Genomic DNA, 72089 nt, shown 5'->3' on the forward strand with positions numbered 1-72089 from the left:
GACTTCGTTCACCGGCGATCCACAATGTCTCTTGGACGCTCAGAACGCGACGCCTAACCGGCTGGAGGATTCACAGTCCTCAAGTGTAATAAGTCTTCAGATCACACAGACAAGAAGACTTAAGTGATGCCTAACACTCTTAGGCTCTGGGTGTTTAGGGCTTTATCCTCGCAAGGAATTCTCTCTCAAAGGCTTCGAGGTGGGTTGCTCTCAAACGACAAAAGCCGTAATCTAACTCTGAGCAGCCAACCGTTTATGGTTGTAGGGGGTGGGCTATTTATAGCCACTAGGCAACCCGACCTGATTTGTCCGAAATGACCCTGGGTCACTAAGGAACTGACACGTGTTCCAACGGTCAGATTTCAAACTCACACGGCAACTTTACTTGGGCTACAAGCAAAGCTGACTTGTCCGACTCTGGACAAGATTCGCTCTCATAGTCTTCACTCGAAGACATAGGTTTTGGTTAAACATCACTTCAGTCATTCTGACTGGTTCTCTTGGACCCCACTTAACAGTACGGTGGTTCCTATGACTCAACAAAGAAGAAAAAGAACTACGAAAGATCTAAGTCTTCGAGCTCCATAGGCTTCATGCGATGTCTTCTCTTGTCATAGTCTTCAATATGAATATCTTCATATACCACCTTTGACATCAATGTCTTCATACATTTTTAGGGGTCATCTGGTAGGAAAACCGAATCAATGAGGGACTTCTACCTGTGTTATCCTGCAATTCTCACAAACACATTAGTCCCTCAACTAGGTTTGTCGTCAATACTCCAAAACCAACTAGGGGTGGCACTAGATGCACTTACAGTTATCGTTACTTTCATACTACTTTGCTACTAAGTACTTTGCTGCAGATATTAAGTCTTTTAGGTGTGGTTGAATTGACAACTCAACTGCTGATACTTGAGAATATTCTTTGGCTCCCCTTGTGTCGAATCAATAAATTTGGGTTGAATACTCTACCCTCGAAAACTGTTGCGATCCCCTGTACTTGTGGGTTATCAATGGGCTAGGGATAACTTATTTTAGCGTTGCTATTTTGAAAGGCATGATTGCTTGTTGATATGCTTGAGTATTTAAGTCTCATATGAAAACTAGAATATTGCTTTGAACCATATAAAAGTTCAAATGTCCATGCTATAAAGAAAAGAAAATGAGATGATATGTTAGGCAGCATTCCACATCAAAAATTCTGTTTTTATCATTTACCTACTCAAGGACGAGCAGGAATTAAGCTTGGGGATGCTGATACGTCTCCAACGTATCTATAATTTTTTATTGTTCCATGTTGTTATATTATCATTCTTGGATGTTTTATAATCATTTTTGGCATTTTATATCATTTTTCGGTACTAACCTATTGACATAGTGCCAAGTGTCAGTTGTTGTTTTTTGCATGTTTTTTTACATCGCAGGAAATCAATATCAAACGGAGTCCAAATGCAGCGAAACTTTTTGTTGATGTTTTGGACCAGAAGACATCCAATGGGCCGGAGAAGTGCCCTGGTGGGTTGTGCCCACCTCGGGTGCCCCCCGTACCGCCTCTTTACTCTATAAATACCGCAATATTCCAGAAACCCTAGGGGAGTCAACGAAAATCAATTCCAGCCACCGCAAGTTCCAGAAACACCAGATCCACTCTAGACACCATCTCGGAGGGGTTCATCATGTCCATTGGTACCTCTCCGATGATGCGTGAGAAGTCTTTTGTAGACCTTCGGGTCCGTAGTTAGTAGCTAGATGGCTTCCTCTCTCTCGTTTGATTCTCAATACAATGGTATCTTGGATATCCATATGATGTAATTCTTTTGCGGTGTGTTTGTTGGGATCCGATGAACTTTGAGTTTATGATCAGGTCTATCTCTTTTTATCCATGAAAGTTATTTGAGTCTTCTTTGATCTCTTATATGCATGATTGCTTATAGCCTTGTATTTCTTCTCCGATATTTGGGTTTTGTTTGGCCAACTTGATTTATTTATCTTGCAATTGGAAGAGGTGCTTTGTGATGGGTTCGATCTTACGGTGCTTGATCCTAGTGACAGAAGGGGAACCGACACGTATGTATCGTTGCTATTAAGGATAACAAAATGGGGTATATTTCTAAATAAATAGATCTTGTCTACATCATGTCATCGTTCTTATTGCATTACTCCGTTTTTCCATGAACTTAATGCACTAGATGCAAGCTGGATAGCGGTCGATGTGTGGAGTAATAGTAGTAGATGTAGGCAGGAGTCGGTCTACTAATCTTGGACGTGATGCCTATATAATGATCATTGCCTGGATATCTTCATGATTATTTGAAGTTCTATCAATTGTCCAACAGTAATTTCTTTACCCACCGTTTGCCATTTTTCTCGAGAGAAGCCACTAGTGAAACCTACGGCCCCGGGTCTCTTCTTTGTTATATTTGCCTTCATGATCTATTTTTATTTTCAAATCTATTAATCCAAAAACCCCAAAATGCCTCGCTGAATTTTATTTGCTTTTATTTGCATTTATCAATCTACTATAATTTTTATCCCGTCTACTTGAAAATTTCTGTCGCCGTTACCCGAAAGGGATTGACAACCCCTTTAATATGTCGGGTTGTGAGTATTTGTTATTTGTGTGCAGGTGCCGTTCATGTAGTGTTGCGTGGTTCGCCTATTGGTTCGATAACCTTGGTCTCATCACTGAGGGAAATACCTACCGTAGCCGTGCTGCATCATCCGTTCCTCTCTGGGGAAATACCGATGTAGTTCTAGTAGACATCAGTGGTCAAGCAAGAGGCGCTGGTCAACTCCCATCGCTCCGCTCTCGACATTAGCTGCGACCGTTGGCGGTACTTCCTCCATTAGGCGGAGTTAGAAGCCGCCTTCAAGGAGATCACCGAGGCGACGGATGAAGTCTATAGCAAGAGCGAGGACGAGTACGATGTCGCTAGCTCTGCCCTGCCTGTGCCCCACCGTCAAGATCAAGAAGTCGGCACGTCTGCGGGTGCTGCCAGCAATGAGGAATAGTAGAGTATGGGAGGTCAATGGCGCTAGCGTCCCAGGAAGGCCATCGCTCTTTCACTCCCACTGAAGCCAAGCTTGTCGGGCTTAAATCATCAGTCGATTAGCCGCTTGCATGCTGTGGAGGTGGAGCTTCAGGTCCCTGGGCTCATGGCCTACCGGACACGGGGAACGGGCGCTCACGATCATTTAGACTAGGTTTAGAGTATGGTTAAGTCCAAGTGTGTCAAAATATAAGGAGTTTGCTCCAGTTTAGATGAAAAGCATCTGGTTTTATGTAAAACTTCTCCAAGTATGAATGAATATCATCTGCTTTTTAAATATGCATCAAATTTATTCAAATTCGTTATTTTTCTTCAGAATTGGGGGTACTCATAAGGAGGTTGTTTGTTTAAGTAAGAACAACACCTTACCACCATTTTTACTTTGGTTACTTTTTACTTGCTACCAATTATCTTGCTATCAAATTATCTGTCACAACTACTTTACAACACTTGCAGAGAATACCTGGCTTAAAACCGCTTATTGATTCCTTCTGCTCCTCATTAGGTTCAACACTCTTACTTATCGAAAGGACTATGATTGATCCCCTATACTTGTGGGTCATCACATCCCTATGTCATCTTTGGCTAACTGGACGTCCATCCAAATCCCTCCACCATGCTACAGACAATGAAACTCGGCCCTAGCCACATACTCACCACCGTAGCCATATATAGTGCAGTTGTGGTGGTGCACAATACTAGCGCGGTGCGCCAAACTAAGGTGCCCCTTTCCCAGGCATCCCAACCATGATCAACACCCTAGAGATGGCTAGAGATCAAAGTTCTATGGTTGGAGTGGAATCCCATTGATATCAACATAAGGATATGGAGCTCTCTCTGAAAAAATGGATATTGGAAGTGTACGCTTCGCTAAGGTTGCTCTCTGAGAGTTGGTGGAATGGGTGGGGGTATATATAGGCAGCACCAAAAATCCAACCATTATACACCTTTATATGCATAGTTCCATGGGACTGGGTGAAACCACTCGATGAGACCGACCTATACAAAAGGTTTGAACTTTAGGCTTTCCGATGAGACCGGATGAAACATCTCGGTGTGACCATGTCGTGGTGACCTAACCTCTTTCCACTTTTCCGTGTCACCGACCAAAATTGGTCGGAAATTCTGATTGAATTTCAGTTGGGAACAGATGGTTGACCAATGCTCTTCGGTGGGACCGAGTTGCTAGGGTTTGGGTAATGGCTATGTCAAGTGTATCTCGGCGAGTCCGGATGTATGTATTTTGGTGGGAGCGAGATGAACTTAGGGTTTAGGACATGGTGGAATGTGGGAAAATGTTTGAGACTTTTGGAGCAATATCCCTAAGCACTTGAGCAGTTAGACCATCATCATAACCTCATCCCCTATTAATAGAATTGCCTTTCCTATGAACTCAATGTGATCTATTAAGGCTTTGCCAACATTTGTCCTTAGCATTTGAGGGGTCCACTTTCACATTCCAAAGGTTTGCCTATCTTGAACTTTTCTTGAAATATACTCAAGGGAAATATTAGTTCAACAACATGCATGTTGACATGAATTATCAAAACCACCAAGGGAGTGCATGTGCTTTCAGTTTGTCAAACATGGTTTCATGTTTCTCCGGATTATATTCGTTACATCATCATGATAGAGTTGTCATGAACTAAGCAATAAAAGGCAACACTTCCCCGAAAAAAATGTATTCAACAACCGTGGACTCAAGGCTGCCGTTCTTGACTATGGTGGTAGCGTGTTTCACCTACCACCGCAATGTGTGATGGTAGGGTAGAGGTCAAATCGTGAAATACTTTCAAACTAGCATCATTTCATGCTAATCTTGTCAATAAAGGTCAAAACTGTGATTTTAGTCCACAAATTGCAGTTGTTCAACAGAGGTGTTGCACACTACCGAACCTTGGTGGAACGCCGATGCGTGTTGCCTCAACATTTGGATTTCATACTTGGTGGCAAGATAGTTCTTAATGCAAGAATGAAGGTGCGGGAAGTGGTGTGTGGTCATGATGCTGATTTGGTGGCGCTTGTCTAATGAAAGAAATGGTAGGTCTTCCAATCAGAAATTTTAGTATGTCGTGGACACATGCGCAGACCCGAATTTCGTGATGCATCGTGGTCTGCAGGTGGTTGCCCTAAGCAGCTTGGGCTTTGGGTCACTAGGTTGTGCGGCGTTGTGATTCAAGAGAAAGTGGCGTCATATCGTGGTGACGACCTTGGAAGGCTGTGTGTGTGGACCATGTAGGATGTGGCAGAGCGGATGGATGTCGAGGCGGCAACCCAGAAGGTGATGTTGGCGGACCATGCAGGGTGTGGCAGAGCAGATGGAAGTCGGGGCGGCGGCCTCGAGAATGCGGGGTCATCGAGTATGTGGGCCTTGTGTCGCGTGGCGGCGAGGTTGCTCTCGACGTTGGTCTTTGACGTGTCGAGCATTGTATTTGCTGTAGACTGTTGTGGAGTAGTTCCATCTTCATCGTTGCGCCAGGGGGCGGGGGGCGTCGCATTCTGCTCTCCCATAGCAGTCACGACTTCTCTTCGGCAATGGTGGGAGGTCAGCTAGTTTGGTGGAGCAAGTCACCGTTGATTTGTGTATGCTTGGTTGGCATGTTTATGTGATGTTCGTCATACTATGGATGAGAGTGGGTGTGGCCCTGTTGTGTCAAGTTTCGAGTAGGCTTTGGCTTTGTGATGAGAGTGGTTATGGCCCTTCATAGTATTTGTCGAGTGGGTTTGATCATTGTTGTATTGGTTTTGCCCTTTTCCGTAATTAACCAGGCAATAATCTTCTTAATTAATAAAAAGGGCAAAGCTTTTGCCTCATGTTAAAAGGAGGATCTCACCCGATCATGCCCTCGAATCAGGCTTTCGCCCCAGGCACACTCTGAAGGACTAGTTTATCCAAAGCGCTTCATCCACCTTGACTTCCCACCACCCCACAAAAGCATAAGCTTAAACCCTTTGTTGTTTGTCTTCGTTCATAATTCAATAGGTGAAAATCATGTGCTGGAATGTGATGTAAGGTTAAAAGCAGTGAAGATGCGCCTTGACGAAGCAAAACTCTGGTGAGGTAAGGGGAAAAGAAAAGAAGAAACAGGGCTTATGGCCCTCCTTCAACACAAGGTATGTCTTAGCATGTAACAATATTATACCCAATGAAAAAGAAACTGTGAATTAACGGGTCCCTACATTTATTTATGATAAAGTATGTTTAGTATGTCTTCCCCCAAAACCGACAGATCTCAAGTCACGTCTTAGTCTAAGTGTTTACAATAAATTATGTTCAAAAATCCGTCCCTTAAAACCGACAGAGCTCAAGTCACATTTTAGTATAATATATTTACATATGTTCACAATCCCCTTCATCACATCTTAATGTCAATTGGTGAAGGCGGCGGAGATTTCCAAGGTCCACTCTTGTTCTGCATGGAAACAAAAGCCACAACATCAACAATGTGTGAAGATCTCTGAAATAGCAAAATAAAATCTTTATTGAAATAGCAAAATCTCTAATGCATGAACATGTTGTTCGCTCTTTACTTGTTAAGCCATTATAGCTGTTTGGTTACAAAGACGTAGGACAGTGATAAAGTAGTAGGCATTGCCTCAACCACCAAATGATTTAAGTGGAGAACATATATGCAAACAAGATATCGATATTTATGATTTCTAGGTGCATTAGCAATAGTGCATACCAAGATGTGAACATCTGATGTGCCTTAGATTGACAGATACTTTGTGCCAAAGTAATTTTGAAATGTCAATTACCTTGCTACTAATATCTATGGTTATAGCAGAAGTGTGAGACACCTTCTTGGTAGCTCGCACAGGGTAGAAGTATGCATCAGCCTGAAAAATGTACAGTTAATCACAAATTCTTTCTGGCAAAAGATTGGTAACCTTGCTGCACTAGGAGCCAACTCAGACTTCTCCAAAAATATGCAGTGCAGCAAGGATTTATCACAAAAGACACCACCAAGTTAAATCATCGGTGAGTTAGGTGAAAAAACAAGTGTTTCAGAAAGAACAGAAAAGGCTTCAACCATTCTTTAGTTTTATATCATGGTTTATTCAGGTGGCTAGCCAGGTGATATTCTAGAAGGCACACCTATAGAGAGAAATTGCTGGAGACAACGGAAATTAGCGCACAGGGTAATTCAAGAGAATAGGCTAGTAAGTGGCATTGATGTTCCATGAGTTCTTCACCAGATGGACGCATTGTTGTTTGTTGAGCAAGGGTAGCCCAATAGAGTTTACGCATCGCTCAGCAGTGATCCGCAACCTTAACCATACCCAACCAATGCAGCACCTGGAGACTGAGAGCTGATGGGTGTGACGGGTACAAAATGCAACATAAAAGCACCAAATTTTGCTTAAACTACAATGCAAATATTTCGACCCCCGAAACTACAAAACCTGCTAGTTCTAACCCCTTCATTATCTCTCTAGATGAGACACATTAAACCTGTCGGTGTTTTTGGGCGTTTGGCCATATTGGATGAAGTGGACACATAGAGACCACTCAGCAAATCAAACACAACGGAAATTCGTTACTGAATGACCCCACAATATCCCCTCCCTCTGTCCGCCTCCCTCTTCATCCATTCCCCTCCTCCTCCCAGAAATTCACACCATATAACATCAAGCCACGGCATGGGACCTAACGATTCTCGGATCTTTCCCGCAAAAAAGAAAAAAAGGATTCTCGGATCTAGCAACCAAACCAAAAGCCCTTAAGAACAAATCAGGTCTAGGGTTATACCGGCGACTGGCCGCCGCCTGCCCCTCCTGCCTTCACCGCTTCCTCCGCCCGCCTCTCCTGCCAGTCCCCCGCCGCGCCACCTGCCTCCCCGGCCTGCAGCGCTTCCTCCGCCTGCTTCGCCGCAACGCGTGTCGCCGACGCCACCATGGTTCTAGCCCTTCCTAGGGTTCTGCGAGACGCGGTGTGGGGTGTGGGTGTGTGCGTGCGCGTGTGTGTCTTATTTTTTTAGGATTTGGGATGATCCCACATTTCAGTGGCGTAGCCAGGCCCCAGGTCGCCCGGGTCGTGGCGCCCGATCTCTTTGTTGACTGTAGAGTCGTCGACATTACTTTGTTTTTCTAGGATTTGGGAGATGATCTCACGTTTCATGCACATGATGATGTATGTTTTTTTCCTAGATTGCTTTCTGATACGGGTTTGGGGGGAGGTAATGCTGGGCCGGAGGCCTGTGTTGTTCCACGAAAAGAAGAAGAAAAGAGTTGTTCCAGAACGAGAAGTCACCGAAAACGAGCAGAAGGAGGGCCAAAAGAACGATGTTGTTTCTCAAAAAAAAAATAATGTTGTTGCCTGCAGGCAGAGCAGGCCCATGGTAAAAGCGAGCATTGTAGCCCGCCTGAACAGGCAGTAAGCCCATTGGAAATGCCGGTACTGCAGCCCGGTCGGAAGCACCCGAAAAACGAGCAGGAGGAGTCTTCAGGAAGAGCAGGCCGTAGGCCCATTAGAAAGGCCGGCGCTGCAGCCCGGTCGAACTAATTTTCGAAAGTCTCTCAAAAAAAATAATTTTCGAAATTCGACTAAAAAAACTAATTTTCGAAACAAAACTCAGTTTGAAAATATTTTCAAAAAAATAATTTACCTGTGCATCGCCTGATGGAACTACGTACCCTCCGGGGCTGCCATGAACCGAACTGGCAGGTGCTTGTTAAGTTGCTACCCTTCGTCTCTCTCGTTGCCTGGAGCTGTAGCTGGTGGCTATGGTTGTTAGCTGGCGTTGATTGTTGAAGAAGCTATGGAGGTTCTCTCTGCTGAAGCTAGGTACAGCTGCAACGCTAACGTTCATAGCGTGGATGACAACGCCTCCGCCTGACGGCCTGAAGAGCACGCCGGCTGTTCCTTTGGTAGCAGGGGCGGAGCTTTTGAGCATGAATCTAGGAAGGGGCCAACAAAACTTTAAACATGTACAGAGAGTGTTTACAAACAAATAATCAGTGCGTTCGGATGCTCACCTTTCAGCTACGGGGGCACTCCCCGCTGGCGAGGCTGCATACGCCTCCGCCTCCTCGCCCACCTCCGGTGTAGCGAGGTATAGGAGAGATGCCATGACCAACGGCAGCACGACCTGAAGGAGGCCGCCGGGTGGAGGCGTGAGGAGGAGGAGGAGGAGGCGCGAGGGAAGCAAGGGCTCGAGCAGCTACGGCAGCGGGAGAGCTTTGCAGGCGACGAGTTGCCATGGTGGTACCTAGAGGAAGGAGGAGGGGTAGCTACCCAAGAGCAAATGCTTCAGCTGCACATATATACTCTAACTCAGGCGTACGCTGTCAACCACTGCGGAGTTCCAGTGAACGTTTCTAGGCTCGAGCCGAGCTCGAGCCGACTCCAAGCTAGTCTTTGAGATTGACGTTAAGCTCGAGCTCGAGCTCAGCGCAGCATAGTGGTGACTAATGAATGTTAGCGAGTTGGACGATGCGCATGCGACAGCGACACAACGAAAACGTCTCATTGTAGTAGTACCTGATGCGGCTCGCGTTCGCATTCGTGCTCGGGTTAGGACCATGCTCATGCCTGCTTTGTGCTCTTGGATAACCGGAGAGCCGAGCCACCGGCGGTAATGGCAAACGGCTCTTGGGAGCGGCAAATGTCCCGTCTATATTCTGCGGGCCGCCCAGCCTGTGCCAGTGCTACAACACAACAAAGTTATTGATGCCCACGAGATTGAGATTCCCGCTTTGTTATTTCAAAACGAGAAAAGATGCCTACTTTGTTTTAATGCCTACTCTAATTTGCTGTCGGCCACCGGTGTGGGTGGGAGTGACACATGTGAAAGCATTGATGAGTGGAGTTCATGTCTTTCCGCCCTAGTGTGTGGTGATGTGCTCCCTAGACTGTCGAATGCCGACGGGAGCTGGTAGAGTCCGCTCACTGCTCCTCACATTTCATGCTGTTTTTCTTCTGCAGGAGAGAGTGGCGACCGAGGTAGTTCTCTCACGTCAAGGATTCGTTTCAATCTTCTTGCACTTACACCCTGCAGCTATTCTAATTTGAGGCACAAGTCCCTGGCATACACACTTGTCCTGCCACACCCTTGACGAACCCATAGACCTTGTTCTTTCCTCCTCCCTGTCTCTACTCTCCCTCTATTTTCCCACACCGCCCCGCCAAGAGCCACTGTCGGGCTCCGTCCAAGACGCCATCGTTTCTCCACCACAAGCGATGCCAGATCTTCCCCGATGAGAAGTGTCACCGACTCTCCACCCTCCACCATCCACCAGCCGTCCACGCCATCCATGCTTGAGCTCGCTGAGTTTTCCCCCCAAGTTTGTTCATGTTTTCTTTTCATCTTGGAGCTGATTTATTACTAGTGTTCTTGATTCCTCTTTTGGTCCATGGCAGACGTGCTTTTTTTCATGTCCATGGTAGCTGCCTTCCCGACATGCTTGAGCCAATTATTCATCTTCATGGTCTGTTCATACTCGATCCCGATCGGTTTTATATCTTAAAAAATTCCAAAGTTGTGTTCACTCATGAGAAATCAATTTGTCCATGGTAAACACACGAGCATGCATCTTTCACCCTTCTTTTGCGGATCAACATGCATCTTTCACTTTTTACTACGTATGAGATTCAGTTACCGCACCAAAATACTCCTTTTATTTGAGTATGAATGTTGGGAAATTACAATTCATGGTCTAATTGTGTGCTTTCTTCATCCGTTTTACTTTATGGTTAAAGAAAAATCAGGAGATGTTCATGAAGTTTGCTTTCCAATATACATGATGCTAAAATTTGGTCGCATGTGAAGCATGAACTTTACGTTCAATCATATAGTTATGAAGGAAGAAATAGAAAATCTTCATGTCAATCATGCATTGATCCGTGCTTTGTTGTTACGACCAAAGGGAAAAGAGGAAATAGGGAAGGGTGCTATCTGCATACAAACATGATTGCCCAATGATAAAATGACTGAAGCTAGGGGTTTAAATGCAAAAGAGAAGAAGAAGCATGAATCTTACAATTGTTTGGGTCGTCCAACCAATTTTGGTTTTACATTCTTGTCCATAGGCCCTTCCTTTCATATATTATATGGTTATCTTTCGTCTTAATCCAAAAATGCAGACATGGACAGCTAGAAAAGGAACTTGGTCAGGCCGCACTCACTGATAGGGACAACAACATGCAGACATCAAAGACGGCTTCGAGGTCGAAGCATTCGGATTTGTCTGGTGGGTCGGATCGGTCTAGTGGATATTATTTATATCTTGGGATTTGCAAACATACCAACTGATTTTATTGATTTTTTGGACTTCCCAATTGATTTTGTTCATCTACTCACCCTGCAACAGGTAGTATAATATAGTATAAAAATATAAGATAATAGAAACTTGAGCCATACCAAAATATTAAAATGTTGTCACCTTGCAAGGAAAAAAAGGATTTTCCCGCAAAAAAAGGGGAAAGGGGACTATAAAACAAAACTGAGACTGAGACTGAGACTGAGACTGAGACTAAACCCGAAAGCAAATCTCATAAAATCTATTTCGTGTTCGGTTTTCAAGTTTAGGTATTAACGTGTTGGGATAGTTTTTTGTGTGTTTGGGAAGAGGTGTTGGGATAGATCTCTCGCTATCTCTGTGTCCGCCTCGTTTTCCACACACACATACAAAAAGAGAGCTTTAGTGTATGTTTGATTTTTCTTTGAATGTATAAAAGCGGGAATAGTCCCTCAATTCCAAAATACTTTTATTTTAATCAATCGAAATTTAAGCTTGACCAAATTTATAGGAAAAAAGTACCAACATCTAAAATACCAAATTAGTTTCGTCGTGGAAATTTAGTTCGACAATCTAGTATTGGTGTATTTTTCTACATGTTTGGTCATACTTGGAAATTTCAACTTTTCTTTTTGGATTAGAGACTTTGAAAAACGCTACTCTACACACAATTAAAAATAACGCTACTCTATTACCGAAAAGAGGCATTTTCTCTTCTCCCCCCTCCATCGTAGTTTCCATGGGCCAAATCATATATTTATACTACTGGGCATGATATGGCATTATTTTTGTGGCCATCGTAGAAAGATAAGAATGGTTGGGTTGTCACGTTCTTGTCTTGCTGGAACGCATAATCGGGAGGTTTGGTATTTGCCACTCAAAACGTCCACGTCTGGTTGTCGTGTTTGCGAGTTTCTAGCTGACAAGCTCCCTCTACCCATAGAAAGGTAGACAAGTGGGTGTAAGGTCGTCTCTGTCGGAGTAATTAATATACTGCCGTGCACCACTGAACGCTACGCATCGTGCTCTAGAATAACCCGCCCGCAGAGATCTGGTTTGTGCTCCGATTGCTTTGGTGATGGCACAGTCCGTCATCCATACGTCTGTCAGGGAAGGCCACATTCGCCGGCGGCTCATCCGTCAGGAGGCTCTCTTGGCCGACAAGTTGGACTCGTCGTCGGCAGTTCGGTCAGAAGAAACTCTGGCAGATTAGCAGTTCGGTCAGAAGTATTATATGTGTATATTAAAAATAAAAGAGGAGAAATCCAGGCGCTGGTTTTGGCACCAACAAGTATCGAACGGAATTTCCACTCCCACATGCGAAAGGAAAACAGTCTTGCTTCAACTTAACAAAGTCTTAGTCGATGCTATATCTAGGAGATGTTACATTGAGATTCGTGCAAAAAAATTATTTTTTCCCTCTCTTATATGTTATGTCACTTGATTGGGACTTGATTAAATCTCAGTCTGACTGGGACCTAACCACACCCAAAGGAAAAACCCACTGCAGCAGTTAGCCCGACTGATTTTCTCTTAGTCTGCTTAACTAAAACTTCACCTTGAAGTCGACAGCAGGAGTAGAAAAATAGCGGATTGAATGCTGGACTTGAGCCCGCTGACGGCAGTTGTATTCGTCTGAGCGTTAGTCTGCAACAACGTAAACAAGCCGCTCAAAAAAATTATACGGCAGTACACATCGTCACTTATTGTGTTCGACGCTGCTGCGAGGGGACAAACAATACAGCCCAAAAACTAGAGACAACTCGAGAAAACCCTGCTGGCCGGGGAGAATAGGAAGCCCCGCCGTGCCGGCAATGGACAAGGAAGTCGAAATATAATATATTCATGGCAGTCACAATTGGCGCCAGCCCAGTGCCTCCGGCCAGCCTCATAGTGCTGTATACGGCCCGTGGTTACTTATACCATTACAATGTGTTCAAGCTTCTTCTTCCTTCACAGCCAGCTGCTCTTTTTTTCTTCTGATAATGCAGCCAGCTGCTGTTACTGGTAAACTACGCCTTCTTGATTGTCTACGCTTTACAAATTGGTCCATAGATCAAGTCCGAGGGAGGAATTGTCTTGTCTGCTGACGGCAAGTTTTATATATGAATAATAATTAGTAAGAAGCCCGTTTGCTCCTACGAAACGACTTAACAGCCAAGTCATAAGAATTAATCCACTTGCTTTCATACCACCTCATTGTTGCAAAGAGTCACTCAAACTTTTTTTATATGAAGGAGGACATTGCCCGGCTTTGAATTAATGAAGCCCTTACAAAAACCAGTACAACACAACACCATACCACACCACACAACAACAAAGAAAATAAAATAAAATGACAATATACAAGGGTGGTCAGGAGCAGTAACAAACCTCAGACCAAACAAAGGCGCAAAGACACCACTTGAAGTCATAGTGCCCTCAAATGTGGTAATAGGATCAAAGCAAATAATTCGTGATGTTTATAGTTTTAGTTTACTCTAAACTATAAAACTTTCACTATTCAAACTATTTCACTATGAGGTTGCAGAACCTAATTTGTGACTGATGAGGCAACCGGCGCCGCTGCTGATAATAAGTACCATTCCTCCTCCACTCCCCACATCGCCGCCCCACAAGACATCTCTTCCTCCCCTCACATCCTTCTTATCACGGTCCACGGTGGCGCTTTTGATAAAGATGCGGCTATTATTATCTAACTAAGCGGAGGCGCTTTCATAACAAACAAAGCAACCATATAAAATACTCCCTCCGTCTCAAAATAAATGACTCAACTTTGTACTAACTCTAGTACGAAGTTAGTTCACAGTTGAGTCACTTATTTTGAGACGGAGGGAGTATGAAGCTTATTATTACCATGATGTTAAAACAACACTTCATGGAAAATGTGAATAAATTACCATGAAGCAAGCAAGCACACATACACACACACATGCACACTACTTGCATGATGCAAAAAACACATCATGGCAAAAAAAGAATAAAAAATGTTGTCATGCACAAACATTACTTGCCATGATGCAAAGAAAAAAAACAGGTTAAGGCGAATTGTGTGTAAAATTGCCATGATGGAAAAAAAATGTATGCAAAATTGACATGATGCTAAAAAAACACTTCATGGCAAAAATATGAATGAATTGTCATGATGCACACAGATCACTTGCCATGATGCAAAAAAAAACAGATTTAGATGAATTCAGTTTAAAAATTGCCATGATGCTCAAAAAAACACTTCATGTCAAAAATGTGAATAAATTGTCATGATGCACACACATCGTACAATACAACATACATGCAGAGTTAAAAAAAAAGTGCCATGGTAAGACACTATTGTAAGATAAATATTTGCCACGCTGGCTTGAAACATCTCCCATGTATTTTGCCATGGTCTAATTACTAAATTTGCCATGGCCTAATTGTAAAACTTGCCATGTTCTAATTATAAAATTTGCCATGTTTGGAAATTTTCCATGGTCTAAACTAAATTTTGCCATGGTTAAGTAAGAAAAAAAACATAAAAATTTCCATAGGAATGTTGCAAAAAAAGACCTAAATTTGCCATTTTGGAATACAAAAATGTTGTGATTTTTTCGTGTGAATTTAGAAAATATTTATAAGATTTCCAATGGTAGATTACAACAAATTGACATATGAACATTAGAAAAAGTTTAAACCATTGCCATGTGAACATTTCCCATGTATTTTTCCATCATCTAATTACTAAATTTGCCATGGTATAATTAATTTATTTGCTATGTGTAGAAATTTGACATGGTCATAAAATTGCCGTCACCTATTACCATGGTCAAATTACTAAAATTAAGGGGGGGGGGTGCACTAAAAATATCGTGGCAAAAATTTTGGAAAATAAAGAAACATGTTTGTAAGGTTTAGATGGCAAAAAATATGAGATTATTTGCCACTGTCTATAGAAATTAAAAATGACATAGTCATATACAATAAATTTGCCCTGATGCGAAAATTGGAATTGCCATGGTAAAAAAATGCAATAAATTTGCCATGATCCACTAAACTAATTTCGGCATGATCCATAAACTAAATTGCCATGGTACTTTAATGAAAATTTTCATGTTTGTGTGAGAAATTTGCCGTGTGTGTAAAAAAAGAACAAAATACGAACAAAGAATTTGCCATGGCAAAAAGTTAATTTTGCCATCGTAACTAATGGAAATTTGCCATGGTGAAAATAAAAGGTACATTTTGCCATAGCAAAAAAGTGAAGAATTTGCCTTAGCAATGTAATTAAATTTCCATGATTGTATGACAAAAAGGTTGAAGTTCATAATTTACCATGGCAACTTTTTAAAACTATTCATAATTAGGGGTCACAAATTATCCGAAAAAGCAATTTTGCCATGGAAATTTTCAAAATACCATGCATGTGTGTCCAGCATCAATTTCCCATGGCAAAATTTAAAAGCACAATGGCATGAATAATTTACCAGGTTGACATGGTTTAGAAAAAAAAAGCTTGCCATATGACTAAACATGAAAAGCATTACTAATTGCCATGGGTCAAAAATTTAGACTCTGTAGCGACGAAAAATGAAGATGCCATAGCAAAAACAACTTAAGTCACCATGGGAAACACATCATAATTTTCCATCCGTTCTATAAGTTGTGTGCTCCATTTGAGTGAAAATTGATTGATGTACCTGCATAGTGAACAAGTGCAACCATTCACGCATTCAGTTAAGAAAAAAACGGATTTGCTAAAACTCATTCGAATGCTTTTTTCTTTGGTCTCATTCGCTTTTGTGGCCGTCGGATCAAACGCAGCGCGATTCGTTTTTCTGACCGATGCGAGCGTGCACTGCTCGTCCCGTATGAGGAGCAGCTCATGTGCGTGAACTTTACCCAGGCTTTTTGCTTGCTTATTTGCCTGAGCTGGGCTATGTGGGCTTTTTGTTTTCCTTTTTCCCGACCAAAAAAGAAAGATGGGGATTGAAGGATGTGAACGCTGTGTAGCCTTTTGCATGTTTTGTCATTTGGTTACTGTAGCTTTCAGGGGGTAAACTCTTTGTAAGGACTTTTTTAAACTTTTTTTCTCATGATTAATTGCTGTTTTTGTTTTTGTTTTTTGTTTCTTTTCTTATTTCACTATATTTAATAGAATTTTGTTTCACTCTTTTCTTATTTTTATTATATTCATTTTATTTTAAATATAATATTCATTTGGTACCCAAGATTGCAAATGGATTGGTTAGGTTTATTTTTACAAAATTTTCCTCTTATTATTATTATTATTATTATTATTATTACTATTGTTGTTGTTGTTGTTGTTGTTGTTGTTGTTATTTTAACAGAATCATCGTGCCAACACATTAATGAAATTTAGATTGAAAAATAGGGTGTCGGTGGGACAGGGGCCAGTTACATGTCTACCACTAGACATGCAACTACAAGCGATGTAACCCGATTGCAATTGCACCGGCACAAAGCAATTGCAACTGGGGTTGGGAGGGGAACTTGTCGGGCCAGTTGCATGTCGTATTAGAAATGTAACTACAAGTGTTGTAATCCGACTGCAACTGCACGGGGCACAAAGCAACTGCAACTGGGGTCCGGAGAGGAGTTGTCGGGATAGTTGCATGTCCATCATTAGACATGCAACTGCAAGTGTTGTAACCCGACTACAGCTTCAAGCGTTGTTACCCGACTGCAACTGCAGGGGGGGGCAGAAAACACTGCAACTGGGGTCGGGAAAGAAGTTGTCGAGGCCAATTGCATGTCCACCACTAGACATGCAACTACAAGTGTTGTAACCCGACTGCAACTGCACAGGGCACAAAGTGACTGCAACTTGGGCTAGGAGAAGTGTTGTCGAGGCCAGTTGCATGTACATCACTAGACATGCAATTACAAGTGTTCTAACCCGACTGCAACTGCACGAGCACAAAGTGACTGCAACTGCATGAGCACAAAGTGACTGCAACTGGATCAAGCGGGAGTTATCGGGATCAATTGCATGTGCACCACTAAACATGCAATTTGCAAGCATTTTCTTGTTCTTAAATATTTGTACTACTAAAAAAAGAAGGTGTAGTATACGTATATACATGGCGTGTTTTATGTATGTACATGCGTGCCCGTTTGAAAGCATGTACATGCAGCCGGCCGGGACACGAAAAGAGGAAAATACAACGCGGAGAAGACGCATGAAGACACACGCACACAACAAAACTCACTCCACTCAACGTCTCGTCACACCCAGCTCACATGTACGAGCCAGACATGCAGCCGAGGGACGGACGTACGTGGAACAGACAATAACAACGTGGCAGATACGATCGAGTCCAAAATGTTTTCTCTTATTTTCCTCTTCGCTTTCTATACAAGCCCAAATAATTTTTGATCAAAGCCCGCTGATAGACGGGACAGCAACAATCAAAAAGAAGTCCAGCAATCCATATAGGATGAATGAGATCAAATGATTCTAGGGAAAAAAAAATGAGACCAAATTATATCTCAGCTAGATGAGTTTTAGGCACTCCCAAAAAAAATGGCTATTCCTAGTTCCTAACAGCAATGAGATTAGACATGCAAATAAGCAGATGCAGCGAAAAAAGGGCGCGGGGTTATCAGCCTCATAGTGCAAAGGAAATGGATGAATCCCACAAACATGTGGCCGTCGCTTGAGCTGTCCCAGACTTGGAGACGCCCGTCTTGTCGTCGGCGGTGAACACGACAGGTGCTCCTCCCTGCCCTGGCGAATTGCTCGGAGGCATGGTCGCCAGAACCATATGGGCCAGCCAAATGCCCGGCCAGAACAGCTGCCGGCGAGGTTTTCCGTATGCCTGCTGGATCCGGTTGCCAGCGAATCATGCTCCGGCTTGATCCCCCCGCCTCCTCCTACGGTGAGGACGAGGCCTCGCTGCCCCAGCGCAGGATGTGCAGCGCCACCCAGTGAGCCTGCTGGTTGCGGGTTGCTGCTCGCCGAACTCCCCGGCGAGCGTGCTGGTGGTCAGCCTCCGATTCTCCCTGCACGCCGCCCATCTCCATCGAGCTTGTTGCTGCTCGCCGCACTCCCAGGCGAACGTGTTGGTGCTGATGCCGACCTTGGCCAGCGAGCCTCCGTCTCTCTCCTGAATGCCGTCCCTTCTCCCATCGCGTCATCGGCCTTCGGCCTGATTCCGTGCACCACCGGCAGCCCCTGCTGCATCGCCGGATGATTCCCTTCCGAGCTCCTCTGCTCTGAGATGCTATGCGCCGCTCGCGGTTGCCGGCGAGGACGCCGGCAATCTCGCGACCACGTTGCCGGGATCCTCTCTCTCTGCTCTCACTTGCTCCGTCGGGGTCAACGAGAAGATATGCGAAGTGGGAACCTATCTGGTGCAACGGTGAATTTGGTGCTATCGGTGGACTGATCTTCGTATCCCACTTTATAAACATTGAAAAATCATGAAATTTTGTGAGGGTGTAAATATGACACATATCTATCATAGTACAAAATTTTAGATTCAAATTCAACGTAAATAGTTAGAAACAAAAAAGACAAATCATACTGTGAATAGTACCTATTGAATCCAACCCATTTTCTATATCACCGGTGAAATTGTCCTTTTTTTGTTTTCCATTCCCGTGTTTTCAATTTGGATCTCAAATTGTTTAGTATGACAGATTCTTGTTGCTAGTACAACATACTTTTTGTTCAAAATTATTTGACATTCATAAATTGATTTTATTAACTTGATGCACAGGTAGCACAAGATGGCTCAGTGCACTAGATATTTTCCCAAAGTGAGGGGGAGTGAGCGAGCGAGGAAAGAATAGTAGTACTCCCTTCGTCCCAAAATTCTTGCCTTATATTTGTCTAGATGCACACACTATTTAAGACAAAAATTTTAGGACGGAGGCAGTACTAGGAAGTACTCTCTCCGTTTCTTTTTATTCCGCGTATAAAATTTGGTTAAAGTTATAGTACACAAAGTTTGACCAAATTTATATAAAAAGATAATCATCTATGATACTAAAACTATATAGTATAAAAATACATTAAATGGTGCATCTCATAATTTTGATTTCATCTTGTGAGTAATGACATTTTTAATATAAAGTTAGTCAAATTTTATAAAACTGGACTATAAACATATCTTATATGCAGATTAAAAAGAAACAAAAAAAGTAGTAGAAACGTTCAGGCGAGGACCCAGAATAGCTACTAGGAAGTACTAGGAACGTTCGAGCCAGAACCCAAACATCCGAACGACCGCTGTGGCTGACGTGGCTTTGCGCCTTAAGATTGATGCAACGCATCTAAGAGTATCTCTAGCCGCACCTCCAACAAGTCCTTCCAAGACGATTTTACCATGCCGGTGTCGAAAAACGGTCCAGTCGCGTTTTCAGAAGACCGTTTTTCGCCGGCTCAGGGCGAAATTAGTGCCGGCGGACCCAGGCCGAACCCGGCTTTCTAGGAGCGCCTGGGGCGCCGACACAAGCGAAAAGGGCGCGTGAGTCCGCCCTGTCGGCGAGGCGAGCGCCTCTTCCCACCGTTTCTTCCCGCATTTTCCTCAATTCCCTCCCGTACTCTTCCTTCCTCCCGCCAATCTCCCTCCTGCTCGCCTCCCTCCCAGCCGGCCGCCAGCCAAAGCAGAGGAAGCCGAGGGCGCCGCCGATCAAGCCACCGGTCATGTCAAACGCCGAGTGGAGGGCGGAAGTTCAGCGGCGGGAGGCCGTCACCGCCGACCGGCGGAACAGGGCCATCGCCAAAAAGGCCCGCGATAACGTGGCGCGCGCGGCTGCGGCTGCCTCGGCGGACCAAATCGAGGCCGAGGCGGCTCGCGCGGGGATGATGAATCCACCCGAAAGCCACGCCCAGTACGCGCCCTGGGATCAGCAAGGCGCCGGCTCTCCGCAACCATGGGGATCGCCCTCGCCGGGCTACACCGACGGTGACGCGCACGGTGGGTTCAACCCAAACGTCACCTTCCCCATGGATACCCGGTCCAGCGCACGCCCTCTCCCGCCTTCGCCGGCGTGCGGTACCCTTCATACAACTACTCGCCGCCCGCCTACGCTTCCTCCCCGACGCCCCCGCTACGACGTGGCCCGCTGCCCTTCTCGCACCTCGGCGACACCGACGAGACCGAGGCCGACATGGACGACATCATCGTGACAGGTTCGGCCGCGGCCGCCGCATCTCCCGGGTTCGTCACCCAGGACGAGGTGGTGGATTCAGTGGCGGCATGGACGGCAAGCTCGGCTACGTCTACGGTGAGGACGAGCAGGAGGAGGAGGACGAGGAGGAGGAGGAGGAGGAGCCGACGCCTGCGACGGCGAAGGGGCGCAAGAAGAAGCGGGCGGCCAGGACAGGCGAGCCGCGCATCAAGTGGGCGTCCAAGGAGGAGGAATGCCTCACCGAAGCATGGAAAGTCGTCTGCCTCGACCCGACGACCGGCACGAATCAAAGCGTCGACACGTACTGGGACCGCATCAAGGCCGAGTTCGACGAGCGCAAGCTCGTCGACCCCTACTTCAAAGACGTCTACATGCAGCGCAGCTCCAAGGCGATGGCGAACCATTGGGGGCGTATCTAGGGGGCGTGCAACAAATGGCATGGGGTCGTCGAGGAGGTCGCGGCTTGCCCAGAGATCGGCGCCAGCGTCGAGGATCAGGTATGCCACGCCGGCCTCCCGCTTCTCTTCGCCGTATACGCGCGCCAACTGTTTGTCCCTCCGCGCAGTTGTTGCGCATGTTCACCCTGTACCGGCAGAGCAACAGCGACGCCGAATTCAAATACCTCCACGTCTACAAGCGCATTGACAAGTGCGAGAAGTGGGCGGAAGTCCGGCGCACCCTCGACAAGGCCAAGGAGACCTACAAGCCGGACGCGCCGACTCCTGGCGCATCGGAAGGGCCGCCGGATGGCAACAAAGTTGTCAAGAAGGGGAAATACGCCGACACGGCCACCGCTCGAGTGCAGGAGTCCATCGAGCACTGTCTCGCCGATGCGCAGGCCCGGGCAGTCCTTCGTGAAGAGAAGATCGAGGTGCGGTGGCCGGCGTTGATGTCAAGCAGCGCCGTCAAGCTCGACCTGCTCCGGACGAACGTCGCTGCGAAGAAGAGAAACACCGACCTGGTTTCCTGCTGGGCGGGGCGGACATGCTTCAGAGCACCGACGAGGCGGTCAAGGCGTGGTACTTGGCGGAGCGCGGCCTCATCCTGAAGCAGCTTCCCTCGACAAGGCCGCCGACGCCGACGCACATGCCGCCGCCGCCAAGCCCGCGTGACGACGCATCCACGACGCTCAGCACCACCGAAGCCGCGCCGACGCCGCCCAGCGCAGAGGCTGCTCCGACACCGCCAAGCCCGTGCACACCAACTCCGCCGACACCTGGGGCATAGCCCGCCGAGTGATGCGCACGTGAACTTCTGCCGCTCTATTTTTTGTACGCCGAATTGTGGCTTGCGATCGCCCGACTTGTGGCGTCTTTTTTTTTAAGAAACAAGAGTTACAAACTCGAGTAACGGGGCAGTATATAGACTGACTTGTGGCGTCTTTTGTGAGCGGGAATTACCAAGTTCGGATTTTTCGCGTCCTGGGAGCGACGCCTGGGGGCGTGACTGAGCGCTAGGTCGCCCCAGGGGCCGAACTAGTGCCGGTTCGCTTCCAGACCGTCCTTTTTTAGCGCCTGGGAGCCGAACGGCTGGAGATGATCTAACGAGTAACAACAGAGAGGGCGTTCGAGCCGAGATGCCAGAAATCTGACCGTTCGGCCTTTATCATTTCCGTTATTTTAAAGCATCTCTCTAAGCACTTCATTATATTGTCCATGGCCTTTGTATATGGTACAATGTACATAGCCTTACGATATGGTTTACTCAAAAAAAAAAGCCTTACGATATGGTCCAGGTCACCATCGGTTCACGGACAGCTGGGTTCGTCACACAGCCACTTTATTCGATACATACAAACCTAAAAAAAAGGAACGCACGATTTTACTTGTTCCCCACACACACGTTGACTGCATATACCGGGGCTCAGACACGTACGCCCGCGGGCACATACAGCAGCTGCACTATGGATTTCCCCTTCCTTTTATAGCTGTCGCAACGAACAGTCTTACTGAGGCCCGTAGAGATGCGCCGGCAGCCGCGGCCTGGCCTGCAGGCGCAACGGCTCCGCCAGCACGAGGCTACCCTCCGCCTCGCGCAGCTCGACTCCGTCCACGCCGGGCGGCAAGCTCCAGTTGAACCCCTGCAGGAGCCGCGCGAACAGCATGACGGTGAAGAGGGTGCCCAGCGCGATCCCGGGGCAGCCGCGCCTCCCGGTGCTGAAGGACACGAACCGCAGCTCCGGCTCGCTGAGCGCCACGGCAGCGTCGTCGCCGGACAGGTGCCGCTCCGGCCGGAACTCGAGCGGGTCGGCCCACACCCTGGGGTTCCGCCCGAGGGCGACGCGGCTCAGGACGACCTGGCTGCCCCTGGGGACCGAGTACCCGGCGACGGTGGTGTCGGCCATGGCGACGCGGGGCGGGTTGAGCGGGTGGTACGGGTGGAGGCGGAAGGCCTCCCGGATGCAGGCCTTGAGGTAGTTGAGGCTGCGGAGGTCGGGCTCCTGGACCAGCCGGTCCCGGCCGACGACGGCGTCCAGCTCCTCCATCGCCTTCCGCATCAGCTCCGGCTTGTTCATCATCTCCGCCAGCGCCCACTCCACCGCGTTTGACGGGTTGTCCACGCTAGCAATCATGATATCCTGCATGCATGCATGCAATAAAAGTCAGTCCATCGGTCTCTGCTGTCTCAGCAATGGCTGCCGTGCGGACATGTCCGGAGTCAGCTGACCGATTAGGCACGTGAGAACAGAAAGTTTTATATCCCATTACTCTGGGTCCACTACAATTGTGGTTGGGAGAAGGGTGGAAAATAAGTAAATAACCATGGCAAATGGGAAATTTTTCTAGCTGCTGCAGAAAACATAAAAGGTCGGGCAGTGGCCTTTTGTAGGGCCTGAGGATGCAAAACATTAATAATGATTTAAACTTATATGGTTTCGCAAATGAAACCTAGGAGAAATCTATTGTCCTTGCCTGGGTCTATTATTCTCTCTTGTATTTGAAGTCAAATTTTAATCATAAATTTAACTAATAAAATATAAGTTTTACGTATTAATTATAATACTATTCGGAACTTCTTTAAAATACGAATCAATTGATACAAATTTTATGATATACAGTATAACTTACATTTTGATAATTAAATCAATGATCAAATTTTGACAAAAAGTATGAGGAGGACTAGTAAAACCGGATGAAGTACCATCTTATTTTATTTTTTTACTTTGTTTATTATTTTTTCTTAAAGAAAATTATTAAATGTTTGATTAAATGTACATTAATTGTAATCAAGATGTGTCAAATAATAAATTTTAAAATATCAAATAAATCAACTATGAAAACATTTTTTATTATGTATCTGATGATACTGAATTGGTATTGTGAATGTTGATACTTTGTATAAACATAATCAAACAATAGGAAATTAAACATAAGTCAAAATTAATATGTGAAGTAAAAATAAATAATGGGGATTTTTTTAATCACAAACTGGGATACAATGAAAACGACAAAAGTGGAGAAAGGAAGAAAAATGATCACCACAAATAAGATTTACCCTTTTTTTGCGGGAAAAATCAGGTTTACCCGGCTTCCCTTCGTACAAAGACAAAAAGCAACTTGTCAGTACTTCCTCTGATCCATATTATTTGTCGCCCAAATGGATGTATCTAGGCATATTTCAGTGCGAGATACACCCGTTTGAGTGATATGTAAGATGGATCGGAGGGAGTATATCTTTGCCATTGCCTCATGTATACTAATTATATGGTGTATCCAGCTTCGTTTTGTACTTATAATTGTGAGGAAACATTCACATATATGCCAAATCTGGAATGGGTAGCGATAAAAGGCCAAATTTAAAGCCCAACTTAACGTTGGTACATTCAAAATCGAATTTGCCTATTCCTTTTCTCGATTTGTGTTATGAAGTTTCATTCAAATAATTGTAACATGATACTACTAGGTACTACCAGTTATTATGTACGCCATACACTTTTTCAGACTTTTTAAAAAGTTGTCACAAGTTCAAAAAAAAAACATCTGCAAGGTCTCCTACACATGACTTTGATCATCGTCTTTTTATATAAGTATATGAATGAAAGTATACTACTACTAGAATAATAAACGCAATGAATAACTTACAATGGTCTGTGCCTTGATCTCTTCCACGGTGAGGAGAGGCCGCCCGCCCGCGCCGTCAAGCGAGGCGAGCACGTCGAGGAAGTCGGCAACGTCGCGCCGCTCGCCGGCTTTCCGCAGCAGGCGCCACTCCTCCACCCGTTCCTCGATCACCGGGTCGTGCAGCCGGTTCAGCGTCCTCATCACGCCCCTGACGACCTTCTCGTGGCTGTCCAGGTCGAGGCCGACCAGCGCCGGGAAGTAGTCGGACACGGCGAACGCGTCGAGGTAGCCGAGCACCGAGAACAGCGCGTCCACGTGCTCCTCTTCGTCGGGCCCTGGCGCCCCGACGCCGTCCGGCTGGCTGTCGCGGAAATGCCGCCGCCCCAGGGTGAGCCTCCGGATGAGGTTGCCGCAGAAGTGCCTGGCAACGTGGCGCACGTCGACGACGCCGCCGGCATTGCACTGGACCTGGGCGTGCACCCACCGCAGCATGTGGTCGGCCTCCTCCTCACGGGCGCCGCGGAGGCGGTGCTCGGTGGCCGGGGAGAGGACCTCGGCGGTGAGGACGCGCCGCATCTTCCTCCACTGGTCGCCGTAGGGGGAGATGCTGGCGCTGCGGTAGCCCACGCTGAAGGACTCGGCCGCGAACGTGACCGGCCGGTCCGCGAACACAGCGTCGTTCTTGCGCAGCACCTCGCGGGCCATCGCTGGGCAGGCCACGACGACGACGTGCACGGGGCCGAGGCGCACGCGCACGATCTCCCCGCCGGCGTGCTCCAGCAGGCGGTGCAGCCACCGGAAGACGGGCTTGTTCGCGAGCATCTGGTGCATGTTGCCCAGCACCGGCAGCCCCGCGGGCCCCGGTGGCAGCCCGGCGCGCTTGGGCACGGTGGTCTTGCTGCTCTGGCGCCGCAGGAACGCGAGAAGGAGCACGATGGTGGCAGCCGTTGCGGCTAGCATTGCAAGCGCCGGTGCGCCGGCGTTCACTAGTGGCATGGTGGCAGTGGCGTTGGACGAGCACTTCTCCATGTTGTGGCCGTGGTTGAAGTTTGGCTCAATATAAAGGTGGAGATCTTAGGGCTTTACGGTTTTGGTCTTTGCGTACCGATTTGGATTAGTAAATGTAAACGCTGGTGGAGATCGCGCCTTGAAGACAGGAATTTGGTCCGATTTGTTTTGGAATATCACAACTTGAAAATATGTATTAGATTACCTATCATAACTATTATCATGCATGCGAACTAGGCAATTTTAAGATGACATAAAATTAAATAAACAAAATTAAGTATTAAATCATGATACCATATAATAGTAATAAATAGTACTCGTACAATTTTCTCGAACACACGGCAACAAACAGACTATCACGGGGCCTTCCATCTATCTAAACATGCCCGCCAAGAGGAGCGAATCGATTTGGCATGGTACTCCCTTCGATCATTTTTACTTTTTAGTTCGCATATGAGATTTGTTTGAAGTTGAGCCTCGTAAAATTTGATTAGCTTTATAGAGAAAAATACTAACATTCAGAATGTGATATTAATATCAACAGACGTGTCATGACTTAAATTTTGATATTGTATAGCTTTAGCATGGTAGATGTTGATGTTTTTTTCATATAAATATGGTCAAACTTTATGAAGTTTGATTTTATAAAATTCTAATATACAGCGGAGGGAGTAAATATAAACACATATGGAGATCGTGTAGATATGGTATTGGTTGAATTGATTCTGAACATTAAATGTCTGAGCCAAATCCAGGGCAGAGCAATCTACCACTGTAGATAGAGAGACAGGGGAAGAGCGACGATAAATGAAAATTTGACAGGTGGAAGCATAGCAGCGTGGGAGCTCGTGATTCATGCAGCAGCAGCGCACAGTCAGCACTCGGCAGTGCAATTCAAGACGGCCCATGGTGCCAGCACGCACGCAGGCGCAGCAGAGCGTGCATGGGGACGAGGCTGCACTTCACTGCCGCCATATATAGTGCCGGACGTCAGGACGTGCAGTGCCAATGTGATCTGCCGTAATATAGTATCGGCATCTACTGTAACCTGCTGGTATTAGTGTATAGTTGGCGAGAAGACTTGACCAGTGATGGGAGAGAAGATGTGACCTTCAACTAAAGGAAGTTGACGAGGAATGGTGTAGATCTTGATCGATTGAGCATGTAAAATGCACCGGCTACACGCATGCATATGTTGGGTAGAAGGATTAAGGTGGTCGTGAGCCGTGGCGCCGTGACGGTGAGATACTGAGAGTCTGAGATGGCCGGAGCTTCGCGAAGCGCAGGGCGGCGAAAGATCGAGGCTGCGATGGGTCTGTGACGCGGTGGGAATGGGGATGCTGCGAGAACTGCTGCGTGTGCACTGCTTGGCAACAGTTGAAGTACGTGGCAGCAGGAAGGCACGGGCGTACGGCTATTTGTCGGCCAATGGGGGACTTCAATTCTTTCTCCGTTTTCTTGTTCCTTTTTTGGTAGAATGGGGCCTTGCAAATTAAGTTACTGCTCTGGTTCGTCAGGTTGGAAACTTCAATGGCGACGCCGCCCAACGGCCACCCGATCGATCTCACGCTTCACTCTGCCGCCGCGTGCACCACGTCTAGGATGGCCTCCCAACATGCATGCTGGCGCATGTTACCTCAGACCCCTAAGCAAGTCCTGTATTCCTTGTTATTACGGTGGCGCATCGTGGACATAGTTCGATGCGCCTTCGGGCCTTTGTTTTGGTGGATCTAACATTTTGAAACACAAAAACTTATAGAAGCAGCGGTGGGTTGAGAGCTCCCGCATCGAAGCTAGCTGCGACTTCGTCACCGCCGCCGCCGCCACCGCGGCTGCGGCCTAGCTCACCCCCCGAGCTCCACCCGTGACCATGGCCTCCTCTCCACCCACCACCCTCACCCTCCCCAGATCCCTCCCTGGCCACCGACCCCCCCCCCCCCCCATTCCTGCCCTCCGTCCGAACTCCCCTGCAGATCCAGATCCAAGACTGCTGGTTGCCGGTGCTAGTGGTGGTGACGGGGCTTCTCTCTCGCGCTCCGAGGGATGCCCTGGGCTCCTCCCTCCACTCAAGTTGCCGCCCCCTCCAGATCGACTCCCCCCGAACTTGAGGCCACAAATCGTGTCTGATGCATCGCAGACTCTGGCGGAGAAGGGGTGGGTGGAGGTCGGGGGTCGGCATCACCCGAGGCTGGAGAAGCCAGCTGCCCTGCCCCGCAAGAAGAAGGACGACCGCTCCCTCGCATTCAAGCGGAGAGCTTACGGACTCTGCTTCCATTGCTTGGCGGAGGACCACTTTGTCGCCGATTGCCGAGGCCCTGTCACCTGCCTGGGTTGCGGCCACTCTGGCCATTGCAAGCGTGACTGTCCGGGCGGCCTTCCTGCCAGTCAAGGTCGCCTCCGCCGCTCCATGTTGCCGCCATCTACTCCTGGCCTCCCCAACCACAAGCCCCCCAGCTTCTTCACAACAGTTGCAGCAGCGCTCGTGGGCCGCCGTGGTTGCTTCTCCGATGGGGCTCGTTCAGGAGGCCCTTTGTAGCAACTCCGGTGTCTCTTGGTCAGGTCTGTCCGATCCTGGAAAGACTACCTTTGCTGCCGATCTGGGGCTGCTGCAACCCCTTTTTGCAGCACAGACCGAGACGCTGCGCGCCGAACTGCAGGCCCTGGTTACCGCCCGTGTGGAGGAGGTCGTTCAACCTCTCCGCGACATGGCGGTCGCTTTGCAGGGATGGGCGGCCCAGGTCTCAGGCCTCTTGGAGTGGCTGGAGGTTATTAGTGACAGAGTTGTTGCTTCGCCGGCCATCATCTCTTCCTTGGCGCCGATGGGTCCACCTCCTCCCTGGTGTGACCATGAGGAATCGCTGCCTCCTGTTGTTGCTTGCGGTAAGGATATCAGTGATGCGGGTGTGGCCGGTTGCTCATCCGAGGTACTGGCTGTTGTGGCTCTACTTGTAGATGTTCCTCCTCCTTTCGATCTAGCTCTGCACAGGATGGTGACTCAAGGTGAGGAGGCGCAAGCTAAGGTTGCTGAGAAAGTCAGAGGGACCGATGATATGGAGCGGACTGAGGTGTCCTTACCTGTTGGCTTGGTTGGAGAGGTGCCGCCCTTGGTCTCCTCTCCAGGGATGACTGCCTTAGAGGGCAATACCTATATGATGTCTTCCGGGTCCGAGGAGCTACTCGGTTACATTGGAGTGCCTTCAACCACCTTATTGGATGAGCTCCTAAGCAGTTTCAGTTGCACAACACCACAGTCCTTGCTCGTAGAACCGATTCATTTGCAGATTGAAGGGGCATCTACTTGTTCCGGAAGGCGTAGTGACCGTTTGGATAAAAAGAACAAAAACTGCAACATTCCTACTGCCAAACGCGCTGAATATAGGTTGGCGGAGGCTTATGGGGAACTATCGAATGGAATGAAGTCTAAGAAAGCCACCGAGGAGGAGGTGCAAGAGAATATGAAGCCTTATCTACAGATGTATAAGAAACCGCTTACGCCAACGGTGGTCCAGGCAATCCGTGCCTTGGTGGAAGTCAATGTTTGATCTCATTTTTCAGAAGGTTAGGCCCAAGTACACAGCTAGTTGCAGGCGTGTTCTTGAGGTTGCAGAGGTTGACTTGGTTGGGTATGTTGTGTTGTCGGTGGTCTTGGGCTTAGGCACCCTTGTATCTGGCTCGGACGACGTCCCTTGAGTGCTAGCCCGGTCTTTGTGGTCTTCGTCGGTTTCCCTTATGTAACCGTGCCATGTATGGTTTTTGGGTCCAGTTTCTCCTATTAACTGGACCAATTCTCTTCTTCTTAATGCAATGCAGGAGCTCCCCGCCCTCTGACGAGGTTCCGTCAAAAGAAACAGCGGTTGAGAAGTCGTCGATGCAGAGCATCAGACGTCACGTTCGTGATCTACGAAGCCATCCGAATCCAAATGGATCCACGAAAACCTAAACTGGGTGGATGCCGGAAGACCCGTCGGAGGCACAAAATCTCACATCCCCCCCGGGTGATAAGAACACCGATGGAACAGAGAAAAGGGCGGAAAAGAGATTATTCCTAAATTTGGAAAACGTCACTGCCACATCAACCCAAACCAAAAATGGAGATTCCCTAAAGAAAATCTGACACAAATTACTCACGTCATTGTCCGCCAAGTACGGATCCGAGATCGAACTTACCGTCGTCAAGGGCCATAAACCGACGCCGTCTTCTCCGGTGTCCTAACCAGGCTGGTCCACCGTCGAAGCTTGCGGCGTTGGATTTGTCCGGCCGCTGCCAGCTACACCAACGCCGCCATCGAGCATCACCTGGCGAAGGCCTCCACTTGAGCCCGAGCAACCCTCTAAGATCCCCAAGACATTCCCAGGAAAGTCGTCCCTGAACCGGACCTCCCACCCATCATCGACACCATGTGGGCTTTGACCGACGACACACCCTCACCACGAGAGGGGAAGGCGGCTAAGGTTAGGAGCATCGCCTTAGCCTCTCTCTCTCTCATGAAGTGTTATAGGGAAACGTTTCAAAGGTTAGGGTATGGCTTAATATCTCCGAGAGCATATATAATATTGAGCGATGCAATATATAAAAAGGTTATCTCGAAAACATGGATGATGGCAAAAAACTTACCAAAGGGGGATGGTTCCAGTCGCAACAAAGCATGTGACGAATGCTCCTCCATGTGAAGTGTAGCTGGCCGCTTAAGCTCATCTCTAATCGAATCCTTAACAATCCTGAAACTCTCATATTGAGACCTTTTGGAGAGTTAAACTCTAGCTAACAGAATTCTCAAACCTATAATTTCTCAAAAAATTATGGAGTTAAACCTCAAAAGATTCATTTCCTACTCAAATTTTGGCAGGAAACGCTAATTCTCTCCAAATCTCATATGTGCTCCTCCCATAGAAAAATGGCATAGCCACCGATGCCGCCCAATTGACCTACATGCCGCTCCCACCGACGCAACTCCTCCTTCCCCTCCCCGACCAAACCATAGCTTTCCATGCCGCCCTCAAACCCCCACCTTTAATTTAGCTCATCTTAGCCTTAATTTATCTCTAATAAATGGTATCTACTTTAATTGTGTACTAAGATGTTGTGTTATGGAATACTATGTATAATTGTGCACTATGTGGTCCTAATCTAGTTCCGAATTTAGTTTCAAATGAGATGTTTGTGCACAATATGGATTTTTCATGAGTTAAATTTGAGGGTTCGCTTAGCTCCGTACATTTTTTAACTCCTCGTGTTTGAGGAGTGTGAGGAGGAACCTTTTGGAGGTTTGGTTAGAGATGCCCTAAGGCACACATTCCATTTGAGGGACCATGGTACTTTTGGATCTGGTCGCTAAAAGGGATACATTCTCGTGCTAGTTGCCACAACAAAGTCTTGATCTTTAGGGTATTACGGAATGCACTTCATCTATGTCTGGAAATGGGACATTGTGGCTACCAAGAGAGTATTGAATATAAGGACTTCGCTGAGTAGGAAGTACATGGCTCCATGGATGAGGACACAACGGGACATGCATCTCATCTCACATCATTACAATATTGGTATCGCCATGCGACCTCCCATTACACTAACTCCTCAATCCTCATGCCAGAAGTTACATCATGTGGTAAGTGAATGGGCCATCTATCACCCTGGAAAACTTGTTCGGCCAAATTCATAGAATTCAGGTGCATGTTAAAGTAAAAGAGGGAAAATGTTCTTTTAAGGAGTGCCACCCACCACACCATTTCTAATTTGTTGCCTAACCCACCGGAGGCACAAAAACTCACATCCCCCGCGAGTGATAAGAACACCAATGGAACGGGGAAAAGGGCGGAAAAGAGATTATTCCTAAATTTGGAAAACGTCGCTGCCACGTCAACCCAAACCAAATATGGAGACTCCCTAAAAAATCTGACACAAATTGCACATGTCGTTGTTCGCCAAGTCCGGATCCGAGATCGAACTTACCGTCGTCAAGGGCCATGCACCGACGTCGTCTTCTCCGGTGTCCTAGGTAGGCTGGTCCACCATCAAAGCTCGCGGCGTTGGATTTGTCCGGCCGCTACCAGCTTCACCAACGCCGCCATCAAGCATCGCCTGGCGAAGGCCTCCACTCGAGCCCGCATATCCTTCTCCGACCACAGCAACCCTCTAAGACCTCCAAGACATTCCCAGGAAAGCCGCCCCTAAAACGGACCTCCCACCCATTGTCCACACCATGTGGGCTTTGACTGACACCGCACCCTCACGACGAGAGGGGAAGGCGGCTAAGGTTAGGAGCATCGCCTTAGCTTCTCTTTCTCTCACTCTCACTCTCTCTCTCTCTCGTGAAGCGTTATAGGGAAACGGTTTCAAAGGTTAGGGTATGGCTTAATATCGCCGAGAGCATATATAATATGGAGCGATGAAATATATATAAAGGTTATCCCGAAACCATGGATGATGGCAAAAAACTTACCAAAGGGGGATGGTTCCAATCGCAACAAAGCATATGACGAACGCCACTCCACGTGAAGCGTAGCTAACCGCTTAAGATCATCTCTAATTTGAATCCTTAAAAATCCTAAAACACTCATATTGAAACCTTCTGGGGAGTTAAACTGTAGCTAACAGAATTCTCAAACCTATAGTTTCTCAAAAAATTGTGGAGTTAAAGCTCAAAAGATTCATTTCCTGCTCAAATTTGGGTAGGAAACACTCATTCTCTCCCAATCTCATATGTGCTCCTCTCGTAGAAAAAAAATGGCACAACCGCCAATGCCGCCCAATTGACCTACATGCCGCTCCCACCGATGCAGCTCTTCCCTCCCTCTCCCCCTTCCCCCGACCAAACCCTAGCTCTCCATGCCGCCCTCAAACCCTACCTTTAATTTAGCTCGTCTTAGCCTTAATTTTTCTCTAATAAATGTTATCTACTTTAATTGTGTACTAAGATGTTGTGTTATGGAATACAATGTATAATTGTGCGCCGTGTGGTCCTAATCTAGTTTTAAATTTGAGTTTCAAATGAGATGTTTGTGCACAGTATGAATTTTCAGGAGTTAAATTTGAGGGTTCGGTTAGCTCCATACATTTTTTTAACTCCTCGTATTTGAGGAGGAGGGTGAGGAGCAATCTTTTGGAGGTTTGGTTAGAGATGCCCTAAGCCACACGTTCCATTTGAGGGGCCATGGTACTTTTGGATCTAGTTGCTAAAAGTGATACAGTCTCGTGCCAGTTGCCACAACAAAGTCTTGATCTTTAGGGTATTGCGGAATGCACTTCACATGTATCTGGAAATGGTGCACTATGGCTACCAAGAGAGTATTGAATATAAGGACTTCTCTGTATAGTTACTACATGGCTCCATGGATGAGGACACAATAGGACATGCATCTTGTCTCACATCATTACATTATTGGTATCGTCGTGCAACCTCCCATTACGCTAACTCCTATATCCTCATGCCCAAAGGTACATCATGTGGTAAGTGAATGGGAGATCTATCACCCTGGAAAACTTGTCCGGCCTAATTCATAGAATTCAAGTGCATGTTAAAGTAAAAGAGGGGAAAATGGGCTTTTAAGGAGCGCTACACCATTCCTAATTTCTAGCCTGACCCCTGACTTAAATAAATGCTTGATCAGATGCAAACTTTTGCATAATTGGGAACCACCTTGCACTGAGTAGGATAAGATGTCAAGGGTGCCATATTTGGGCACTATGGTAGATTTGATCCTTCAGTCGTCACATCACGAACCAGTTGACCAAGAAATGTTAACTCTATGTTCCAACTCATTCGCAAAATTAGTTGGACATATGCATTTGTCAAAGGCGGTATAGATATTATTCACCAAGAAAGTACAAATGCATGTCATGCAAGGGCAAACTGAACGTGTATGCGTCTGTGAGGATAAGCATGCTGATGGAATAGAACAACTTTCCTTGTCACAACTCCACTAACGGGTTGGACACTTGCTCGGCGAGGTTCCCACTCGACAGTGTAAACTTTTTTTATTGACTAGAATATTTTCTCTGCGCTGCAACAAGAGCATGTATGTCCTAATATGTTAGCGTGTGACGGTACGCCTATCACTTGTAGATTGATGAGCTAAAAAAATTAGTTTTTTATGCAATCTCCTTGATTTACTTGTCATCTTATTTTTAAGTACTTAATTCATAATAGTTTATTGTCTTACCAAAAAACATTATTTTATTTGATAAATCAATGAGACATGGGCAGTTGATGAGGATTTAGGGAAAACCGTGTAGGATATAAACAAGAGATGGGACGAAAAATGGGAAGGAGGGAGGGGTTATGTACTTTGGGAGGTTGGACGAAAGAAAGAGTGAAACGGGAATCTTACGGTTCTTTTTGATATATAGATAGATAGATAGACAGATGGATAGATGGATGGATCGATGGATGGATGGATGGATAGATAGAGATAGAGATATAGATATAGATATAGATATAGATATAAATATAGATATATATATAGAGAGAGAGAGATAGAGATATAGATATAGAGATGGAGATAGAAATAGATATAGGCATGACAAGGTAGGAGTACCAATCTTGCATTTAATGGCATTAACAACTTGGATATGGTCGTGAGGTGATGTCCCATGACATCACCTAGCTTTGAGCAGGTCAACTTTAACACTCAGCATTTTCTCCGAGGACATGAGCGTAAATTTGAGATTTGCAATTTATGTATCTTCATTTTGGACGAGGGTTAAAGTGGCATTCACGTATTGTATATGTATGATTCACCTAGAAGTAGATGAGAGGAGACATCATGGATGTGGCCAAGAGAAAGTGGCACCAATAGGATGCCCGCCAGGGCTTTGACCACCTGACAAAACAACATGGAAGAGACTGGATTGCGATGTCTCAACCTTAAACATTTTAGGAAGGGACCCATTGATGAGGTTACCTACCAAGGGTCCCTAGTGCACACGTGGCCTATACAACGGTTTTTACCATCTTTTGGTGAGACAATTTTAAACCATCATTGTTGTGGTTTTGTCACGGCAGATGTCCTAGTATGAGGACTTAGTCGTGAGGCCATTGCAACTAGCACTACAAAAAAAGACACATCCGTGACATTTTGGGTCAAACGAAAAAAAATTCTGTCATGCTTATGACACTTCTATGACGATAATTGTGACAAAATCCGTTATCATCATAGATGTGGTGGGATCCTACTTATATGACAAAAAATCATGACAGAACATGGGCTTTTCGTCCTGGGCAGGCCGGAGACGCACTTGCATGACATTCTTTGGGCCGTCCATTACGGGAAAAATCGTGCTAGAAGCGAGGGTGAGGAAAATATCGGGAAGTTCCCGGTTACGGTGGGTCGTGGGCGCCAAGCGATGCATGGAGGGATTGCGCGTTTCTGTCGTACACGTGCGCGCATGTGCGCGAGGCGTTGGGCTCTAACTGAATCCGAGCGAGGCGTTCTCTTACGAAACCCGAGCGATTGCACTAGCTACGTTACTGAACCCGAGCGATCGATCCCTTGGCTGCTAACTAAACCCGAGCGATTCCTTTGCTACTGCTGTTAACTGAACCCGAGCAATCGATGGCTGCTGCTGCTGCTGCTTTCTGAAGCCGATCAAACCTGTTGCCTCTTGATGAACAGTGAACATGAGGGTTGGTTGAACGAGTCGAGACGTACGTGGTTGCGGTTGGATGAACAGTTCCCGGTGGGGGTTGGATGAACAGGACCCCATGGTAGTAGTAGTAGGCCGTTGCCATTGGATGAACACGACCTAGAGAGGAGGCCGCCTCAGCCGAGCTGGTTGGGATGGATGAACAGGGCCCCGTGGAGTGCCGGTTGAACAGTAGTCGATGGAGGGATGGATGAACTATAGCCCGTGGATGAACAATAGTTGGTGGAGGCAGGAGGAAGGCGCGGTGGATGAATAATGCAGGTGGAGGCTGAAGGAAGTCGACGGTGGGTGAACAGTAGCCCGTGGAGTGCTATTTTGCGGTGCGCCACACCGCTCTGATGAACAGGACCCCGTTTCGACCGTAGCGCTCCAACACAAATCCGTTTCCTCTGTTTTGCAGTACGCCACACCCCTCCCGATGAACAGGACCCCTGTTTCGACCGTAGCCGGTCGAACAGAAGGTCGTTTCCTCCATACTGCGGTATGCCAGACCCCGTTTTGACTGTTCCGTCCAAGCCGATTGGCTCCCGTTGAACAGGACGCATTCCGACACAGTCTGTTGCCTCCTGATGAATAGGATGTTGTTTCTCTGTTTCGACCCAGCCAGTTGGCTGCCCAATGAACAGGACATCGTTGCTGACGTCCATTGCCTCACCATGTACACGAGCCTCCTGGCCGTACGTATGCACGAGTATGCGTTTGAGACCCCGCCTGTATGTACGTACGTGGCTGTATTTTTTGGCATGTGGTTGTACGTACATGTACACAGTTTAGAAGGGACTGCCTGAACTGCTACGTCGAGGGCTCTACTAATACACATGCCGCTACTTGCTCGGCCATGGATCATCATTGCGGAGAGACCGATCGACCTGTATGACATACACGTTCGCGACAATGCTACGTACGCTTTGACCAGATGGGTCCCGGCTGTCAGGGAGGATAAGGAGGCACTTCCTTGCGTGCAAAGTTATTGATGGTGAGTCCGAGATGTCAGGGGGGATTCATTTTTTCGCACCTAATATGAAGGCACTTTCCTTGCGTCCGAAGATATAGCTGGTGGGTCCCAGTTGTCAGGGGGAAAACGTTTTTTCGCAAAATACAGCTAAGCCAAAATACAGAGGCCCTTCCAGTAGGTCCCAGCTATCATGTGGAGGAATCATTATTTTGCGCGTAATAAGGAGGCACTTCCTTGCTGTAGCCATGGACCCACCTGTCAGCCTCTCCACGTATAGTCCTCTTCTGATGTAAGTCGTTCCTTAACCATGTTGACCACGCCGCACCGAGAGCACCAAGGCGGTGGACGACGGCGAGGCCTAGGAAGGGAATGACCCGGAGGTGGGGAAGACTCGACAGCTGTTTCCCAAGTGGAGGGGCGTACGAGGGTTTACTGGTTGGGCTGCAGTGTGAGGCTGCCGTCGCCAGAGAATAACAGCGGGTCTGGGTGAGTACAGGGATGCCCAGGCCAGCGATGGGAGTAGGGTGGGGCAGTGAGGCATGTGCGGCAGCAGAGCCAGCCATGGGAGGTAGGAGCAGGCGGCTTGACCGGCGCTGGTTTGGGCGGCTAGAGCAAGAAGATCAGAGGTTGAAGAAGCACTACGGCCGTTGGATCAACATCGTACGGTAACTGGAGCTAGAATCGTTCATATTGACTAAGTTGACAAAGCCCTCCGTCCGCGTTGATGACCCGCAAGTATAGAGAATCTATCGTAGTCCTTTCGATAAGTAAGAGTGTCGAACCCAACGAAGAGCAGAAGGAAATGACAAGCGGTTTTCAGGAAGGTATTTTTTGCAAACACTGAAATTATCGGTAACAGATAGTTGCGCGATAAGATAATTCGTAATGGGTAACAAGTAACAAAAGTAACTAAGGTGCAGCAAGGTGGCCCAATCCTTTTTGTAGCAAAGGACAAACCTGGACGAACTCTTATCTAATGCAAAGTACTCCCGAGGACACATAGGAATTAATATCAAGTTAGCTTTCATCATGCTCATATGATTCACATTCATTACTTTGATAATTTGATATGTGGGTGGACCGGTGCTTGGGTGTTGTCCTTAATTGGACAGGCCTCCCACTTATGATTAACCCCTCTCGTAGGCATTTGCAACTACGAAAGAAGAATTAAGATAAATCTAACCCTAGCATGAAACATGTGGATCCAAATCAGCCCCTTACGAAGCAACACATAAACTAGGGTTTAAGCTTCTATCACTCTAGCAACACATCATCTACTTATTACTTCCCAATGCCTCCCCCTAGGCCCAAATCATGGTGAAGTGTCATGTAGTCGATGTTCACATAATACCACTAGAGGAGAGACAACATACATCTCATTAAAATATCGAACGAATGCCAAATTCAAATGATTACTTATAAGAAGACTTCTCCTATGTCGTCAGGAACAAACGTAACTACTCACAGAGCATATTCATGATCATAATCAGAGGAGTAATAATTATCATTAAGGATCTGAACATATGATCTTCCACTGAATAAACCAACTAGCATCAACTACAAGAAATAATCAACACTACTAGCAACCAACAGGTACCAATATGAGGTTTTGAGACAAAGATCAGATACAAGAGAAGGACTAGGATTTGAGAGGAGATGGAGCTGGTGAAGATGTTGATGGAGATTGACCCCCTCTTGATGAGAAGATCATTGGTGATGTCGATGATGATGATTTCCCTCTCCGGGAGGGAAGTTTCCCTAGCAGAACAGCTCCACCGAAGCCCTAGATTGGTTCTGCCCAGGTTCCGCCTTGAGATGGCGGCGCTTCGTCCTGAAAGCTTCCTATTGATTTTTTCCAGGTCAAAACACATCATAGTAGAAGATGGGCACCGGGGGCCTACCAGGTGTCCCACAAGGCAGGGGCGCGCCCTCCACCCAAGTGGCTGCCTGGTGGGTCCCCTCTGGTACTTTCTTTGCCCAATATTTTATATATATTCCAAAATAATTCTTCGAAATTTTTTAGGACTTTTGGAGTTGTGCATAATAGGTCTCTCAGATTTGCTCCTTTACGGTCCAGAATTCCAGCTATCGGCATTCTCCCTCTTTCTGTAAACTTTGTGAAATAAGAGAGAAAAAGCATAAGTATTGTGCTATAATGTGTAATAACAGCTCATAATACATAAATATCAATATAAAAGCATTCACCTTTAGAACAACATATATTGTCATATAATTTCTTATGCTAAAGTAACAATTCATTCACAAGCTAAACTATGAATAAAAACTTCATAGAAAACTAACAAACTATGATCTCGGTCATTGAAGCAATTGCAATTTATTATAACATAGAAAAGAGTCAATACAAGAGCTTTTCAGCAAGTCCACAAACTCAACTATCATTTAGTCTTTCGCAATTGCTAACACTCACGCGATACATATGAGTTCAAAGCCTCAGTCAGACACAGAGAAAGATAGAGGCTTATAGTTTCGCCTCCCAACCTTTTACCTCAAGGGTAATGTCAACAATGATACTTTATGATAGCCTACATCCGAGTGGATATGTATATCTGGATCTTTCTCCAACACATGGTACTTGCCAAAAAGGAAAAGTGTAGAAATGAAAGGTGAAGATCACCATGACTCTTGTATAAGGGTAGAAGATAAAAGTAAAAGATCGGCCCTTCGCAGAGGGAATCAGAGGTTGTCATGCGCTTTTATGGTTGGATGCACAAAATCTTAATGCAAAGGAACATCATTTTATATTGTCGCTTGTGATAAGGAACTTTATTATGTAGTCTGTCGCTTTTATTTCTTCCATATCACAAGTTCGTATAAATCTTATTTTCTACACACTAAAAGATCACACATATTTAGAGAGCAATTTTTATTGCTTGCACCGATGACAACTTACTTGAAGGATCTTACTCAATCCATAGGTAGGTATGGTGGACTCTCATGGCAAAACTGGTTTAAGGGATATGTGGATGCACAAGTAGTATCTCTACTTGGTGCAAAGGATTTGGCTAGCATAAGAGGGAAAAGCAAGCTCAACATGTTGGAGGATCCATTACAATGTACCTTCTATTCGGATATAAGAAAACATAACCCGTTATGTTGTCTTCCTTGTCCAACATCAACTTTTTAGCATGTCATACTTTAATAAGTGCTCACAATTACAAAAGATGTCCAAGATAGCATATTTATATGTGAAACCTCTCTTTCTTTATTACTTCCTATAATTGCAACAATGACCAAAATTATGTTTGTTAACTCTCAACAAATTTTATTCATCATAATCTTTATATGTGAAGTCATCACTCTCTATAAGATCGTTATATGATCTATTTATTTCATTTTATTCTTTCTATCTTTTTTCTTATTTCCTCAAGATCATGGCAAGAAAGCAAAGCCCTCAACTCAAAACTATTATTTCTTATATATAACTCACGAACTCGATTACATAGATAGATCTCGAAGTAAAACTCAAACCTAGATCATACTAAAAACTTTATTCTAATAGATCAAGATATAACCAAAAGGATCGAACTAAGAAAAACGATAAAGGTAAAGGTGTGATGGTGATATGATACCCGGGCACCTCCCCCAAGCTCGGCAGTTGCCAAGGGGAGTGCCCATACCCATGTTTTTAGGTCTCTTTCTTCGGAGGCGGTGATGATGAAGGTGTTGATGTTGTAGGCTTGTCCTCCAACTTCTAGGGCATAGGTTCACCATCATATAAGGATGAACGAGTCTCTGGGATCCTCAAATCTGCAGCCAAACTCATCCTCTTAAATTTGTATTCATACTCACGGTTTTGGTTTTGCAGGTCATAGATCTAGGCTTGGAGATGCTCGATTTTCTCGTGAAGCTTGAAGATGGCCTCCCCAATGTTCTTGGCATCCAACTTCTGATTGTTAGTAAATTCCACGATCATCAAGTGATTGGCATTGAGTCCACATTCCACCATCCCTTGGCACTTGAAAACTTGCTTCTCCAGTGCTTCGAGTCTTGTCTCCACTCTTCCGGTCTTCTTTGGCCCTTCAACATTGCGGATGTGCGGCACCCCTCATGCATCTCAATCATTTGAGGGTGTTGTAGCACCTCCGAAAGGTAGGGGTTGATGACCTTCTCGAAAAACTTTCCTTGGGGGCGCTTGGAGACGTCATGGTGATCTAGATCTGTTAAAAAAGCAGCTCGAAACAAGAACAGAGGATTTTGTCATGGTATGGTGGTCAAAACCTTCGGGAGATTATATAATGAATTTTTACTGACCAAAAGAAGTATTGTGCAAGAAAACAGAGTCCAGAGGGCCACGAGGTGATGGCAAGATAATTCGTAACGGGTAACAAGTAACAAAAGTAACTAAGGTGCAGCAAGGTGGCCCAATCCTTTTTGTAGGAAAGGACAAACCTAGATGAACTCTTATATAATGCAAAGAGCTCCCGAGAACACATGAGAATTACTGTCAAGTTAGTTTTCATCATGCTCATATGATTCGCGTTCATTACTTCGATAATTTGATATATGTGGGTGGACTGGTGCTTGGGTGTTGTCCTTACTTGGACAAGCCTCCCACTTATGATTAACCCCTCTCGCAAGCATCCGCAACTACAAAAGAAGAATTAAGATAAATCTAACCATAGAATGAAACATGTGGATCCAAATCAGCCCCTTACGAAGGAACGCATAAACTAGGGTTTAAGCTTCTGTCACTCTAACAACCCATCATCTACTTATTACTTCCCAATGCCTTCCCTTAGGCCCAAATCATGGTGAAGTGTCATGTAGTCGATGTTCACATAACACCACTAGAGGATATAAAACATACATCTCTTTAAAATATCGAACGAATGCCGAATTCACATGATTACTTATAACAAGACTTCTCCCATGTCCTCAGGAACAAACATAACTACTCACAAAGCATATTCATGTTCATAATCAGAGGACTAATAATTATCATTAAGTATTTGAACATATGATCTTCCACCGAATAAACCAACTAGCATAAACTACAAGTAATCAACACTACTAGCAACCCGCAGGTACCAATCTAAGGTTTTGAGACAAAGATCGGACACAAGAGATGAACTAGGGTATGAGAGGAGATGGTGCTGGTGAAGATGTTGATGGAGATTGTCCCCCTCCCAAGGAGAGGATCGTTGGTGATGTTGATGACGATGATTTTCCCCTCCGGGAGGGAAGTTTCCCCCGCAGAACAGCTCCGCCGGAGCCCTAGATTGGTTCTGCCCAGGTTCCGTCTCGAGATGGCGGCGCTTCGTCCCGAAAGCTTCCTCTTGATTTTTTCCATGTCAAAACACATCATATAGAAGAAGATGGGCACCGGGGGCCTGCCAGGTGGCCCACAAGGCAGGGGCGCGCATAGGGGGGTTGGGCGCACCCTCCACCCATGTGGCTGCTTCGTGCGTTCCCTCTGGTACTTTCTTCGCCCAATATTTTTTATATATTCCAAAATAATTCTCCGTAAATTTTCAGGACTTTCGGAGTTGTGCATAATAGGTCTCTAAGATTTGCTCCTTTCCGGTCCAGAATTCCAGCCGCCAACATTCTCCCTCTTTGTGTAAACCTTGTGAAATAAGAGAGAAAAGGCATAAGTATTGTGCTATAATGTGTAATAACAACCCATGATGCAATAAATATCAATATAATAGCATGATGCAAAATGGACGTATCAACTCCCCCAAGCTTAGAACTCACTTGTCCTCAAGCGAAAGCCGAAATCGTTAAATATGTCCACATGTTTAGAGATAGAGGTGTCGACAAAATAAAATACGGACATGAAGGCATCATGATCACCTTTAGAACAACATATATTGTCATATAATTTCTTATTCTAATGTAACAATTTTTTCACAAGGTAAAGTATGAATAAAAACTTCATTGAAAACTAACAAACTATGATCTCAGTCATTGAAGCAATTGCAATTTGTCATAACGTAGGAAAGAGTCAATACAAGAGCTTTTCAACAAGGCCACATACTCAAATATCATTTATTCTTTTGCAATTGCTAACAGTCACACGATACTTATGAGTTCAAAGCCTCAGTCGGACACAGAGAAAGATAGGGGCTGATAGTTTCGCCTCCCAACCTTTTACCTCAAGGTAATGTCAACAATAATACTTTATGATAGCCTACATCCAAGTGGATATATATATATATATATATATATATATATATCTGGATCTTTCTCCAACACATGGTACTTGCCAAAAAGAAAACGTGTAAAAAGGAAAGGTGAAGATCACCATGACTCTTGTATAAGGGTAGAAGATAAAAATAAAAGATAGGCCCTTCGCAGAGGGAAGCAGAGGTTGTCATGCGCTTTTATGGTTGGATGCACAAAATCTTAATGCAAAAGAACATCACTTTATATTTCCACTTGTGATAAGGAACTTTATTATGCAGTTTGTCGCTTTTATTTCTTCCATATCACAAGTTCGTATAAAACTTATTTTCTCCACACTAAAAGATCATACATATTTAGAGAGCAATTTTTATTGCTAGCACCGATGACAACTTACTAGAAAGATCTTACTCCATCCATAGGTAGGTATGGTGGACTGATGACCCACAGGTATAGGGGATCTATTGTAGTCCTTTCGATAAGTAAGAGTGTCGAACCCAACGAGGAGCAGAAGGAAATGATAAGCGGTTTCCAGCAAGGTATTCTCTGCAAGTACTGAAATAAGTGGTAACAGATAGTTTTGTGATAAGATAATTTGTAATGAGCAACAAGTAACAAAAGTAAATAAGGTGCAGCAAGGTGGCCCAATCCTTTTTGTAGCAAAGGACAAGCCTGGACAAACTCTTATATGATGTAAAGCGCCCCCGAGGACACATGGGAATATCGTCAAGCTAGTTTTCATCACGCTCATATGATTCGCGTTCGGTACTTTGATAATTTGGTATGTGGGTGGACCGGTGCTTGGGTGCTGCCCTTACTTGGACAAACATCCCACTTATGATTAACCTCTATTGCAAGCATCCGCAAATACAACAAAAGTATTAAGTTAAACCTAACCATAGCATGAAACATATGGATCCAAATCAGCCCCTTACGAAGCAACACATAAACTAGGGTTTAAGCTTCTGTCACTCTAGCAACCCATCATCTACTTATTACTTCCGAATGCCTTCCTTTAGGCGCAAACAATGGTGAAGTGTCATGTAGTCGACGTTCACATAACACTACTAGAGGAGAGACAACATACATCTCATCAAAATATCAAACGAATACCAAATTCACATGACTACTAATAGCAAGACTTATCCCATGTCCTCAGGAACAAAAGTAACTACTCACAAAGCATAAACTTGTTCATAATCAGAGGGGTATTAATATGCATATAGGATCTGAACATATGATGTTCCACCAATTAAACCAACTAGCATCAACTACAAGGAGTAATTAACACTACTAGCAACCTACTAGCACCAATCCCGGACTTGGAGACAAGAATTGGATACAAGAGATGAACTAGGGTTTTGAGATGAGATGGTGCTGATGAAGATGTTGATGGAGATTGCCCTCTCCCAATTAGAGGAGCGTTGGTGATGACGATGGCGATGATTTCCCCCTCCGGGAGGGATGTTTCCTCGGCAGAACAGCCCCACCAGAACCCTAGATTGGTTCCGCCAAGGTTCCGCCTCGTGGCGGCGGAGTTTCGTCCGAGAAGATGGATTATGATTTTTTTCATCGAAAGAGTCCATATAGCAGAAGATGGTCACCGGAGGGCCACCAGGGGGCCCATGAGGTAGGGGGGCGCGCCCAAGGGGGTAGGGCGCGCCCCCCACCCTCGTGGGCAGGGTGTGCCCCCCTGGTGAAGTTCTTGCGCTCAATGTTTTTTATATATTTAGAAAACATCATCCGTGAAGTTTCAGGACTTTTGGAGCTGTGCAGAATAGGTCTCTAATATTTGCTCATTTTCCAGCCAGAATCCCAGCTGCCGGCATTCTCCCTCTTTATGTAAACCTTGTAAAATAAGAGAGAATAGGCATAAGTATTGTGACATAATGTGTAATAACAGCCCATAATGCAATAAATATTGATATAAAAGCATGATTCAAAATGGACGTATCAACTCCCCCAAGCTTAGACCTCGCTTGTCCTCAAGCGAAAAGCCGAAATCGAAAAATATGTCCACATGTTTAGAGAAGAAGGTGTCGATAAAAATAAAATACGGACATGAGGGCATCATGATCATTCTTAGAACAACAACTTATATAGTTCTTGTCATATGATTTCTTATGCTAGAGTAATAATTCAATCACAATATCAAGTATGAATCGTAAACTTCATTGAAAACTAACAAACTATAATCTCAGTCATTGAAGCAATTGCAATTTATCATAACATAGGAAAGAGTCAATGTATAAGAGCTTTTCAGCAAGTCCACATATTCAACTATTATATAATCTTTCACAATTGCTGACACTCACACAATACTTATGGGTATGGAGTTTTAATCGGACACAGAGAAAGATAGGGGCTTATAGTTTTTGCCTCCCAATGTTTTACCTTAAGGGTAATGTCAACAGTAATAGTTCATCAAAACCCACATCCAATTAGCCATATATACCAGGATCTTTCCAACATATTGTGCTTGCCAAAGGATAAAATGTAAACAAGGAAGGGTGAGGATCACCATGACTCTTTTGCAGTGTAGGAGATAAAAGTAAAAGATAGGCCCTTCGCAGAAGGAAGCAGATGTTGTCATGCACTTTTGTGGGTAAATGCACAAAATCCTAATGCGAAAGAACGTCACTTTATATTGCCACTTGTGATATGGACCTTTATTATGCAGTCTGTCACTTTTATTACTTCCATATCACACGATTGTATAAAGCTTATTTCTACCACACCAATCAATCATACATATTTAGAGAGCAATTTTTATTGCTTGTACCGATGACAACTTACTTGATGAGTCTTACTCAATCCATAGGCAGGTATGGTGGACTCTCATGGCAAAACGGGTTTAAGGGTATTTGGAAGCACAAGTAGTATCTCTACTTGGTGCAATGAATTTGGCTAGCATGAGGGAGAAAGGCAAGCTCAACATGTTGGAGGATCCAAGACAATATAATTTATCTCAGATGTAAGAAAACACAACCCATTATGTTGTCTTCCTTGTCCAATGTCAACTCTTTAGCATGTCATATTTTAATGAGTGCTCACAATCATAAAAGATGTCCAAGATAGTATATTTATATGTGAATACCTCTCTTTCTTTATTAATTCCTATTAATTGCAATGATGACCAAAACTATGTTTGTCAACCCTCAATAACTTTTATTCATCATACTCTTTCTATGTGAGCTCATTACTCTCCATAAGAGTCACATGATCTCTTTGTTTCTTTTTAGTTCTTTCTCTTTTCTTTTCTTTTATTTGGGATCGTGGCAAAAATAAGCAAGCCCTTGACTCAATCACTAATATTTATTATATAGCTCAAGGACTCGATTACATAGAAGGATAATAAAGCAAAACTCATGACTAGATCATACTAAGAACTTTTATTCTACTAGATCAAAATATTACCAAAAGGATTGAACTAACAAAAAGGTAAAGATAAAAGTGATGGTGATACGATACCGGGGCACTCCCCCAAGCTTGGCAGTTGCCAAGTGCAGTGCCCATACCAGATACTCAATTCTTCTTTGTTGGAGGAGATGGTGGTGATGTTGTTGATGGCGTAGGCTTGTCGTCCTTTTTCCAAGGCATAAGCTCAGAATCATAGAAGGATGACCGAGTCTCCGGGATCCTCAAATCTGCAGCCAAACTCATCCTTTTGAATCTATATTCATACTCACACTTTTGGTTTTACAGGTCATAGATTTGAGCTTGGAGGTGCTCAATTTTCTCGTGAAGCTTGAAGATGGTCTCCCCGATGTTGTCGGCATCCAACTTGTGTTTGTTGGCGAACTCTGCGATCATCATGTAGTTGGAGTTGAGTCCACGCTCCACCATCCCCTGACACTTGAAAACTTGTTGCTCCATTGCTTCGAGCCTCGTCTCCACACTTCCGGTTCCCTTCGGTCCCTCAGCATCACGGATGTGCAGCAACCCATCACGCATCTCAATGGTTTGAGGGTGTCGATGCACCTCCGCTAGGTAAGGGTTGATGACCTTCTCTAAGAACTTGTCCTTGGGTGCACTTGGAGACGTCATGATACTCTAAATATGTCAGAAAAACAACTCGAAACAAAGACAAGAGATATTTTCGTGATACGGGAGTCAAAACCCCCGGGAGGTTATATAATGAATTTTTACCAACCAAAATACGTGTTTTTTAAGAAAACGGAGTCCGGAGAGCACACGAGGTGCCCACGAGGTAGGGGGCGTGCCCAGGGGGGTAGGGCGCGCCCTCCACCCTCATGGAGCCCTCGTGTCCTTTCCGGACTGCTGCTTATTTTTCTATCTTTCTAAATATTCCAAAAGGGAGAAATATTGCCTTAAAAACTGTTTTGGAGTCAGTTTACTTACCGTACCACATACCTATTCCTTTTCGGAGTCTGAAACGTTCCGGAAAGTGTCCCTTATGTATTCCTCTGGGGTTACGGTTTCAATAACATTGGTTTCAACATTTATGGGATTACCTGAGATATAATGTTTGATTCTCTAACCATTTACCACCTTTGGATTTGTGCCTTCGAAGTTTTTGATTTTTATGGCACCGGAACGGTAGACCTCTTCGATAACGTAAGGTCCTTCCCATTTAGAGAGAAGTTTTCCTGCAAAAAATCTTAAACGAGAGTTGTATATCAATACATAATCACCTACATTAAACTCACGCTTTTGTATTCTTTTATCATGCCACCTTTTAACTTTTTCTTTAAACAACTTGGCATTTTCGTAGGCTTGGGTTCTCCATTCATCCATTGAGTTAATATCAAATAACCTCTTCTCACCGACAAGTTTAAAATCATAATTTAGTTCTTTAATAGCCCAATAAGCCTTGTGTTCTAGTTCGAGAGGTAAGTGACATGCTTTTCCATAGACCATTTTATACAGAGACATACCCATAGGATTTTTATATGCAGTTCTATAGGCCCATAATGCATCATCAAGTTTCTTGGACCAATTCTTTCTGGACCTATTAACAGTCTTTTGCAAAATTAATTTGAGTTCTCTATTACTCAATTCTACTTGACCACTAGACTGAGGGTGATAAGGGGATGCAATTCTATGATTAACATCATATTTAGCAAGCATTTTACGGAAAGCACCATGAATAAAATGTGAACCACCATCAGTCATTAAATATCTAGGGACTCCAAACCTTGGAAAGATAACTTATTTAAGCATTTTAATAGAAGTGTTATGATCAGCACTACTAGTTGGAATAGCTTCTACGCACTTAGTAACGTAATCAACATCAACTAAAATATGTGTATAACCATTAGAGGAAGGAAAAGGTGCCATATAGTCAAAGCCCCAAACATCAAATGGTTCAATAACAAGTGAATAATTCATAGGCATTTCTTGATGTCTACTGATATTACCAATTCTTTGACATTCATCACAAGATAAGACAAACTTACGGGCATCCTTGAAGAGAGTAGGCTAATAAAAACCAGATTGTAGTACCTTATGTGCAGTTCTATCTCCAGCATGGTGCCCTCCATAAGCTTCGGAGTGACACTTGCGTAGGATATGTTCCTGTTAATGCTCAGGTACAAAACGTCTAATAACACCATCTACTCCTTCTTTATAAAGATGTGGGTCATCCCAAAAGTAATGTCTCAAATCATAGAAGAACTTTTTCTTTTGCTGGTATGTGAAACTAGGTGGTATAATGTTAGCAACAATGTAATTAGCATAATCAGCATACCATGGAGTAGTATGAGAAGCATTTATGACATTTAATTGCTCATCAGGAAAGCTATCAACAATAGGTAGTGGGTCATCAAGCACATTTTCTAACCTAGACAAGTTGTCTGCAACGGGGTTCTCGGCTCCTTTTCTATCAACAATATGTAAGTCAAATTCTTGAAGCAAGAGAACCCACCTAATAAGTCTAGGTTTAGCATCTTTCTTTTCCATAAGATATTTAATAGTAGCATGATCAGTGTGAATAGTTACTTTAGAATCAACAATATAAGGTCTAAACTTATCACAGGCAAATACAACTGCTAAGAATTCTTTTTCAGTAGTAGCATAATTTCTTTGAGCATTGTCTAGAGTTTTACTAGCATATTGAATAACATTTAGTTTCTTATCAACTCTTTGTCCTAAAACAACACCCACAACATAATCACTAGCATCACACATAATTTCAAAGGGTAAATTCCAATCAGGTGGCTGAACAATAGGTGCAGAGATCAATGATTTCTTAAGTATTTCAAATGCTTCTACACAATCATCATCGAAGACAAATGGTATATCTTTTTGTAATAAATTAGTCAGAGGACGATAGATTTTTGAGAAGTCCTTAATGAACCTACTATAAAAACCGGCATGACCAAGGAAACTTCTTATACCTTTGATGTCCTTGGGACATGGCATCTTTTCAATAGCATCAACCTTGGCTTTATCAACTTCAATACCTCTTTCAGAAACTTTATGCCCCAAGACAATACCTTCATTAACCATGAAGTGGCACTTTTCCCAATTGAGGACAAGATTAGTTTCTTCACATCACTGCAAAACTCGATCAAGGTTGCTCAAGCAATCATCAAAAGAAGATCCATAGATGGAAAAGTCATCCATGAAAACCTCACAACTATTTTCACAAAAGTCAGAGAATATAGCCATCATGCATCTTTGAAAGGTAGCAGGTGCATTACATAAACCAAAAGGCATGCGTCTATAAGCAAAAGTACCAAAAGGGCATGTAAAAGTAGTCTTTGATTGATCTTTGGCTGACACAGGTATTTGAGAGAAACCAGAATAACCATCTAGAAAGCAAAAATGTGTATGTTTGGACAATCTTTCTAGCATTTGATCGATAAAAGGTAAGGGGTAATGATCCTTTTTAGTAGCCTTATTTAATTTGCGGAAATCAATTACCATCCTATAACCAGTAATAATTCTTTGAGGAATCAATTCATCTTTGTCATTAGGAGCAACAGTAATACCTCCCTTCTTAGGGACACAATGGACAGGGCTTACCCACTGACTATCAGCAACGGGGTAAATTATACCTGCCTCAAGGAGCTTTAGTATCTCCTTTCTTACCACTTCGTTCATTTTAGGATTCAGTCGGCGTTGATGATCACGAACTGGTTTAGCATCTTCTTCCAAATTAATTTTATGTTGACATAGAGTGGGACTAATGCCCTTAAGATCATCAAGAGTATACCCAATAGCAGCACGGTGCTTCTTCAGAGTTTTCAATAATCTCTCTTCTTCATGTTCTGAAAGGTTAGCACTAATAATAACAGGATATATCTTTTTCTCATCAAGATAAGCATATTTAAAAGTATCCGATAACAGTTTAAGCTCAAACACGGGATCACCCTTGGGTGGAGGAGGATCTCCTAGGATTTCAACAGGTAAATTGTGTTTCAAAATAGGTTCCTGTTTAAAGAATACTTCATCTAATTCCCTTCTTTCATTCATAAACATATCATTTTCATGGTCTAACAAGTATTGTTCTAAAGGATCACTAGGAGGTGCGGCAATAGAAGCAAGACTAATAATTTTATCTTTACTAGGTAATTCTTCTTCACGGTGTTGTCTACTAAATTTAGAAAAATTAAATTCATGAGTCGGATCATCTAAACCGATAGTAACAACATCTCTTTTGCAATCTATGGTAGCATTAACAGTATTTAAGAAGGGTCTACCAAATATAATGGGACATAAGCTATCTTGTGGGGAACCAAGAACAAGAAAATCAGCATGATATTTAGTTTTCCCACACAATACTTCAACATCTCTAACAATTCCCATTGGTGAAATAGTATCTCTATTAGCAAGTTTAATTGTGACATCAATATCTTCTAACTCAACAGGTGCAATGTCATGCATAATTTCTTTGTATAAGTCAATAGGTATTGCACTAGCACTAGCACCCATATCACATAAGCCATGATAACAATGATCTCCTATTTTAACAGAAATAACAGGCATACCTACCACAGGTCTAGGTTTATCTGTATCATGGGGTTTAGCAATTCTAGCAGTTTCATGACAGAAATAAATAACATGCCCATCTATATTATCAGACAAGAGATCTTTCACAATAGCAATATTAGGTTCAACTTTAACTTGCTCAGGAGGTGTATATGTTTTAATATTGCTTTTACGAACCACAGTTGAAGCTTTAGCATGATCCTTGATCCTAACAGGGAAAGGCGGTTTCTCAACATAAGAAGTAGGAAAAATAGGATCATTATAAGTAATAGTCTTTTCTTCAACTTTAATAGGTGCAACTATTTTTACTTCTATGGGAGGATGATATTTAAACTACTTCTCCTTGGGGAGATCAACATAAGCAGCAAAAGATTCACAGAAAAAGCTACTATCTCAGAGTCAAGTCCATATTTAGTGCTAAATTTACGAAAAATATCGGTATCAATAAAAGATAACACAATCAAAACTAGGTGTCATACCTGACTCCTTACCATTGTCGAGGTTCCAATCTTCGGAGTTGCGTTTAATTCTTTCCAATAAATCCCATTTGAATTCAATAGTTTTCATCATAAAAGAGCCAACACAAGAAGTATCAAGCATGGTGCGATTGTTAACAGAAAGCCGAGCATAAATTTTTTGAATAATCATTTCTCTTGAGAGCTCATGATTGGGGCATGAATATAACATTGATTTAAGCCTCCCCCAAGCTTGAGCGATGCTTTCTCCTTCGCGAGGCCAAAAATTATATATATATATATATATATATATATAATTGCGATCACGATGAACAAGATGCATAGGATAAAACTTTTGATGAAATTCCAATTTCAATCGTTTGTAGTTCCAAGACTTCATATCATCACATAGCCTATACCATGTCGATGCATCTCCCCTAAAAGATAAAGGGAAGAACTTCTTCTTAACAACATCTCTGGGTACACCTGCAAGCTTAAATAATCCACAAACTTCATCCACATATATTAGATGCTCATCAGGATGTTTTGTTCCATCTCCCAAAAAAAGGATTAGCTAGCAGTTTTTCTACCATACCCAAAGGAATTTCGAAGCAAGCATTTTCATTTTCAGTAGGTTCAGTAGGTTGAGGAGAAACTCTTTGCTCTATTGGTCGGGGTGAAGATACCCCAAAAAAGCCCCTCAGAGGATTACTTTCCATAGTAACAAGTGACAGTAAATTTCAGCACACTATATAATTTTTTCCTTACCAAATTCCACTTACCAAAGGTGCTTCACTCCCTGGCAACGGCGCCAGAAAAGAGTCTTGATGACCCACAAGTATAGGGGATCTATCGTAGTCCTTTCGATAAGTAAGAGTGTCAAACCCAACGAGGAGCAGAACAAAATGATAAGCGGTTTCCAGCAAGGTATTCTCTGCAAGTACTGAAATAAATGGTAACAGATAGTTTTGTGATAAGATAATTTGTAACGAGCAACAAGTAACAAAAGTAAATAAGGTGCAGCAAGGTGGCCCAATCCTTTTTGTAGCAAAGGAAAAGCTTGGGCAAACTCTTATATGAAGTAAAGCGCTCCCGAGGACACGTGGGAATATCGTCAAGCTAGTTTTCATCACGCTCATATGATTCACGTTCGGTACTTTGATAATTTGGTATGTGGGTGGAACGGTGCTTGGGAGCTGCCCTCACTTGGACAAACATCCCACTTATGCTTAACCTGTATTGCCAAACCCGGACTTGGAGACAAGAATTGGATACAAGAGATGAACTAAGGTTTTGAGATGAGATGGTGCTGATGAAGATATTGATGGAGATTGCCCTCTCCTGATGAGAGGAGCGTTGGTGATGACGATGGCGATGATTTCCCCCTCCCGGAGGGAAGTTTCCCCGGCAGAACGGCCCCGCCAGAACCCTAGATTGGTTCCGCCAAGGTTCCGCCTCGTGGCGGCGGAGTTTCGTCCGAGAAGATGGCTTATGATTTTTTTTCCATCGAAAGAGTCCATATAACAGAAGATGGTCACCGGAGGGCCACCAGGGGGCCCACGAGGTAGGGCGCGCCCCCCACCCTCGTGGGAAGGGTGTGGCCCCCTTGGTGAAGTTCTGGCGCTCAATGTTTTTTATATATTTGGAAAGCATCATCCGTGAAGTTTCAGGACTTTTGGAGCTGTGCAGAATAGGTCTCTAATATTTGCTCCTTTTCCAGCCAGAATCCCAGTTGCCGGCATTCTCCCTCTTTATGTAAACCTTGTAAAATAAGAGAGAATAGGCATAAGTATTGTGACATAATGTGTAATAACAACCCATAATGCAATAAATATTGATATAAAAGCATGATGCAAAATGGACGTATCATGGACTCTCATGGAAAAACTGGTTTAAGGGATATGTGGATGCACAAGTAGTATCTCTACTTGGTGCAAAGGATTTGGCTAGCATAAGAGGGAAAAGCAAGCTCAACATGTTGGAGGATCCATTACAATGTACCTTCTATTCGGATATAAGAAAACATAACCCATTATGTTGTCTTCCTTGTCCAACATCAACTTTTTAGCATGTCATATTTTAATGAGTGCTCACAATTACAAAAGATGTCCAAGATAGCATATTTATATGTGAAACCTCTCTTTCTTTTTTACTTCCTATAATTGCAACAGTGAACAAAACTATGTTTGTCAACTCTCAACAAATTTTATTCATCATACTCTTTATATGCGAAGTCATCACTCTCCATAAGATCATTATATGATATTTTTATTTCTTTTTATTATTTCTATCTTTTTTTCTTATTTCCTCGAGATCATGGCAAGAAATCAAAGCCCTCAACTCAAAACTATTATTTATTATATATATATATATATATATAGAACTCACGAACTCGATGACATAGATAGATCTCGAAGCAAAACTCAAAGCTAGATCATACTCAAAACTTTATTATACTAGATCAAGATATAACCAAAAGGATCGAACTAAGAAAAACGATAAAGGTAAAGGTGTGATGGTGATACGATACCGGGGCACCTCCCCCAAGCTAGGCAGTTGCCAAGGGGAGTGCCCATACCCATGTTTTTAGGTCTCTTTCTTCGAATGTGGTGATGAAGTTGTTGTTGTTGTTGTAGGCTTGTCCTCCATCTTCCAGGGCATAGGTTCACCATCATAGAAGGATGAATGAGTCTCCGGGATCCTCAAATCTGCAGCCAAACTCATCCTCTTAAATCTGTATTCATACTCACAGTTTTGGTTTTGCGGGTCATAGATCTGGGCTTGGAGATGCTCGATTTTTCTCGTGAAGCTTGAAGATGGCCTCCCCAATGTTCTTGGCATCCAGCTTGTGATTGTTAGTAAATTCCACGATCATCAAGGGATTGATGCTAAGTCCATGTTCCACCATCCCTTGGCACTTGAAAACTTGTTGCTCCATTGCTTCGAGTCTGGTCTCCTCGCTTCTGGTCTTCTTTGGCCCTTCAACATCGCGCATGTGCAGCACCCCCTCATGCATCTCAATGGTTTGAGGGTGTTGCAGCACCTCCGCAAGTTAGGGTTGATGAACTTCTCGAAAAACTTGTCCTTGCGGGCGCTTGGAGATGTCATGGTGATCTAGATCTATCAGAAAAGCAGCTCGAAACAAGAACATAGGATTTTGTTGTGGTACGGTGGTCAAAACCTTCGGGATATTATATAATGAATTTTTACCGACCAAAAGAAGTATTGTGCAAGAAAACATAGTCTGGAGGGCACACGAGGTGGTAGCATTCCTATCCTATTCCGGTGTTTTTCCTATCCCTATGTTTTTAGAATCCTGCAAGCCAATGGAGCCCTTACAGAATTACTTTAGTTACAGGTAGGTGTCGAAGAAAACTTTGTGTGGTTTGTCCTGCTCCTGCCGCGACGTCGTCCACCTCACCTGAGCTGCTCCATCGACAGAAGCATCAACCAAACCAGACATCATGACTCCTGACCGTCTTTCGCCACCTCAGATCTTCTTCCCTGCCGCCGGCACCCACCACAACTGCATCACCATCATCGACTCAGTAGATGAACCTGAGGAGTACATGAGTCCACAAGAGAGGTCGCACTCTTTTGTTTCCGCTTATGTTTTGCATTGCTTAATATTACCTACTACTTTAACGTCCTGTTCGCCTCTTAGACTCCAAGTCATGTCCAAATTAATGTTCAAACTTAAGTTTTAAAATTACTTGTGGGGCACATATTGAGGCAACAATGAATAGTATCTCTTTCTATTATCCGGTTCACCTAGGGTATGCCTAAGTTGTTCATCTTGGGTGGGAAACAAATAGTAAAGCAACCATCATCTATCTTTTTTATTAAATTAAAGATATCATTAGCCTGCTATCATTATTTTTTGATCCATCCACTGGTTGTTACCATCACTCTAGATTTTTGCAGGCTCTCCTTACAAAATCTCACTATATTTTTTCGTATGCATGTCAGATATTGTACACAGTCATGATGAACATGTAGAGAAAGAGAAAGAGTTTTGCATGGCAATACAATATCATGTAGACATCGCTCCATGGTGGGTTCAATGGCAAAGCCTCCCCCTCTCGAGATTGTAATTCGAAGGAAGATATCTGTTCTGAGGCGGATTCAGACGCAGCTGACCACTCCTATTTACCCCCAAGTTGTTTGCTCTAACTTGGCATGATGATGTTGGTCATATCATGCATATGTTGCCTTGCAGTGCCTACTTTCAACATCATATATGTCATCTGCTTAGTTTAGACATGTTCTGTAATGCCACCTTTTTAGTTTCTATATCACATATGGGAATTATGCAGTCTCATCTCTTTTAGCTAGCCATAATATATGTGAAATATGTAATTCCATCCTATTTAACCAGGCATCATATATTTGAATGATATCTTGCTCATCCTTTTCTTCATTACATTTCCATTTGTCGACAATGTTTGTGTATTAAACTACTCTTCCTGTGAATCAGCCATTTGAATGGGTGATGGAAAAATCTAGAGTGAAAACAAGGTCTTCAGAGCAGACAGTGCTACCTATCGAAGCAGATTCTTGCTGGGTCTCGATAGCTCCTCAGAGATGGATTCAGAGACAGATGACTAGTCTTATTCCCCCACCGAGGTGTATGCTCTAACTTGGCACAGTTATACTACTCATATCATGCATATGGTGTCTTGCATTGCATAGTTTAGACATCATATACACAATATTCAACACCATGTTCTTAGTTCAGACATCACATATGCGAATGCCCTCTGCTTAGCATATAAATCACATATGTGAATTAAATCATGCGACCCTAATTACTTAGATAACATGTATGTGAATTATGTCATGCGAACCTGTTTACTAAAGACATCATATAATTATCTCATGCCATCGTGTTTAGTTATTCGTCATATATTTGAATTATGATGCTATGCTATCTAGTTTAGAGAGACATGATATATGTGAAATTATGTCATGCTATCCTTTTTAGTTAAACAATATACATGTCAACTATTTCATGCCCTCTTTTTTTTCACACTATCTATTGCATCTGTCTCTCATACAAGGTCTGTATATTCAACTATGTTTCCTGTTTATCAGCCATTTGAATTGGAGCGGGTGATGGCAGTATCTAGCGGAGTAAAAACACGATCTTCAAATAAGACAATGCCACCTCTTGGTGGAGATAGCACCCCGGTTGTACATGCACGAGAACCAGCCATACCACACATAACCCAGACTCTCGCAGATTGTACCCCTACTACGATGGACAAAGAACCAGCTTCACCCAATCTAACCCCAACCCCAGTAGATAGTAACCCAGTTTCTATTGACACAACACCATCTCCACCACAGAGCTCCCAAACAAGAGCAGTTAGTAAGGTAGCTCTAGTGCCCAAAGCGCCAGTACTACCATGGCGAACCCCAACTCCACCAGTTAGTACACCTATTCCTGTGGAGGAAGCACAACCAGCCATTCGTAGTTTAGCATCTATCATATTTGATGTTGTTAAATCCTATGTGTCTATCTTCCCATCATGGAAATATTATACTAAAGATGAAGGAAAATGCTAGCTGCAGGTGTTCGTCCATGAGTTATGTGTAAGTAATGTTATTCATGGCAATTACTTTGCTTTGTCCCATACATTCTACCTCCATGATGGTTATAATACATCAATTTTTTCCATTTTTCTCTATAGAGAAGGACCAATTTGGAAACTCGAGATGAGGTAACCTGTGCTAATACCTCTGCTATCTTCAAGAATGCTTGGTAGCAGTATCAGAATTACCCGAAGAAAATGTACTTGACTGGCAAAGAAACTCGTCAAATTCCCTTACGTTCTCTTGAGACACATTTACTGGGCGATGACTGCGAACGCTTTGTTCTGTACTGGTCTCGAACCAAGAATGTGGTAAGGTCTATGAGCTCATTTTTTATTTTGAAGTACTATATGTCTGCGTCTTACTGTACTTTGTTCGTGTGGAACAAGTTCTTAAACCCGAAGAAAAACTATTCTCATTTAAGATTCCATTGCTATCGTGCATACTGCTTTGCTCTTGTATCACTGTATTTACTCATACAAACTTATTTTTTAATTGAAGGATCCAATCAAAACTCCAATGGCACAACAGGTATGTTTACACATGTTTCTTTAACATGTTCGGTCTTATAAATAGCTCTGTTGATTTCAATTCCAATTGTGTATACAGTTGACTTCTCATATCATGCACATTACTGGCATCACAACAGAGCCAATGGTGTTGTTGTACATGTAGATGATACGTCTCCGTCGTATCTACTTTTCCAAACACTTTTGCTCTATTCTTTGAGTCACTTGGGGTTTATATTTGCCGGACACTATGAAGAACTTGAGAGATCCAAAAACCAAGATCTATCCCTCAACTACGAGGGGAGGTAAGGAACTGCCATCTAGCTCTGCACTTGATTCACCTTCTGTTATGAGTAAATTTGCGACACCTACACTTGCTTCTGCTATTCGTTCTGATATGTCACATGTTATTGATGATGCTACTTCTGCTATACATGATACTTATGATGAAACTACCTCTATGCCTGATACTACTATGCCACTTAGTGATTTTCTCGATGAACAACTTGCTAGGGCTAGAGAAATTGAAAATATGGAATCTGATGATACTGATGAAAGTGATGATGAAGAATCACTTGTTATTCCCGAGGGTTATTTATTTGATCAAGAAGCTTCTTTGGCTATTTTAGCTTGCAGAAATAGAACTGAACTTAAAAAATTATTAGCTAAATGGAGTAAGCAATCTCTAAATGCTAGAATGAAACCTGACCCTGCTTTTGCTACTTCACCTATCTTTGTTACTGATAAGGATTATGAATTCTCTATTGATCCTGATATAATTACTTTGGTTGAATCTGATCCTTTTCATGGTTATGAATCGGAAACTGTTGTGGCACATCTTACTAAATTAAATGATATAGCCACCCTGTTCACTAATGATGAGAGATCTCGCTACTTTTATATCCTCAAAATATTTCTGTTCTCATTAAAGGGTGATGCTAAGATATGGTTTAATTCTCTTGATCCTGGTTGTGTGCGTAGTCCCCAGGATATGATTTACTACTTCTCTGCTAAATATTTCCCTGCTCATAAGAAACAAGCTGATTTAAAGGAAATATACAACTTTGTGCAAATTAAAGAAGAGAGTCTCCCACAAGCTTGGGGGAGGCTTCTCAAGTTACTTAATGCTTTGCCTAATCGTCCTCTTAAGAAAAATGAAATACTTGATATCTTTTATATTGGACTAACCGATGCTTCCAGAGATTACCTGGATAGTTGTGCTGGTTCTCTTTTCAGGGAAAGAACACCGGGTGAAGCTGAAATCTTATTGAACAATATGTTGACAAATGAAAATAATTGGGCACCTCCTAAGCCAGCTCCTGCTCCAATTAATGAGCCTATTCCTAAACCAACTCCGAAAAAGAGAGGTATTCTATTTCTCAGTCCTGAAGATATGCAAGAGGCAAAGAAATCTATGAAAGAAAAAGGTATTAAAGCTGAAGATGTTAAGAATTTACCTCCTATTGAAGAAATACATGGTCTTAATTTACCGCCTATTGAAGAAACATATGATCTTAATCCTTTATTTATTGAAGAACCTCTAGACCTCGATAACCTGACACAGGTAGTAAAGGTAAATTCTCTCTATAGATATGATAAAGCTGAAATCCCTCCTACTAAAATTGCTAGTCAGTGCTTGGATGAGTTTGATAATTTTATGTTTAAGCAAGAAGACTTCAATGCTTATTTTGGTAGATAATTAAAATAAGATGCTGATATGATTAAATACTTGGGTGATTATATGGCTAATATTAGAGGTGAACTTAAACTTGTTAGCAAACATGCTTCTATGGTTACCACTCAAGTAGAACAAGTACTTAAAGCTCAAAAAGAATTGCTCGGTGAGATGAATAATAAGAAAAATGATTATGCTGTTAGAGTGGCTACTAGAACTGGTAGAATGACTCAGGAACCTTTGTATCTTGAAGGCCACCCTAAGAGAATTGAGCAAGATTCTCAGAGAAATAAAATTGATGCACCTAGTTCTTCTAAAAAGAAGAATGATAGAACCGTGCAAACTTCTAGTGAACCTATTGCTAAACCACCTGATAATACAAATGATATTTCTATTTCTGATGCTGAAACACAATCTGGCAATGAACATGAACCTAGTGATGATGTTAATAATAATGTTCATGATGATGCTCAACCTAGTAATGATAATGATGTAGAAATTGAACCTACTGTTGATCTTGATAACCCACAATCAAAGAATCAACGTTATGATAAGAAAGACTTTGTTGCTAGGAAACATGGTAAAGAAAGAGAGCCTTGGGTTCAGAAACCCATTCCTTTTCCTCCCAAACCATCCAATAAAAAGGATGATGAGGATTTTGAGCGCTTTGCTGAAATGATTAGACCTATCTTTTTGCGTATGCGGTTGACTGATATGCTCAAAATGAATCCTTATGCTAAGTACATGAAAGATATTGTTACAAATAAAAGAATGATACCAGAAGCTGAAATTTCCACCATGCTTGCTAATTATACTTTTAAAGGTGGAATACCAAAGAAACTTGGAGATCCAGGAGTACCTACTATACCATGCTCCATTAAAGGAAACTATGTTAAAACTGCTTTATGTGATCTTGGAGCCGGTGTTAGTGTTATGCCTCTCTCTTTATATCGTAGACTTGATTTGAATAAGTTGACACCTACTGAAATATCTTTGCAAATGGCTGATAAATCAACTGCTATACCTGTCGGTATTTGTGAGGATGTGCCTGTTATAGTTGCAAACGTTACTATTTTAACAGATTTTGTTATTCTTGATATTCCCGAGGACAATAGTATGTCTATTATTCTTGGAAGACCTTTTCTTAATACTGCAGGGGCTGTTATTGATTGCAACAAAGGCAATGTCACTTTTCATGTTAATGGTAATGAGCATATGGTACACTTTCTGAGGAAACAACCTCAAGTTCATAGTATCAATTCTATCGGAAAAATTCCATCGATTATATTAGGAGGTTTTGAATTTCCTCTTCCTACTGTCAAGAAGAAATATGATATACTTATTATTGGGGATGTGCATATCCCCGTTGAGGTAACCTAGTGTTATTCGAAATTTTTCCGGTTTCATGTTAATCGGAATGAGTTTGTTAACAAGACTTGATCAACCTTGTTAGTGGATTCCTTTTGATGAGCATGAGATGGATGAAACTAGAAGCACAACTTTCTATACCCTCTCTATACTTTCTATTATTTAGTTAAAATAAAGTAAAAATAAATAATTTTCTGTCTGTTATCTGATTATTCGTGCAATATAAAAATACCTCGAAAATAAAAGTTCTCCAAATGCCCTGAAAATTAAATATGTTTTTTTCTAGAATATTTGAGGATTTATGGAACAAATAACACACCAGGGGGGCCAACCACCTTGCCACGAGGGTGGAGAGGGCGCCCACCCCCCTAGGGCGCTCCCCCTGCCTCGTGGGCCCATGGTGGCCCTCCTCCACTTATTCCTGCACCCATCCTCTTCTTCTTCCTCCCACAAACACGAAAAACCAACTCAAGCACGAGTTCCAGCCCTCTTTGCTGCCATTTTCGATCTCCTTGCTCAAAGCACCTCTCACAAAACTGCTTGGGGAGATTGTTCCTTGGTATGTGACTCCTCCATTGGTCCAATTAGTTTTTGTTCTAGTGCTTTATTCATTGCAAATTTTTGCTGCTTAGGTGACCCTGTTCTTGAGCTTGCATGTCAAATTTATATGGTCAAAAGTAGTTTTGATGCATGATATAGGCCCTAGGCACTTGTAGGAGTAGTTGCTATCAATATTATTGAGTTTGATTTACTTTTATTTTGAAGTTACTAAAAATTTCAGAATTTTTCAGAAAATGATGAGGAGATTATTGAGGGGCTCATCGAGCCAAAGCTTGAAGGAAAAGGCACCGAAGCCTAAGTATAATTTGCCGCGCACCGCAAAGGTTCGTGCGTGTGAATGGCCTTCCGATGATTTCTTGAGAGTAGCCGTGATTTATGAAGATTTTTATGAATTGGCTGAGAATGCAGGCCTCACCGCTTTCCTCCACGACCAACGCGATCAGTATCTCTTACTCACAAATATCTTTGTGCAAAACTTTCATTTTCATTCTAGGAACTCACCACCTACGGTGGAGTTTCATTTATATGATGAGCATAAGGAGATGTCACTTTATGATTTTTGTCGGATTTGTTTAGTCCCTTTTGAGGGCAAGACAGAAGAACCACATCATGATGATGTGGAGGTGTTTATTGATACTATCACTGTAGGAGAAACTAGGAAGGTTTCCGATGCACGAATCACTAGCATACATTTTCCCGTTTTACGTTACTTTGCATTATTTGCTAGTCGTTGCTTAATTGAATGCAGAAACTGTGGAAACCTTAGTATACCTGATATAATTATTTTGCTCCACAGTTTATACAGTGATAACACTTTTAATATGGGCGGCATTATTGCTAGACGGTTAAGTATGAACCGTACTAAGGGTCCCGTCTTTGGAGGCATCTATGCTACACGCCTAGCCGCACATTTTAACATACCTATTAGGCATGCTGAGAAGGAATAAAAAGTGCTACCTTGTGTTTATCTAGATTATAAAAGTATGGTGGCACATGATTTTATTATTAAGAATAGGGCAGGAGAGCTTAAATATCAATTGTTCTTTAATAAACATCATCCTGAGACTATTACCTGGCCTGCTCCTTCTTTGTTTGATTTGACTGTAGGCACGTACCTTGTTCTGTTGACGGCTATCCACGCCTACTGGAACCTGCACCAGCCGATGAGCCAGAACCGGAACCACAATTTGATCCTTCACGACAGTCTAACTATCAGTGGGATCCGTAGATGATTGCCATCCAGTGGCAATCAGAACCTTCTTCTTCCTCATCGCAGTATGACCCCAACTATTATTGTGGATATCCGCCAGGCCAGTCGTGGCCATAGACCAACTTAGGCCAAAAGCCTAAGCTTGGGGGAGTACGTATTTCCCATCGACATTACATTTATGTTCACACACACACTCATTGCTAGATGTCGATGCTCATACTTTTTCATTGTATCATCCATGCTAGTTTATTTTCCTTTTTATGCTTTCTTCTTGTGTGTTTAATAAACCTTAAGAAAAACCAAAAAATAGTAGTAATTTACTTTCCATGCTTGTAGTAGTAATTAAAAAGAAAACCCAAAAATATTTCCTGTTCTTCTTTTGCTTGTTGGGAGCTTTCCCGTGTAAATAGTTTTATTTCTTTTCTTTTCTTTGGGGGTCGATAGGAGAAGACCATAATTAAATTGTTGAAGTGGCTCTTATATGCATTATTGTTTATCTGACAAAAGAACCCATATTGCCTTGTCTTCTCCTGTTTATTGAATGCTCGCAGATTCCAGCTTAGTCCAATGCACGTGCACTCTTATTATTATTCACATCGTTCGGTCGTGCAAGTGAAAGGCAATTATGATGATATATGATGGACTGACTGAGATGAGAAAAGCTGGTATGAACTCGACCTCTTTTGTTTTTGTAAATATGATGAGTTCATCGTTCTTGATTCAGCTTGTTATGAATAAACATGTTTGCAATGACAATTAGAGATCATAGTTGCTTGTGCCATGCTTGATTAGCTATGAGTTATAATGGTTTACCTTGCGTGCCAACATGCTATTGAGATGGTTATGATGTGGTATGATAGGGTGGTATCCTCTTTTGAATGATTCAAGTGACTTGACTTGGCACATGTTCACGCATGTAGTTGAAACAAATCAACATAGCGTTCACGATATTTATGTTCATGGTGGATTATATCCTACTCATGTTTGCATCCAATGTTTATTAATTTTAATGCATGTACATGGCTGTTGTCGCTCTCTAGCTGGTCGATTCCCAGTCTTTTGCTAGCCTTCACCTGTACTAAGTGGGAATACTGCTTGTGCATCCAACCCTTAAACCCCAAAGTTATTCCAGATGAGTCCACTATACCTTCCTATATGCGGTATCTACCTGCCGTTCCAAGTAAATTTGTATGTGCCAAACTCTAAACCTTCAAATAAATATCTTGTTTTGTATGCTCGAATAGCTCATGTATCAACTAGGGCTGCCTGTATCTTCCATGTTAGGCGGGTTATTCTCAAGAGGAGTGGACTCCGCTCCTCACTCACGAGATAAAATGGCTGGTCACCGGGATGCCCAGTCCCATGCTTTATGCAAACTAAATCAAAATAATTGCAAAACAAAACTCCCCTTGGGACTGTTGTTAGTTGGAGGCACTCGTTGTTTCGAGCAAGCCATGGATTGATGTTTGTTGGTGGAGGGGGATTATAAACTTTACCATTCTGTTTGGGAACCGCCTATAATGTGTGTGGCATGGAAGATATCGCCATCTCTTGGTTGTTATGTTGACAATGAAAGTATACCACTCAAAATGTTAATTATCTCTATTTCAAAACCGAGCTCTGGCACCTCTACAAATCCCTGCTTCCCTCTGCAAAGGGCCTATCCATTTACTTTTATGTTGAGTCATCACCCTCTTATTAAAAGCACTAGCTGGAGAGCGCAGCTGTCATTTGCATTCATCACTGTTAATTTATATTGGGTGTGACTATGATTGGATCTCTTTTACCATGAATTATAATGTCTAGTCAGTCCTTGATCTTTAAAGGTGCTCTGCATTTATGTTTTGCGGTATTAGAAAGGGCTAGCGAGATACCATCTTGTTATATCATATTATGATTGTTTTGAGAAAGTGTTTCCATCCGAGATTTATTATTATGGCTTGCTAGTTGATTATGTTATTGATATGAGTAATCATGAGACCTGAGAATTATTGCAAATGTGGTTAGTTATAATCTTTGCTGAAAACTTGAATGCTAGCTTGACATATTTACAACAACAAGAGCAAACAGAGTTTGTAAAAGTTTTTCTTTATTTCTTTCAGTTTGTCAACTGAATTGCTTGAGGACAAGCAAGGGTTTAAGCTTGGGGGAGTTGATACGTCTCCGTTGTATCTACTTTTCCAAACACTTTTGCCCTTGTTTTGGACTCTAACTTGTATGATTTGAATGGAACTAACCCGGGCTGACGCTGTTTTTAGCAGAATTGCCATGATGTTGTTTTATGTGTAGAAAACAAAAGTTCTCGGAATGACCTGAAACTCCACAGAATATCTTACAATAAATAATAAAAAATCCTTGCCAAAGATGAAGACCAGGGGGCCCACACCCTGCTCACGAGGGTGGGGGCGCCCCCCCTAGGGCACGCCCCTACCTCGTGGGCCCCCTAGAGAGCTCCCGACTCCAACTCCAACTCTATATATCTGCTTTCGGGGAGAAAAAAACCAGAGAGAAGAAATCATCACGTTTTACGATACGGAGCCGCCGCCAAGCCCTAAAACCTCTCGGGAGGGCTAATCTGGAGTCCGTTCGGGGCTCCGGGGAGGGGAATCCGTCGCCATCGTCATCGCCAACCATCCTCCATCACCAATTTCATGATGCTCACCGCCGTGCGTGAGTAATTCCATCGTAGGCTTGATGGACGGTGATGGGTTGGATGAGATTTATCATGTAATCGAGTTAGTTTTGTTAGGGTTTGATCCCTAGTATCCACTATGTTCTGAGATTGATGTTGCTATGACTTTGCTATGCTTAATGCTTGTCACTAGGGCCCGAGTGCCATGATTTCAGATCTGAACCTATTATGTTTTCATCAATATATGAGAGTTCTTGATCCTATTCTTGCAAGTCTATAGTCACCTATTATGTGTTATGATCCGTTAACCCCGAAGTGACAATAATCGGGATACATACCGGTGATTACCGTAGTTTGAGGAGTTCATGTATTCACTATGTGCTAATGCTTTGTTCCGGTTCTCTATTAAAAGGAGGCCCTAATATCCCTTAGTTTCCATTAGGACCCCGCTGCCACGGGAGGGTAGGACAAAAGATGTCATGCAAGTTCTTTCACATAAGCACGTATGACTATATTCGGAATACATGCCTACATTACATTGATGAATTGGAGTTAGTTCTGTGTCACCCTATGTTATGACTGTTACATGATGAACCACATCCGGCATAATTATCCATCATTGATCCAATGCCTACGAGCTTTCCATATACTAGTTTACGCTTATTTACTTTCCTGTTGCTATTGTTACAATCACTACAAAATACCAAAAACATTACTTTGCTTTCGTTACTCTTTTGTTACCGTTACCATCACTATCATATTACTTTGCTACTAAACACTTTGCTGCAGATACTAAGTTTCCAGGTGGTTGAATTGACAACTCAGCTGATAATACTTGAGAATATTCTTTGGCTCCCCTTGTGTCGAATCAATAAATTTGGGTTGAATACTCTACCCTCGAAAGCTGTTGCGATCCCCTATACTTGTGGGTCATCAGTAGACCCGTGGTACCCATCTGAAATCTTGTTGTGCTGTGTAGTTTCCCATGCTTTGTATTCTTTCAGTGTTGCTTTGTCTTGAACTGATATTATTTGAACTGTGTCTCTATTTTGATTTGGCAACACAATGCTGTGACCATAGGACATATATATATATATGTTTGTTTGATGCTTTTATTATGTACTACTTGGCAATAGAAGACTTGGTAGTTTAATCATGCCCACCTTACTAATGAACTGGTTCACTGAAATGAGTTGCATATACTTAGTGTCTGCTTGTTTCTTATTTTAGAATGCTGACAGAATATTGGGTAAGAGTGCCTTATTAAGAAATGTTAAAGGAAGTAATGCAGATAAGGTTCAGGATAGTGAGACATCCTTGTTGGTCTCCAACAAAGCTGATAAAACAGCTAAGGAAAACTATCTTAAAGACAGTGAGACAACCCCAAAGTCATGTCTTGGCGAAGTGTTTGAGTTACTGGCCACTACTGCTGGCACAAGCTATTCAAACTCACTGTCTGAATCAGTTCGGTTTCTTGAGTCTCAACTACAAGCTGGAAGACATCGATCAGTTGTGCTGCGACAAGAAGCCGAAGGACTGCGGAAGTCCCTGGAGAATTCAGATGCATACTTTCTGGAGCAACAGCAAGCGTTGGAGGATTTTAGCGCCAAACAGGAGTAAGCTAATAAGCTTGCTAAGCTTATTGCCGGCATGGTGGATACCCAGGATAACATTTCTTGAGATTTTCTGAAGTTGTTTCAGTTATGGACTTGTTTTGCTGCCGCGTTTATTTGCACTGGTGGCCAATTAAGACGGCCAATGTATGTAATATGCTGCTTTGTTCCTTATATTTGCACTAGTGGCGAACTTTGATGCCCAGTGGATGTAATATGTGTAATAGCCATAATAGCCTAGCGTTAGTTGCTTGCTTATTTATTTCCTTATTGTCTTGTTTAGTTGTTTGCTTGTAGTCACCATAGTTCTTTTTCCGCGTTTATTTAGTGACCACAATAACCTATTTTTATAACTAGGCCACAATAACCATGGCAACACACGGACTATTGTAACCATGGTCCTGCTACCTGGTGTAGTGACCATGTGCTTCCTACGTGCCATAGGATTCATGGGCCTTCTACGGGCCGTAGTAACCATGGACCTTCTACGGGCCATAGGATCCATGGGCCTCTACGGGCCGTATAATCATTTCGCAGAACATGGGCCGTACTATTCATGGACCAATAACGGTCCGCAAAAGGGCCGTAAACGGGCTAGAGTGGAAATCGTCTATTTTATGGCCCGACCATAACGGGCCATTAATACACTACTGCAGGATGGTCCAAACGCGACATACGATCAGAGAACCTTCGACGAAACTGTGTGTGATGCCATAATCGCAAATGGTGGTGTAAAAAACCGTCCAAAAAGGTGCAAAACGTTTGCGATGACGGATGCATCAAACACGGTTCAGAATTTCATTGCGTGTGCGATGCACGTCATACGGTTCAGCTCAATTAACTATTTGGGATGAGGAGGAACAAAAGAAATGGGCAGCCAGGTGAAGGCGTGTGCGATATACATCATACGGTTCACTAGGATGAACTGTGTGTGATTAGGCAACACAATGGAAACGGTTCAACTAAACAAGATGTGTGTGATATGCGGCAAACAGGTCCGTAATCAGAAATGTGTGTGAAGACCAATAATAACACAGACGATTGCTGCTAATAAGCCGTGTGAATTGCTCTGTCTACAGTAGAATAACATGTATATATATAGCTGAAATAAACATCCAATTACATAAGTGACTAGACAGATCATTCGCACACACCTCAATAAACAATTGCATGCATTCTAAAGTAGGAGAAACGATCGTCTAGTCATCTACTTCTTCTGACGCTCCTTCCACTACTATGTGGCTCGATCCCTCATCTCGGTCAGGAAGAAGACAGTTCCTCATGTCAACGACCCGCCTTTACATTTCGTAGCTTGTGTACGCGTCCATGGCCGCGTACTTGACATGTTGTTCATCCAGCTCTCATTCCACACACTGTGCCAGGCGTTCTTGTCCTTGTTGCTCTCTTCCTTCATCTTCGCGTAGTAGGGGTCGATGATGGCCGAGGCGAGGTCAACCAAGGAGTTCAGTTTGTTTTTCTCGCTTCCCTAGACCTGGTAGTGGTGCTGGATGTTGACAAGATTTGGGCATTTCAAGTCTGAAACCTTGAGCGCTTTTAGATCATTGGTGGTGTCCACCATAGCGAAATTGTAGTCGGAGTTGTTGATAAACCTGGAGAAATGCTCGCAAGGCCTTGTGGCAAGGTGGTAGTGGTAGACGAGGACGTCATGTCGCACGCACAACTGGGCAACGGCAACCTTCTGATTGTGCCCGGCACGACTGATGGTGTACTCGAGGTCGAAGCCGACCACTCGGTACTTGTCCTCGGCAAGGAACTGCTCCATAGTTTGGATGGAGCTCTCCACCGAGACTGGATCGTTCATGTACACCACCGAGACGGCCTTCCCCCTCACGTGGGCGTCCACTACGTGATGCGCGATGAACTGCCCACAGCTGTCGTCGTCGGCCGCTGGGAGCGCCATTGGAGCCACGGGGAGCGCCATTGGAACTGCTGGATGTCCTCTCTGTATGTGTCCTCGTGGGTGTGCTTATTGTGTCATGTGAGACGAGAGATGAAGGTAAATGGACGCAGGAATAATAGGGGGCCGGGCGGCGTGGATTCTCGGGTGTCCGCATGGCAGTTTTTGCAGCGGGTAACTGCATCGTCGCGCCGTGCCTGGCACAACCGCTTGCACACATGAACGTGCGAGATCGTGCGCCGGTCCCAAACACTGGCAGCGCGCGTGGAGGGATGAGGGCAGAGCACCTGGAGGGACGCGAGAGCAGAGCGCGCGTGGTGGGATGCGAGCAGAGCACGCCGCGGCTGCCTGAACTGCAAGCAACCACACGCAAAGAGCAGTTGTACAGCAGGAAATGGTTGCCTACAAGCCGGCCGACAATTGCGTCGCTACATAGAGAGCGGCCGTGTGCTACCACCTCCGTCTAGTCTATAGTCTCATTTATATTATGTGCCATACTTTGCCCTCAAATTTAACCAACAAAATGTTAATGCATGTTATAAAAATTATATAATTGGAAACTATGTACAAATACAAATCCAACTATATAATGTTTGGCGACATGCATTCGTATTTTATTAGTTAAATCATACTTATAAACCAGGACGGTGGTATAGTAGTTAATTAAATCGCAAACGTTTTATTAACCATACGTATACGTGGCCTTTCGTCCTCCTCTCGCACGTCCTGTTACCCCGTTGTCGCAGACGGCTTATAGCGCAAGTTTGGTCGGTTCAGCTGTCGAGTTGAACTGTTTGTATAAATTAAGAACGGCTTCTTAATCTATGAATGAAATATATGGTTAATTACTGAATTTTAGTTGCAAAAATTAGATAGTGCTAGTGATTTTTAGCTGCATAATTTGACAAATCGCAGTGTTACAAGGATTGACAAATCTTACCAAATTGTTTGTACGTGCTTGCACACGGGTCATCCAAAACAAACATTTGCGTTGAAGGGATGCACAAATCCTACACTGTTCTCACTTTGCATACGAGTGTTCTATCTAAAACGTCTGCGATCAAGAGCTGTAGAAATCCTGCTTGGCACATTTTCTCTTGGCTTCCCGGGGAAGCTGTCTGTTTTCATACGGGTGTTCTAACTAAAACGTTTACGATGAGTATTTTATATTGATAGACCGAATTAAACTGCGGCTTGGGCGCCATTAATGGAGAGGATACGAGCAAGACGGGCGGCCATGGAAGTCAAAGGGCTCGCTTCCTAGTGAGCCTGCGCAGCGTACAGCTTGCACGCTTCCCGGTGAACCTGCGCATTCGAGGACAGCTAGCACGCCTCTCGGTCAGCCTGCGCACCAGACGACGCTCGCACGCCTCCTGTTCAGTCGAGGTCAAGCAGCTGTCTGCACAGCACGTCCTACAGCCACTAAAACCAAGACACGTGGCGTCATGTGAATGGTTAATAGAATGCACACGGTTTGAATTATACAACCATTTGAGATATTAAAGTGGCAGCTATTTTTTCAAAATGCCTTTGTTGGCTGTCATTATTCGAGTGCGCCTTCTCTCAAAATGGACACGAAAAATTTGAAAGCAATAAGAGGCAATGGATATCGTTTCGTCCCCAAAGGAGGGACGTTCCCTACCGAAATCATCATGCTTGTTGTGAGAAGCTCTAGTTTGTGAGAAGCATATACCCTCACCAGCCCCAAATGGGACAATTTTTTTACCATGGCATGTTGATGCCGCTCTATGATTGCATGCCAAGTTTCATGAATTTTAGACGAGTTTTGAATTTACTAGAATTTAAAAACCAGGCATATCAATGTTTTGCCGGCAATCAACGGTGCCCTGGTGTTTGAAATTCATTTCCATCTCTTGAATGGGTCCTAAGCATGCACCCAAGGACAAAGATTTGATTTTTAAACCAATTTATATGCACTTGAGCATGTGCATGTAGTTCAAATTTGAATTATGCACATAAATGCATTGAAAACTCAGTTAATGCATAAAAATGCCCAAACGAACCCCGAAAAATCACAAAAGTTGACACAACACTCCTGATGTTACATGTTGACACGAGAAAATTTTGAAAGCAATAAGAGGCAATGGATATCATTTCGTCTTCAAAGGTGGGACGTTCCCTACCGAAACCATCATGCTTGTTGTGAGAAGCTCTGGTTTGTGTGAAGCATATACCCAAACCTGCCCCAAATGGGACAAATTTTTTATCACGACATGTTGATGCCGCTCCATGATAGCATGCCAAGTTTCATGAATTTCAGACGAGTTATGGATTTAGTAGAATTTAAAAACGAGGCATCTCAATGTTTTGCCAGCAATCAATGGTGCCCTGGTGTTTGAAATTCATTCTCATTTCTTGAATGGGACCTAAGCATGCACCCAAGGACACAGATTTGATTTTTCAACCAATTTATATGCACTGGAGCATGTGCATGTAGTTCAAATTTCAATTATGCACATAAATGCATTGAAAACTCAGTTAATGCATAAAAATTTCCAAACGAACCCCGAAAAATCACAAAAATTGACACAAAACTCATGTTGTTCTATGTTGACATGAGAAAAAAATTTGAAAGCAATAAGAGGCAATGGATATCGTTTCTTCCCCAAAGGTGGGACGTTCCCTACCGAAAACCATCATGCTTGTTGTGAGAAGCTCTGGTTTGTAAGAAGTATATACCCAAACCTGCCACAAATGGGACCATTTTTTACCACGACATGTTGATGCCGCTCCATGGTAGCATGCCAAGTTTCATGAATTTCAGACGAGTTCTGGATTTACCAGAATTTAAAAACCAGGCATCTCAATGTTTTCCAGCAATCAACGGTGCCCTGGTGTTTGAAATTCATTCCCATTTCTTGCATGGGACCTAATCATGCACCCAAGGATACAACTTTGATTTTTCAACCAATTTATATGCATTGGAGCATGTGCATGTAGTTCAAATTTGAATTGTGCACATAAATGCATTGAAAACTCAGTTAATGCATAAAAATGTCCATTATAACTAATAATGGCACTAATCTATCCAAGGGTGCTATGAAAGAGTTTTGTCAACGTGAGCATAGTCGACTTGATGTCTCGTCAGTGGCTCACCCCCAATCCAATGGTCAAGCTGAGAGAGCTAATCAAGAAATTTTGAGAGGCATCAAGCCCCGGCTTATGGTTCCTTTGCAGAGGACACTAGGTTGTTGGGTGGAGGAGTTACCCTCAGTACTATGGAGTATCAATACTACCCCCAACATATCTACGGGTTACATGCCCTTCTTTATGGTTTACGGAGCAGAGGCGGTTCTCCCTGGTGACATCCGTCATGACTCGCCCCGTGTGGCGGCTTATGTTGAAGCTGACAATGAAAAAGCACGTCAGGATGCACTTGACCTGTTAGATGAGGAGCGTGACATCGCGACGGCTCATTCGGCGATTTACCAGCAAGATCTGCTCCACTATCACAGCCACCGGGTTAAGACCAGCACTTCTCAAGAAGGTGACCTAGTGCTCCGGCTTATTCAGGATCAGACTGATATGCATAAACTATCCCCACCTTGGGAAGGGCCTTTTATGGTCAGCAAGAATCTGAACAATGGATCATACTACCTTATCGATGTTCGAGACCACAAGAACTCACGCACGTCGGAGGAGGAGACTCGTCGGCCGTGGAACATTGCTCATCTTTGGCCTTACTACACTTGAGCCACCGGCTCTTACAATGTACATATCTTGACAATGTATATATTATGATGATTATAATAAAGCTGACATCCCTGATAATGCAGGTCCTCTGTCATTTTGTTTCGAAGAATAACGAGTCTTTTGTCACTTCTAATGGTCACTTGGGGGCTTCCTGCTCATTGAGCATAGCTGTGAATATCCCTCTTGATCGGCTCAATGCCAAACTTCCAATGGTCACTTGGGGGCTTCCTGCTCATTGAGCATAGCTGTGAATATCCCTCTTGATCGGCTCAATGCCAAACTTCTAATGGTCACTTGGGGGCTTCCTGCTCATTGAGCATTGCTGTGAATATCCCTCTTGATCGGCTCAATGCCAAACTTCCAATGGTCATTTGGGGGCTTCCTGCTCATCGAGCATAGTTGTGAATATCCCTCTTGATCGGCTCAACGCCACAAAGCACTTGGGGGCTTCCCGTTCAAACATAGGTGTATTCACCAAAGAGAACATAGCGTTACTACCCTTGTGAGCTGGTTTGGAACCCCAGGTGTATTCATCAAAACTTTCCGGGTTCTCCTGCTTTGTAGAATCTTCCACTCCGCCCGGGTAACCCTGGAATGACAAGCCGAACTCTTGACAATCAATCCTACATAGACCCTAA

The 72089-nt window shown here is 43.7% G+C and overlaps 1 protein-coding gene and 2 long non-coding RNA genes across 5 annotated transcripts; 1 reads left to right on the plus strand and 2 right to left on the minus strand.

The window, feature by feature from the left end:
* Window positions 1-6213: 6213 nt before the first annotated feature.
* Window positions 6214-9552, minus strand: LOC147972012 (uncharacterized). Of its 3 annotated transcripts, none has more exons than XR_015602376.1 (5): window positions 9537-9552; window positions 9032-9286; window positions 8690-8953; window positions 6812-6892; window positions 6214-6465 (listed from the first exon to the last, which is right to left on the minus strand). It is a non-coding gene; the product is annotated as an uncharacterized LOC147972012 (long non-coding RNA). The 3 variants fall into 3 exon arrangements; XR_015602375.1 differs by having other exon boundaries at window positions 8662-8953; window positions 9537-9551; XR_015602374.1 differs by lacking the exons at window positions 8690-8953; window positions 9032-9286; window positions 9537-9552 and adding an exon at window positions 7806-8655.
* Window positions 9553-9927: 375 nt separating this feature from the next.
* On the plus strand, window positions 9928-12665 carry LOC125509819 (uncharacterized). Its single transcript, XR_007284230.2, has 2 exons — window positions 9928-10483; window positions 11139-12665. It is a non-coding gene; the product is annotated as an uncharacterized LOC125509819 (long non-coding RNA).
* A 9528-nt stretch (window positions 12666-22193) lies between these two features.
* Window positions 22194-25556, minus strand: LOC125556280 (tyrosine N-monooxygenase-like). The gene is made up of 2 exons (XM_048719049.2): window positions 24514-25556; window positions 22194-23009 (listed from the first exon to the last, which is right to left on the minus strand). The coding sequence occupies exons 1-2, from the start codon at window positions 25519-25521 to the stop codon at window positions 22377-22379; spliced, it is 1641 nt and encodes a 546-aa protein (XP_048575006.1). The 5' UTR covers window positions 25522-25556; the 3' UTR covers window positions 22194-22376.
* Window positions 25557-72089: the final 46533 nt, after the last annotated feature.

The sequence above is a fragment of the Triticum urartu genome, chromosome 5A, assembly GCF_056163025.1.
Source record: "Triticum urartu cultivar PI428250 chromosome 5A, HENAU_Tu73, whole genome shotgun sequence".
NCBI classification, from domain to species: Eukaryota; Viridiplantae; Streptophyta; class Magnoliopsida; order Poales; family Poaceae; genus Triticum; species Triticum urartu.

What these genes read in the sequence shown, in the direction of transcription:
- LOC125556280 (XM_048719049.2), bottom strand. Translation starts at nt 25,521, where the DNA reads ATGGAGAAGTGCTCGTCCAACGCCACTGCCACCATGCCACTAGTGAAC. An exon ending in AGATCAAGGCACAGACCATT is followed by an intron (nt 23,010 to 24,513) that starts GTAAGTTATTCA and finishes GCATGCATGCAG; the next exon opens with GATATCATGATTGCTAGCGT.